The following is a 72,089-nucleotide window of genomic DNA, read 5'->3' on the forward strand; positions in this document are numbered from 1 at the left end:
CAGACACTGCAGTGACAGGTCTAAAACATGTTTACAGGGTTACTCATGTGGGTGGCACAATTATTGCTGCAGGCCCACTAGTAGCATTTGATTTACAAGCCCTGGGCACCTCTAGTGCATTTTACTAGGGACTTACTAGTAAATCAGATATGCCAATCAGGGATAGCCAGTCACCAATACAATTTAAATAGAGAGCATATGCACTTTAGCATTGGTTATCTGTGGTAAAGTGCCCACAGTCCTACAGCCAACAAAAACTGGTCAGAAGAAAATAGAAGGAAGGAGGCAAAAAGTCTGGGAATGACCCTGCAAAAAGGGCCAGGTCCAACAGTCACTATTCCTAAACTGGGCAAAGATCTGCACCAATGCAACTCTTATCACCCGCACTCCATGATAAACATTGACAATAATAGTCTGGGCAAATTCATTGCCTCCAGGCTGATCTCTCCTCTGCTGATGACCTGTTTGATCAATCTGGGTAGATCTACTGCGCACAATTTATTGACTTATTTCACAGTAGCACAATCAGCTGACACATCCTCTAAGGCTGCTGTGGTATTCTTAGATTGTATTGTATTGTAATCGTATTTATATAGCGCTTACTACCCCTGACGAGGCGTCAAAGCGCTTTTTGATGAGTAGCACGCTACTCCGGAACCCAACATGAATTAGTGATGGATTAGTATCGTTTAATAATGAGTACAGTTTTAGTATTATTATGAGTTAATTTGAGCCGCGGATATGAGAGTTTGTTAGTTAGATTGACTGGAGTAATGGAGGGGTGGAGGAGGAAAGAAATCCAGAAGTGTTAATTGGGAGGATATCCTTCATTTACTCAACCCAAAGGCTTGGGATGAATAAAGGGGGGCGGAGGGTGAAGAGTATGTGGAAGGGTTAGGGAGAGCATAGTAGCAGGGTGAGATGAATGCAGGAGAATTTAGTAGGGTTGTGTGGGAGGTCACAGAGGTAGAGTGAGGTTTGGTGAGTTAGATTTGGAGGTGGAGGGAAGAGCTTAGGCAGAGATATTTAGGAGGTGAAAGTGGTAGAAGGGATTTGGGATGAGTCAGAGTGAGAATGGAGGATAGTTTGATAGAGACATGACATAAGAGTGATGAGTAGATAAGTGTGATAAGATGAAAGCAGGAATTCATAGATATCTAGTATAACAACCCAAAAACTAGGAGCTAGGTTTGTGTTATGCGTCACAGCATGGACTGGAGAGGCCTCACTGCACCTCACACCACAGCAGGCCTTGGGTTTGTGTTATGCGTCACAGCATGGACTGGGGAGGCCTCACTGCACCCCACACCTCAGCAGGCCTTGGGTTTGTGTTATGTGTCACTGCATGGACTGGAGAGGTCCTATGTGCAACCGTGAGAGATGGGGAGCACCTGTACACGACGACCCACAAGAAGAGGTCCACGCTCAAGTATTGTGTGATACCCTGCATCATCCTGTAGGAGGACGAACCACTTCACAGAGTGTGCCGAAGTGGAACCAGATGCAGACATGGTGATAACAGAGTGATGCACGTGCCCTCGTCGGAGAGCTCAGATTGGGAGAAAGGTGGGGAAATCACTACCTGGAGAGAGACTAGACTCTACATAATGCACAGGGAGATGATGAAACGGCAAAAGGTAAAGCAACCAAGAGTCCACAGCCCATTTGCAGCATTGAGATCAACGGCCAACCCATCTCAGCTCTTATAGACTCTAGGGCATTGGTAAATAAAATGGACATGCCACCGTACCAATGCTTGGAAATGCAGCCCGAGCAGCCACTACAAACACAACAATCTTTGTTTGTGAGAGCAACAGTCCTATTCCAGCTAGCAGGAATGTTTGAAGAGCATGTCTGGCACCTAGAGCAGATCAACGTGAGGTTGTCGGTCACCATGAGGGGGAGATACCCTCATCAGCTGCTGCACTGCAGAACATCTGGGGCTGGGGCTAATAGCATTCGCCAGTCAAGTACACACCCACTAAGTGAAAAACCTTCTACTAGAATTTGGGCATGTGATCAGAGGCCTAGGGAGTCTCAAGGACTATCGCGTTAAGCTGCACTTTCATGAGAGAGTCAAGTCACTGGCATTGATGCACCATAGTGTCCCTTTTCATCTGAGGACACAAGTGAAAGAGGAGCTGCAAGACTCAAATTCTAGGAGTAATCAAGAAGGTGTCCAGTCCGACTCCCTGGGTATCTCCTATGGTAATCGCCCTAAACCCAAGCAACCAGGAGCAGTCAGGCTCTGCATAGATATGTGCCTCCACAATCAAGGCATCTGGAGGGAGAACCATCTCACACACATTATAAAAGACATTGTAGCAGATCTCACCAGAGCCAAACGATTCTCCAAAGTCAACCTTACCTCAGGTTACAACCAACTATTCTTACACCTTGGAAGCAGATACTTTACTTCCTTCTCAACACACCAGGAGCTACAATGCTACAAACAAATGACTATCACAACACACCTGGAGCTACTGAACTTTAGAATCATTTCCATTGCAGAGGTTTCCCCAAAATGCCATATGGGAACCAGTCTGGACTATCCTGGGTAATCAACATCAGAGCGGATGTGCTAATATACTCCAAATCCTAAAATGAGCACTATCAGCACATGTGAGCAGTTCTACAGTGTCAGACTGAGGGGTCAACTTAGCAGGATCAAATGCACATTCTTCGACCAACGCCTCATGTTGTATCACTACATATTCTCATCAGAGAGTATCAGCATAGATCCGAGGAACGCCCGAGTACCAACTTTTTACATGGAAGGGAGACATTTTCTAGGGATGGCGAAGTACTGTAGGTGGTTGATGCACGATTTGGCTATGTTCACCGACCCACTCAGCCCACTGACAAAGGCCCACTGTAAGGGAGGAGAATGCGGCCTATTTTTAATCGAGGCATCCACTTTGCCTAGCGAGTGAAGCCATAAGGCCGACTGAAGCCACAGATCCAACTGATCACCCAGACTGCCTGCCCTCAGGCCCTTTCGCTGAAAGAGTTTGTCTATGAGTCACAACAAGACAGCTGTGTGGAGCAAGCGAGCGAGAGAGGGACGCAATCCAATGTAACAACTGGGCGACCCTCCTGGCTCTGGAGAGTGCACTCGGAGCTCTGTGTGACAAGTGAAGCCCTTATGCTCAGAGGCAGGCAGATTGAGGTACTCTGACCCATGAAAGAACTCCTGGTGAGACTAGCCCACCGGAGCCATAAGGGCATGGCTAAGACCAAGGATAGACTGCAGGAATGGACTCCAAGGCAGGCGAGCACGTAGCCCAGTGCCTGCAGTGTCAACTAAAGTAATACTGCGAGGTTGGTTCCATTGGTCACTAAAGATGCCAGTACCACACCATGGACTCTGGTGTTCATTGATACACCATTCCAGGGGCAAGAATTCTGAGCGTACTGGAGAGCTATAGCTGTTACAGACCGCTGCATCCGGCTATAGTACTTACAAACCAATTCATCCGGCTATAGTACTTACAAACCAATGCATCGGTTGTATTAGTTACAGACTGCTACATCCGGCTGCAGGTGTTAGTGAACACTGCATCCGGCTGTAGCAGTTAGGGACTGCTGCATCCGGCTGTGGCAGTTAGAGAATGCTGCATCCGGCTGTGGCAGTTAGAGAACGCTGCATCCGGCTGTGGCAGTTAGGGAACGCTGCATCCGGCTGTGGCAGTTAGAGAACGCTGCATCCGGCTGCGGCAGTTAGAGAACGCCGCATCCGGCTGTGGCAGTTAGAGAACGCTGCATCCGGCTGCGGCAGTTACGGACCGCTGCATGCGGCTGTGGCAGCTAGGGACCGCTGCATCCGGCTGCAGCAGTTAGGGACCGCTGCATCCGGCCGCAGCAGTTAGGGACCGCCGCATCCGGCTGCAGCAGTTAGGGACCAAATGGCAGATGGCACCAAAGCATTTGACTCTCTGGAGTGGCCATATCTTTTTACATTGCTCTCCCAACTCGGAATAAGCCCTAAGTTTGTTTGTCTCATAGGTCTTTTCTACGAGAAGCACACTGCTCATCTGCATATTAATGGTACCATCTCCACACATTTTCCAGTGGCGATGGGCACTCGTCAGGGTTGCTCCATCTCACCTTTACTGTTTGCTGTGGCGATGGAGCCTCTGGTTGCCCACTTGCGACAACATCACATGCATAGGGGTGTAGCCTTCTCGCCACAGGTGATACTGGTCTCCATGTATGCGGTCTATGTCACACTCTATGTGAAAGACCCACAGGACAATCTTGATGCCCTTATTAGGAAGTTAATTTGATTCGGCGGTCTTGCGGGTATCATTATTAATTGGGCCAAATCCATCATATTCCTCCTGACTGAGACTACTACCCGTTTTGATTCTGCATTCTCCCTTTGCAGGGCATTGGAACCAGTGCGCTATTGGGTGATCTGGCTGAGCATGTATCTTGACAAGTTATGGAGAGTCAATTATGGCTGAGCAATCTCCTGGCTGGAAGACAAACTGGAGCACTGGTGTTCACTTCCACTTTCTCTCACAGGGAAGCAGGCGATAGCTAGAATGGTGGTAATTCACAAATTCCTTTATTTGTTCATAAACTTCCCCATGCCCCATCACACAGCTTTCATACCCGCTTGAGATCCCACTTGATCATTCTGGGTTGAGTGAGGAAACAGCCCATGGATTCTTCTAGGAATTACTCACCCTCCCTTTTGAGCAGGTTAGCCTAGCGGCCCCTTACATGATCCTTTACTACAATTGTGCAATTCTGGGTACACTGCATACAATACCAAGCACATAACGCTCTGGAACACGATCATATACACCCTTGCCCGTTATCCATGGTGCTGCCCACAAGCATGATTTAACAACGTTGCTTGCACAACATGAGCATGGAATGAGCTCCGACACAGAGCTTGTGTGGAACATCTCTTTGCCCCTTCTGTGTCTGCCCTTGGCCTTCCACAGCTGCCTTTTACCGATGAGGCAGGCATGTGCACACAACTATGCACATTACAACTGACAAACATGGTAGCACTATACCCTGAGGGTCAGTTCATTGAACCAGAGCAAATCTTACAAGAATCATCTAGCACCTTCCTGCACAAGCTCACCTACTTTCAGCTGTGTGCCGCAGTTTGCCCAAAGCATTTCTCCTTTCTAAAAGCCCCTGATTCACTTCAAGGACTGGAAGTGCTGCTCTCCTCTCCCTCCCCAGGCAGCTTGATTAAAAAAATTTATTTTTCAATGCAGGCTACGCCCCTGTGATGATATCCCGTTCTCGGGCTGCATGGGAGTCCGAGTTGGGTGAATCCATTCCAGCTGAGTGCTGCAGGAACTGTTGCGCACATATCTGTAACCTTTCCCAAAATTATAGGCTGCACCAGATTCATTTCAAGTTCCTACACCAACTGTATTATACCCCTGCGCATAGAATTGGTCTCCGCATGGACGTGCACTGTCAGCGCTGCTTTACACCAGACACAAACTTTCTTTACCTAGTGTGGAATTGTTCCACTGTGAAGTGCTTTTGGGACATAATCATCAACACTCACTTATTAGTGTAAAAGGCTATTTATTAGGACAGGATTGCAAATATAACATAACATTGATACACACTGTAACTTCAACTTATCAACCTTTCAATCCCCCCTTTAAACTCCTCCCCATTCTTCCTTTTTACTTCATTCCTCCAATCTTGCCGCCGTTCCAGCATCCACAACATTCCCCCACAAATCCCTCTTTTACTTCCATCCCCTGCCTGTCTCGGGCATCCCCCACTCTGTCATTCTTCACCTGTTTCTTCTTCTCTCCCTGGAAGGGTGGCCAGGCCCTCATCTGACTCTTCACCCTCCCCCATCTACTGCCACCAACTTCGTAAACCTGCCCTAACCCTGGAATCATCCCCCCTTTTGCTCTTGGCCTGTTTCCAGAACCAATTCACTTTTACCTTATTCCCTATGTGGCTGGGAGTGTTTGCTGTGGTGGACTCGTGGTAGGTTCTGTTGTTCCCCCGCACCCTAATCATTGCACTATTGGGCTATGTGAAAGATATCCCTGATGGAGGGAAAAGACTGGCAGGTATGCTATTGCTGTTGGCCAGGTGTGATGTGCTGGGGGAGGCATAGAGCACCCCATAAAACTTACTGGCTTCAGAACGCAGCATAATGTCAGAAACAATTACAAACACATTGGGATATACTGCCTGCTGGTTCCTGACACCAAGATATTTGGCCCCCTCTGATGACTTACCTGTCTGTGCAAATGACAGAAGCAATGAGAAACTCTCCGAGCACTAGAGTTGAGGGTCAATGCGGCCCACGCTATGCCTGACTTGACGCTTACACTTGATGTCTCGATTTATGCAGTGAACTGGTTGCTCAGTTGTAGACCTGAATGCTTCCCTTTTCTTCTTCCCCTCTGGCCCCCCAGTTTTACTTATTGCTTATCCCTCTACTTCTCCACCCGCTCTTTCATCTCTCATGATTCGTACATCTTTTTGCACTTACACCTGCTCAATATATGACGTTTATAAGATTTGTCATCTTTGCATATTTACTATGGTGCCTCAACAGACACCTTGACGCTGATCCCTCTGTTTTTGCCTGTAATGTTTTTTTGCAAATTGGATAAATACACACAAACAAATAATATTCAATATTTGTTTGTGAATTCAATAACATATTTAATAATTTGTGGAAAAAAGAATGAGCTGAACAACATAATTTTATATGCTGTTACCTGTTGAAGGGTAAAAATTGTATTTTGCTCTTTTTAGCTACTCCTCAAGCCGCGCCATTGAGGCAACCTCCGGTGTCACCTTTCTCCTCACATTTGTATGCGCTGCTGTGTCTAATGCTGCGCAGCAATTGTCTGTTCATGTTGCGAGGTAGCTCACCCAACACTTCTCCCTCATTTACAAACCCCATGCACAGCATCCAGTTTCCCCATTAAGTTGTAACTGCAACTTTCAAATGGTGGCTGCAATCTCAACAGAAAGGTAAAGGCCTCTAGTGACCTCTTGGGGACATGTAATTGTATTTATATAGTGCTTAGTACCTTGGATGAGGTGTTGAAGTTCTTTTCGGTGAGTAGCACGCTACTCCCGAACCCAAAGGATTAGTGGAGGATTAGTATCGGGAAATATAAATTATTAATTTGAGTGGTAGACATGTGAATCTGTTAGTTTGATTGAATAGCATAAAGGAGGGATAGAGGAGGGAAGAGTCTAGATAGTGTTATTTGGGATGAGTCAAAGTAGGGGAGGGTCTAGAAAGGGTTATTAGGGAGATCTTAGTAGTAAAATGAGGTTTGGGATGAGTCAAAGGAGGAACATAGGAGGGATGAGTCTAGAAAGTGTTATTTTGGTGATCATAGTATTAAAATTAGGTTTTGGTTGAGTCAAGGAGGGATAAAGGGTCCTATGGAAGATCATACTAAGGAGATTTTAACACTGACACACCCTGTCTTTAGTTATACTGCTTTTTGTAAATGTAGCAGTACCCAAACTGTCCACAGCAAAGTGGGTGGAAGGGATGCTGTGCATTACAGCAAGATACCAATAGGCTCTTTTTGGGTAGCTCTAGTGCTCATTCAGGTAGAGGTAAAAGAAAAAAATTCCCATAAATGTACTTTTTTTCTATAACCATTTTTTATTAAGTTTAACAACACACAACAACATCCACAGAGAGTTACAAATAAATGACATAATCATTCTGATCCACAGCATCACATAGTTATAATCCTGCATCACAGGTATACAGTTTACAATGGTAATCCATAATAATCACACCATTTACCCCATATTTTCTCATGCTTTCGGGGACAGCCCCGGGCCTCGTAGATTGGCTGCTCCTGGCACGCACACCAATCAAAACCTTTTTGCCATGTCACCAGGGTTGGTGGTCTAGGCTGTTTCCAGTTACGCCCAATATTGCGTTTAACAAGCAATAAGGCCACTCCTATAAAAGCCCGTTCAGAACAAGATTCACCAATACCCTCCAGGAGGCCTGATATGTTTGTCATGGGCTCACCCATGACATTCATTAGCGCAGGGAGATTCTATTAGTCTCTCCTGCACTATACTAAAATGTTTGTCTTGCCCGGTGACGTGAACCGGAGGGATTAAAAAGAGCAGGAGGGGTTATGCCTTGTGCGCAGTAACTAGTAAACAGAGTCTGTGTGGTCATTATTTCACATACACCATAAGTGTTGTGAATGTAGACCTCACTACAATAGCCTACCACGCAACACAACAAATTGGCGACGAGGGTGGTGCCTGCTCCCTTGCGCACCTACCTGTTGTCCTGCTATGAGAGACAGTGGAGCGTCTCTGTCCTTGGTGCTCTCCGCCGCGTGTGCTCAGCGGCTGCCACTCAGATCCTGCCTGCCGGCTGCGAGTGGCTCAGGTGCCACAGCAGTGCAGGCATGTCTGCTGTGCCTGGCCTTGCGTTGCTGATTGCGGTAAGGAGGCGGTGCAGGCGTGTCCGCTGTGCCTGGCCATACCGGTGGTGCTCGGCCTTCTGTTGCGGAGGCATTTGCTCCTGAGGCCTGAGGCATTGTGCTGGGGGCAGAGCTTCCCTGTGTTTAACCCCACGAGCCGGGCAGCATTTTCAGCTGTCACCGGGGCAACAAAGGACGTTGGAGGCCCGAAAAGCTCCATGAGCAGGGGGCGTGATGAGCAGGGTGATCTACTGAGCCCACAAGTTTTCTTTCTTCCACAACAAAGAACCGTCAATGAAGAAAACTAATAAAAAAAATAAAAAAGGAAAATCAAGCTGTGAAATATGCATTTTGGGCGGTAGTGCAACAAAGCCACACATCAGGACACGGTTGTCTTTACAGACTGTACTGTTTTGTGTGCACAAGTTGTGAGGTTGCAGTGAGAATTAACATAAGTGCATGTCTAGGACAGGCCACCTGCACGTGGATGTGCATGTAAAGGGCTTTTTTCAATCCACCTGTGTCTAAGTCATGAGTGGGACAGGAAAGAGTGCATTTTAAACTCTCATACAAAAAAAAAAAACACTTGCTTCACTATGGCCACGTCTTCAGTTCCTGTATTAGAACCATTTCTTGTGGAGGAACCCCCTTCTGCCCAAGCTGCCAGGTGGAAGGAATGGGTCGATAGGTTGGAAACCTATTTTGCGGCTAAAGCACTGGATGATGACAGACGCCGCCCCATGCTCCTGCACCTAGGGGGTGCAGCCATTCATAAACTTGGGAAGTCTGTGGTGGAGGAAGGCCCACCTTTCACTTACCAGTCGTTAAAAAGGGCTCTGACTGCACATTTCGAACCTTTAGCGAATCCGGACTATGAGCGCTTTTTGTTGAGGCAAGCGAGGCAACTCCCAAATAAGTCTGTCGACACAATCTATGCGAGGTTGAGACAGCTGGCACGCACGTGTACACTGCCGGACGTTGAAGATGAAATTTGTGCGCAGTTCATACAGGGCTGTGCGTCTGTAAAGTTGCGAGAAAACATACTACAGGTACCTGGTATGTCAATGTTGAATATACTCACGATGGGCAGATCCAAAGAGTTGTCAAAAGTACGTGCAGCCCACATGGATGCGGCATTGCAGACTCAAGTCAAGAGTGAACTGGTGAATGTCATCACCGCAGCAGTCAAAAAAGATTAGGCAGAAGGCTGTTTTGAGCTCTCGATCTTGTTTCTTGTGTGGTGGCCCATTTCCTCATCACGGGCCACGTCCTGCTCAAGGCAAGAAATGTGCAAGCTTCAACAAGATGAACCATTTTGCTAAAGTTTTTCGATCATCTGTCCGTCCAAAGTCGCAGAAGTCAAAGACTGTCAACGTTGTGCGGCCGCCTGCAGTTATAGGTGAAGATGACGATCTAGATGACGATGAAGAGGAAGAAAGGGACTGTTCACGTGATTCATGCTCTGCAGCCGGGAGGCTGTTCTCGAAAACGGATACCACAATGTTCAGTCTCCCTTGGAGATCACAAGATTCATGCGTTGATTGACACTGGTGCTTCCATTAATATAGTGGCACAGTCCCTGTTGAAAACTATTCCTATCCAGCCTCAGCTAAAGCCTACATAAACTCAAGTCTGTGGGTCATCACAACCTTTGCCATTGGTGGGGGTCTTCACCACCACTTTGTCTCATGAGGGGAGTTTGGTGCGCACAAGAGTGTTCGTGACAAAGACTGGGTCTGACATGTTACAAAGCTGCGGCACGGCGGAGCAACTCAACTTTGTATCGTTTTCCTTCAGTGTGCATCTTGGGACTTTGGATGCTCTCCATAATGAGTTTGGGCAGCTCTTTGAGGGGATCGGGTGCTTGAAAGACCACATGCTACGGTTACATATCGACAAATCCATACAGCCGGTGGCACAAAAACACCTCAGAGTGGCATTCCATCTGCGTCCGAAGGTGGAAGAAGAGCTCCGGAAGCTGGAGCAGGCCGACATAATTGAGAAAGTTGATGGTCCTACACCATGGGTTTTCGCCCATTGTAATCGCACGGAAACGCAAACAGCCAAGAGAGGTGAGGATCTGTGTGGACATGCGCCTGCCAAATGTCACCATTAAGCGAGAACGTCATTTAACACCGACGGTAGATGACATTGTTGCGGAGGTTGCAGGGTCACGATGGTTCTCAAAAATGGATCTACGGGCTGGATATCATCAGGTCATGCTAGATCTGGACTCTAGAGGCATAACCACTTTCTCCACTCATGTGGGTTTTAGAAAGTACAAATGGCTGAGTTTTGGGATCTCCAGCGCAGCAGAGGTGTTCCAGGACACTATTCGAGGGGTGCTTGCTGGTTTGCCCGGAGTGTTCAATGTAAGTGATGACATTCTTGTACATGCTCCCTCCATAGAGTTACATCTTCAACGTCTTTGAGCAACATTTCACAGGCTTCAGGATAATGGTTTGACGCTTCATAAAGACAAGTGTGCATTTTTGCAAAATGAGGTGGCATTCTTTGGTTACCGTTTCTCTGGGGAAGGGGTTATGCCGGTGTGATGGGTCTCTGCACTCCGACCCACACTCTTCCCCGACTTGTGCTGACTCTGCCTTTGTTGCACCGGAGCTAGCCCAGGATCACAGCGCTGGCATTGGATGCCTCACACCACCGCTGGAGCTGAGGGGATTTAAAAGACAGCTTACTTCCTTTCAAGAGGAGAGCGCCGGGAACAGGAGCTGGGAGGCACCGGAGTTCATGGAGGGAAAAGACTCTGAGACAACCAACGAAGACGCCGCTTCATGGAGGGACGGAACGCCGCCAGAATCGGGACCGCCAGAAACCCTGGAAGACGGCGCTGACCCCGGGGAGCCGAACGAAAGAGCCACCACGCTTCAGGAGAAGCGTGGCCTCTCCAGGTACAGGGTGCGGGACAAGGGGAACCGGGCGGGAGACGGGAGGCGGGAGGTACGGAAAGGGGCAGGAAAGGGGCAACAAAAGGAACGGCACGGGGAGCACTGGGAGGAAGGGAAAACAAAAGGGGGGGCAAGAAACGGGGAGCACTGGGAAGAAAAGAAGACAGACGGGAGAGCGAGAAGGAGAAAAACAGCAAGGAGAGATATGTATATATATATATGAACCCAGAGAAACAGAGACAAAGGGGAAAATAAGAAAACGATAAGAAAGGAAGGAAAAGACAACAAGGACAGGAACAGAACAGCACCAAAAGAGAACCAGAGAAGAATAAGGGAGTAAAAAGGAAAAGACAAGAGAAAGATACTTAGTGAAGGAAAGAAAGGGAAGAAAACCCACGAAATCCCAACCCCACACTTACCAGTGCTATATTCTTCTTTTTCCACACGCTTCTCGCGAGGTCCTGAGAGAGAGAGAGAGAGAGAGAAGAGGAAGAGGACGCGAGCTGTCATCAAGAAGGAGAAGACGCGACAATCTATCAGCCCTAAAAAACTTTCATATAAGACTGATTTCTATATAATACTCATTCAACCAAATAAATTACACCTTCTAAAATAAGGAAAACCCGCGCAGTCTGGTCTCTGTAACAACCATCCTCGTACAGCCGGACCCCGCCAAAGTAAAAGACCTTCAATCAGCAGAAGCCCCCACCAAAGTCGGCATTGTCAGAGCACATGACGCTGGTGTACTTTGATCCCCGTAAAGAGTCAGAGCTATCTGTTGATGCCAGTCCCACAGGTTTGGGAGCAGTATTGGCGCAAAAACAACTGGATGGAGAGTGGGCTCCGGTAGCTGATGCCAGCCGTGTGTTGACAGAGACTGAACAGCGCTATTCACAAATTGAAAAGGAGGCCATTGCAGTGGATTGGGGCTGCAGGCATTTCCACCTTTACTTATATGGACCGCCTTTCTTAGTACATACTGTCCATAAGCCCCTAATACCACTGTTTAATGGTTCTTCCTCCAAACCGCCACCTCGCATAGAAAAGTGGATTTTGCAGTTACAGGATTAAAGTTTTCAAGTGGTCTACAAACCTGGGTCTCTCAACACGGCTGACTAACTGTCAAGACACGCACGACCAGCTAAGCCTTGAGAAATTGCGGATGCCAATGAAGTGGAGGAGTATGTGAGGTTGGTGGTAGAGTGATCTCGCCTGTTTCCCAATTCCATTGAGGAAATAAAATCGGCCACGGATGGTGATGAGTGTTTACAGCTTGTGCTGGCAGCAGTGGGATCTGGAAAGTGGCACAGTGTTCTTCAAAATATGACTTTCAGAACGGCAGAGTCTAAACTGATGTTATCCTCGTTACACAAGGTCAGGAGTGAGCTGGCCATATCTCCGGAAGGATGTTTATTGAGAGGCCCGAGGTTGGTGATTCCTGCCTCTTTGCAGAACTCAGTAGTTGAGCTGGCACATTCCTCCTACCAAGGAATAGTAAAGACCAAGTCAAGACTGCAAAGCAAGGTGTGGTTCCCGGGGCTTGATGATCAGGTGGAACAAGCAGTGCGCCCCTGTGCAATGTGCCAAGCGGTTGGTTCAGCGGAGAGTCCCGCGCCGGTCATAACTGAAGTCATAAATCCTATCCTGTGGTTTCAGGCCAGTGCCGACTTTGGAAGCTTACCAGACAGTCATCTCCTGCTAATAGTGATTGATGATTTCTCTAAATATCCTGATGTGGAAATTGTTGAATCTCTGACTGCGTCTCAGATCATTCCTCTTGTTGAAAAGATCATGGCCACCCACGGCTTAATATGGGAGTTACGTACGGATAATGGACCGTCTTTTTCCAGCCAAGAGTTTGCTGAGTATCTGCAAAGTCAAGGAATCCTGCACAAAAACGATTACTCCTTGTTGGCCTCAGGCTAATGAGGAGGTGGAACGCTTCATGAGAACTCTCAACAAGGTTTTGAGGATTGCAGTGGCTGGTGGTCACAATGTGGACTGTGCGGTATATGCATTTCTGAGGGACTATCGTCTCACTTCTCATGCCACCACGGGAGAGACACCTAGCTCCTTATGCATGAATCGTCAGGTGGGAGATACCATTCCTCATGTGCAAGAGTCCTCTGAACTTCATGATAGAGTTTGGGAGGCTCTGTCCAACAGAGAAAAAAAAATGACAAGGTGTCTAGAAAGCGGAGAGCAAAGGAGCAGGACATTCGTGTAGGAGATTTTGTTCTTGTACGCAACCGGAAAAGTGGAAGCAAGTTTCTGCTGCCTTTTGAGAAGGATCCGTGGGTGGTGATTGCACAAAAAGGTACTAAGGTAACTGCCAGAAGGAAGCATGAAGTCATCACCAGAAACATTTCATTTTTCAAGGTATTCCGCCTGGATGGTGGTGTAATGGACAGAGAACTGAGTTCTCCATTGGCCAGTAACTGTGAAAACGGAGATGAAGGAAGTGTGGAGTGTGGCAACAGCCGATCTATGCTCCCTAGCCATGAGATGCTGCGTGATGACCCTGTGGTGATAGACCAGAGGAGTGTTGATGTGCAGAGTTTGGACATTCCCCACGATGCTGGTCAAGGAATACCTGAAATCATGCCAGTTGAAGTGTTGCCTCCTAGGCACGGTTTGAAGCATTATAACTTACGTCCTTGTCCACCAAAGTCAACTAGGCTGCAAGGATTTGTGGCCGACTGATCATATGAGGATTTAATCTTTGTCTAATACTACCTGTTTGGCACGCTATATTAATGTTGTGATTAGTATATATGTTTATGTTTATTTTGGGTAAAGGAGGAATGTTATGTTTGTCATGGGCTCGCCCATGACATTCATTAGCACAGGGAGATTCTATTAGGCTCCCCTGCACTATACTAAAATGTTGGTCTTGCCCGGTGACGTGAACCGGAGGGATTAAAAGGAGCAGGAGGGGTTATGCCTCATGCGCAGTATCTAGCAAACGTAGTCTGTGTGGGCATTATTTCACATGCGCCATAAATGTTGTGAATGTAGGCCTCACTTCAATAGCCTACCACGCAAACACAACAAGGCCTAGGAGTGCCTCCAGAGGACCCACCTCAATCCAATGCCCCAGGACCTCAGAAATATCATGACTCACCCCATTCTAAAAGGTTGTTAAGACTGGACATGTGGTAAAATTCGGTAGTAGGAGTGGAGCAGCGTAGACATGTTGGCTGGTATTTAAGGCCCATCCTCTGTAATCGCTGAGGCATAAGTATGTTGCAGGTAGAAAATGAACCTGGGCCTTCCGTAGGCGTGAGGAAATCGCTAGTTCCCTCTGAGCCAGGCATGCCTCCCACCAACCCTCATCCTGTAACTCACTCTCCCAGTTCGCCCACCTACGCCAGAGTGGAAAAAACAGATCTGGTGAACTAATCATCAGAGAGTGATAAATTGTCGAAATCGCATCCTTACCACTTCGTCCCATGAGAGGTTTTGCCTCAAGGGGGCTATCTTCCAGAATCTGTTATGATGCTGGGAGGTGGGCGTGCAGTGCTTCATAATTGTAATTTGCAGATGCAACATAGATCGCAGTCCATGATTTTATGAGACACTATTTTCTGAACTGTGACTCCAGAATAAATGTACTAATGGACCAGCCTCTTTCTGGAACTGATTTAACTAACAGCTTTGCCTTTTCTTTTCTATTTTCTCAAGTTTTTTCTAATAATCTTGGCTTCCTGTACGTTCTTGTGTACGGGATGAGTCTGCTGTCCTATTCAATGTTCATATGTGTTCACAAAGATCCTATGATAAAGGAAAGTTATTTACTTGTAATGGTGGTTCTCAATCATATGGTTCTTCATTAAATTCATAAACAACTCACACATCTCCCTGGTGAAGCCTAGACTGGGCAACAAGGTCCTTAGTTTAAGATAGCTGTTAAAATGATCATATCCTGCCTTCTAGTGACTGTGGCGAACTTAGGGCCATATCTACGAACACATTTTACCGTACACACAGAATGGGTAAAAACCTTTGATACATCTGGCCCCTAGTCTTCAATAAAACTTCTGCTCCATGCTTAAACAAGCATTGGCAAAGACAGTAGGTCTTGCCTATGCAAGATCTATTGGCTTTGTCAGTGTTTATTGTGCACTATATAAACAGCGCATGCAGAGCAGTTACTTTCTCAACAATCCAGAAAGCGCTTTTTGCCGCCCAAGGAGCAAGGAAAGCACTATATAAATGACCATACAATATTATGCAACAAAATACGAAATAATGCATAATGTTTTATCACAATTCCCTGTTGGCCCCAGGACAGATTTATGGCATGAACACATATTTTCAGAATAAGGATGTTACTGTTCCTACTTATGAAGTGCAGGGCTTTTGGTTATGTGGCATTCTTATTGATTTTGCTAGGCACCTCCCCAAGCAGCTGTAGCAAGTTAACAGTGCCCACTGAAAAACCTGAGCTACTTACTCTTTGAAGACAATCCTATCTTTTAATTTACAAAATGCTGCTAGTCAGGCTCCATAGTGGGTGAATGAATCTATTGCTAAGGAACAATATGAAATCTGTGCATCGCAGTTTCATTTTTAATAGGAAACTGAGTGGGTTAATACCACTGCTGTGCGTTCCTGTTGGTGTAGATGGTGATGTGGTAGACATTTATGGAATAACACGGGTATTGCAAAGCAGGATTGGGAGCATTTATGATCCTAGCACTGCCATATCAAAGCCTGGATTGACATGCCATAACACTGTTGTGTGCGGATTCCAGTATTGGAATATCAGGGGACTCATCGGGGAGACTTTGGCAGAAATGTGTGCGGAAAATAGGAGCAGCAGGCGTTCTGCACACAGGGTCAGTGCTGCACTAGTAGAGCTGTGAGTTACAGCACTTACAATGGTAGGAGTCATTTGTGACAGGATTAAGGTGCAAATGTGCTTGGGTATCCCCCTGTAATCTTCAGGGTGCGTCTAGGAAGGATCAATGCACCCAGCTGTGTGCACGTCACAGTGCTCGCATAACACAGTGTGCTTCAGTCCATTCTTGCATGCACTGCCACAGCTTTAGCAGCCGTGCTACCGAGCATGATGTAGGTGCATAGGCAGAGTGGTGTATGTGTGTGCAGACCCCAAACCACCTTGCATATGAGTATCTGGGGCATTGTATTACAGGAGTGGAGATGTGTGCTTAACTGAAACATTGTGGAAACTGGTAAACTGGGGCATTGTATTACAGGAGTGGAGATGTGTGCTTTACTGAAACATTGTGGAAACTGGTAAACTGGCACTTAAAGGCAACCTATAAGCCAAGCTCTGGTATATCTGATCAACACTGCTGGCTGGTAAACATATTATTCATCATTCTAGAGGGAGCTGCAAGCATGAGTTCTGCAGCACTGTGATATTGTTCGAATATTTTATGCGTTTTTTCCATATATGAAGGATAAAGAGAGAGAGACATCTGCTTTGAGAGGTTGAGGCTCTTGCAGCAACTATTTCTAGTCCATTGACAAAAGGAAGCCTATAGAATGAAATATTGTCTGAGGTAGGCAGAAGGCAAGACAGTTTTGCTCCATAGGCTAGCAGTAGCACGGACTCCAGCACAATTGCTTGCATTATAGCTGCCCATTCGGTTTCTGGTTTGTGTGATGAGGACAGCTTGTCTGCTACTGCCTTTGCTGTGTCTGTTTTGGGATCATGAACGAAGCCTACCCTTATTCAGCTAATACTGTTACTCATGTGTGCACCTCAGCGGTAACCGCCAACAGCCAGGAGGAAGACAATGTACCAACCACAGTATTACAACTGGCGTACCCGCCACCTTTACCGGGGCGGTACGAATGACAACAAAAGCACAGCGGAAACAGTACACAGAAGGCAAAGGACTCATGTCTGAAGACTCAAGGAAGAACCACAACGCCATGGAGCCTGAACTGCAGATCTTCCCCATGCTGGTCTACCTCCTCCTACACCAGGAATACCAATGCCAGGGACGACAACCACGGTTAGTACTTCTACCTAGCACTCAGGGGAGGGGTGAGGAAAAAGAGAGTGACACACACATGCAACACCCCACCCCCAACAATACACACAAACATATGCAACAACAATACACATCCACCCCGTACCCCTCAGGAATAATGCAAGGACAAAAGGAAGTGATTGAAGTCAGAGTAATAAGATAAAAAACTAGAAATACGTCTTCAAAATTCAAAACAGTATTTACAGATATACAAATTTAGGGACACTGCCCAGTCCATAATGTCCGTGGGCCACAGGGCCATATCACATAGGCCAAGGCCTCACTTGACTCCTGCATCAACATGGAGAGAACACTGCTGGGCATTAGGTCGAAAATATACAGGCACCTCAGGGGGAAGGGAATGGGGGGGCACCTCACCACTGGTCCTGGAGGAGGCTACATGCCCTGTGCGATGTCCTGGATAATGCAATGCCACAGTCTCTCAAGTGGGTGGTTTGCCCACTACTTGGTCCTGGGGAGTGCAAAGCCACAGTCTCTCAAGTGGGTGGTTTGCCCACTGCTTGGTCCTGGGGAGTGCACAGCCACAGTCTCTCATGTGGGTGGTTTGCCCACTGCTTGGTCCTGGGGAGTGCAAAGCCACAGTCTCTCACGTGGGTGGTTTGCCCACTGCTTGGTCCTGGGAGTGCAAGGCCACAGTCTCTCAAGTGGGTTGTTTGTCCACTAGTTCTGGAGGGGGCTTTGTGCCCAGTGTACCTCATCCTGGCAAGGAGGGGGTGAGTGGATGCCTTTTCTACTGGTTCTGGAGTGGGCTTTGTCCCCAGTGTGCTTCATCCTGGCCAGGAGTGGGTGAGTGGATGCCTGCTTTCACTGGTTCTGGAGGGGACCTTGTGCTCAGTGTGCTTCATCCTGGCAAGGAGGGGGTGAGTGGATGCCTTCTTCCACAGGTTCTGGAGGGGGCTTTGTGCCCAGTGTGCTCATCCTGGCAAGTAGTGGGTGAGTGGATGCCTTATTCCACTGGTTCTGGAGGTGGCTTTGTGCCCAGTGTGCTTCATCCTGGCAAGGAGGAGGTGAGTGGATGCCTTCTTCCACTGGTTCTGGAGGGGGCTTTGTGCCCTGTGATGCAGCACTTTGGGAGTGCAAGGTCACAGTCTCACACTTGTGTGTCATACCCACAAGATTTGCAGTGGGAGGATGCATAAACCTCCATGGAGGCAGGACTACAGTCCATCTGCCGTCGGTGACAGATGCACAGTGGTGGCGGTGCTGGTGGCGGTGCTGCCAGTGGTGGGGGGAGGCTCCAGCCCTTCCCCTGCAGCCTCAGATGGCTGCCCACTGGGGCTGCTGCGGGTGGCGGTGCATGTGACGGTACTGGTGGCGGTGCAGGTGGTGGTGCTACCAGTGGTGGGGGGAGGCTCCAGTCCTTCCCCTGCAGCCTCGAATGGCTGCCTATTGGGGCTGTTGTGCGTGGCGGTGCATGTGACGGTGCTGATGGCGGTGCAGGTGGCGGTGCTGTCAGTGGTAGTGGAGGCTCCAGCCCTTCCCCTGCAGCCTCAGATGGCTGAAGTGCCATGGTTGGTGGTGGGGGCTCAGATCCTGTCACAGCACCAGGCTTCCTGTCCCTCCTGCCTGCAGGGGCAGGCCCTTTGCCCTTGCCCTTGGCAGCTGGTGGTGCTTCCTTGCCCTTGGCGTCTGGTGGTGCCTCCTTGTCCTTGTCCTTGGCAGCTGGTGGTGCCTCCTTGCCCTTGACAGCTGATGGTGCCTCCTTGCCCTTGCCATGTGGTGGTGCCTCCTTGCCCTTGGCAGCTGGTACAGGCACACTACCAGTGCTGATGGGTGTCTCCGTGGAGCCTTTCACACCTGCAGTAGCTGCAGAAACTACTGGGGCGGGAAGAGGGTAAAGGTTTGCGAGTGGAGAAAGAGGGAGTGGTTGTAGGAGGTGTCTGCTGTGTTTGGGTGCAGATGCATGGGCTGGATGCTGTTGTGAGGTGGATGACTGTTGGGTGTCTGAGTGCTTGTGTTTGGGTACTTTGCGAGGAGGAGGCAGAGACACAGTGGGAGAGGACACAGGGGACGTGTACATGGATGTGGGGGTGGTGACTTCCAGTGAGGGGTGTGTACCGATAGGCGTGATGTGATGGAGGCAGTGGGTGTGGATGTAGTGCATGCGGTGTGAGTGTAGACGCTACTGGGAGGGAGGTGAACGATGAGGAGGAGTGGGACACAGTGGAGGCAGTAGATGTTGGTATTTCTTCATCTGGATGATGTTTGTGTGAGTGCCTGTGGGATGATGCGTAGTGCTTGTGTTTGCCTGAGCCACTCCTGGGTGTTGACTTGGGTGCATGCTGGTCTGAATGTGTGCTTGGGATAGGGTGGGGTTCAGGGGAATGGGACTGGGTAGAGGAAGTTGGAGAGGGGAGGCTAGAGACAGGAACAATGGCTGCCATCAGGGAGGAGGCCAGAGCCTGGAATGATCTATGTTGGGCCGCCATGCCAGAGTGAATGCCCTCCAGCAATGCATTTGTATGTTGCAAATGCCTTGCCAGGCCCTGGATGGCATTCACTATAGTTGACTGCACAATAGAGATGGATCGCAGGAGGTCAATAGTCTCCTCACTCAGGACAGCAGGGCTAACTGGGGCAGGGCCTGAGGTGCCTGAGGCGCCTGAGGCGAAGGAGATGCTCGCCCTCCTGGGTGAGCGGGCACGAGAAACATGCTGAGGGCCTGCTGGAAGGACGGTGCTGGTACGGGGAGTGGCGGCTGTACCTGTAGTTGGGGTGCCACAGAGGTGTCCGCCACCACCAGGGAGCTTCCATCAGAGGACATATCACTTTCAGAACTGTCCCTTCCAGTCTCCGCCGTGGTGCTCCCCTCGTCCTCCGCCCCACTGGTTCTTTCACCGTTGGTGGATTCCGTCTCCCAGGCCCTGTGGGATGCAGCTCCCTCCGTCACCGGTGCCTCTGCTCATCCGCCAGATGATGCTAATGCACAGAAGGACAGGGTGACAAAACAAAAAGGGGGGGAAAGAGACAGAGGGTACACTTGGTCAATGTCAGCAACAGCACCAACGTTGGCATACACATCACACAGGGGACAGCCCTACGCACTAGGCGATGCACTACCATTCACAATGCTAGTCACCAGGCAAATGACAGTAATACCTAACGCCAGTTGCAGCATACCTGAGACCTACAGAGCCCTGCCCAGTAGTGGATGCCCACTAGCTTGTTTGGGGGTGGAGTGCATCAGCCCCTGCCCAACATGGAACCTACCCTGCAATGTCCGGCCATGCCTGGGGCACCAACAGGCGCATGTCCCCCACCCAGAGTTCACCCCTCCACGTGCAAGTAGTATATTGGGAACTGTACTGACCCACTTGTGGCTGCTGTGATGGCCTCAAGTGCCCATCCAGCTCCGGATAGGCCACCGCCAGTATGCAGAACATCAGGGGGGTCAGGGTTTGATGGTCACCCCTTCCTCATTGGGAGGCCATCCCCAGCTAGGCTGCGCTGTCTTCCTTGCCCAGCGTTTGCGACAGTGGGTGCTCCGCTTGCCGTAGAGCCCCAGGGTCTGCACGTCCTTGGTGATGGCACGCCATATACCCTTTTACTGATGGGCACTGACCTGAATAAAAATAAAAATAGAAAATGGTATCAGTCATACCGTCCGGCCTGTTACAGTCATGGCCCACCATATCCCTCCCACCCCCTTACGCACATACATTGCCCACCATACATGCAGCAAGCTGCCCAGGACCCCTCAAGCACCCCCTTACACAAGGCCTTCACACACAGCACTCCATGCATTCATGCCCCATGCATCGTGCTCACAGTGTACTAACCTGTTGGTCTGGAGGCCCATACAGCATTCGGTACTGGGGTAGGACCCCATACACCAGTCTCACCAACTCCGCAGTGGTGAAGGCAGGGGCCCTTTCCCCAGTGACTCGAGTCATGGTTGGTTCCAGACACAGGTCACAGCAGCACTTGCAGTGTAGGTTCTCTCCTGTTGAAGGTCAGGTAGCAAGTGAGTGAACAGATAGAAAATGGCGGTCACGTCCGCGGCGATGCGTACCGTCACTGTCAGCATACATCACCATTGGCTACTGTAACCCATAGGGCCCAATGATAACCATGAGGAGTTCCACAGAGGTACTTGACCATCTCCCGCAACAACGCAAAACGTCAGCGGCATTACCTCATTTCCACCTGTCCATCAACACAGGACAGGCGTCCGCCATTTAAGGGGGGGCAGGCCATGGCACCTAACTGTGCCACAGCAGACATAAGCACATTTTGGGACTAAACATCAACATACTGTTTCTGTCACAACATGCAATGCATTGTACATTGAGGAAATGTCAGAAACTGACCAGTTGCTCACAGTTTTGCCCCCTAGATTACAACAGCTGAGGATGATTAGGAGTTGGAGACATCCCCAATGTACAGGCCCCTGGTGGACTTGCCAGCAATGGAGGACAGGCACATTATCCTCACCTACAGACTTGATAGGGCCACAATCCAAGAGCTGTGTGCCCAATTGGAGCCAGACCTGATCTCAGCTATCCATCAGCCCACTGGGATCCCCCATCTTGTGCAAGTCCTATCTGTGCTCCATTTCTTGGCAACTGGCTCCTTCCAAGTGACAGTGGCCTTGGCAGCAGGAATGTCACAGCCAATGTTCTCAAATGTGCTGACCAGAGTGTTGTCTGCCCTGATGAAACACATGCGCAGCTACATCGTATTCCCCCAGGTGGAGGATTTGGCCACAGTGAAAGCTAACTTCTATGCAATGGGACATATCCCCAATACTGTTGGAGGTATTGATGGTACACATATTACCTTTGTCCCCCCTCCCGGAGAAATGAACAGGTGTTCAGAAATCGAGAGCTTTAACTCGATGAATGTTCAGATAGTGTGCCTGGTGGACCAGTACATCTCCCATGTGAACGCAAAGTATCCTGGCTCTGTGGATGATGCCTGGATTCTGAGGAATAGCAGCATCCCATATGTGATGGCTCAACTCCAGAGGCACCGGGTGTGGCTAATAGGTGAGCCCATGGTCCCCACCCAGTGTATGTTGGTATATGGGTGTGGGGTTGGCCCTAAAGGTGAGGGTCTGGCTAACAGGTATCCCTCGGTATTTGCAGGTGACTCTGGTTACCCCAACCTCTCATGGCTACTGACCCCAGTGAAGAATCCAAGGACAAGGGCAGAGGAACGTTATAATGAGGCACATGGGCGAACAAGAAGAACTATAGAGCGAATCTTTGGCCTCCTGAAGGCCAGGTTTTGGTGCCGCCATCTAACAGGTGGTTCCCTGTGCTACTCACCCAAGAAGGTGTGCCAGATTATCGTGGCATGTTGCATGTTGCACAACCTTGCCTTGAGACGCCAGGTTCCTTTTCTGCAGGAGGATGAAGCTGGAGATGGGCGTGTGGCAGCGGTGGAGCCTGTGGACAGTGACGAAGAGGAGGCAGAGGATGAGGATGTGGACAACAGAACATCTATCATTCAACAGTACTTCCAGTGACACACAGGTAAGACACTGTGACTTCACCTTCCATTACAGTTTTGTGTTGTACATTTCCACTGGTAGGCTGCTGTTCCCACTACTATGGCCACTTACTGTACCCTTTGATATGTCTATTCACATATATATGTGCCCTACTCTGGCTCCTGGTGTATTGACTGCAGCACAATACAGATCATACCTATGTATACATTACTGTACAGTCTAATTGCAATGTCTACAGATTGTTAAAGGAATACATACTTGAATCATTTGACACACTACATACTTATTTTTTCAAAGGGTGTTTATTTAATTGCTGAAACGTAAATGGGGATGTGCAATGGGCTTGGGTGATGGTGGAGGAGAGTTCAGGATAGAGTCCATTCTATTTGTATCACAGGTGCATTGTCCAAGGGGGCATAGGAAGTGGAGCAATGGCAGTTCAAGGTGGACAGGGTGACAGAGTGGGACACAAGGGTGACTATCAGGAGAGTCTTATTTCCTGGCGGGGATCTTGGCAATGTTCTCTAGTTTCTGCCTAGATCGCAGGGACCGTTTGCGGGGTGGTTCTCCTTCTGCAGGCGGAGGGGTGCTGGTGGCCCGTTGGTCCTGTGGCGGGGCCTCCTGTCCACTAGCGTCAGCGGAGGTGCAGGGCTGTTCATCGGTGTGGCCTGTTGGTATGCCACTGCCTCCCTGATGGTGTTGGCCATGTCTGCCAGCACCCTTGCAATGGTGACCAGGGTGGTGTCGATGTCCCTCAGGTCCTCCCTGATCCCCAGGTACTGTCCCTCCTGCAGCCGCTGGGTCTCCTGCAACTTGGGCAGTATCTGGCCCATCGTCTCTTGGGAATGGTGGTATGCTCCCAGGATGTTGGTGAGTGCCTCGTGGAGAGTCGGTTCCCTAGGCCTGTCCTCCCCCTGTCGCACAGCAGTCCTCCCAGTTTCTCTGTTGTCCTGTGCCTCTGTCCCCTGAACCGTGTGCCCACTGCCACTGACCCCAGGTCCCTGATCATCCTGTGTTTGTGGGGTGTCCTGGGGTCCCTGTAGTGGTGGACAGACTGGTGATTGACGTGTCCTGGGGACAGAGGTATGGGCCCACTGGGTGGATGGGTGCTGTGGTGGTTTTTCCTGAGGTGGGAGGCTCTGTGGTGGTATGGGACTGTGGAAGGGCAACCGAATGTCCGGAGGTCCCTTATGGGCCAGGTTGGTCATCCAGATCCAGGCGAGCAGAGCTGCTGTCATCACTGTGGACCTCTTCTGGGGGGGGGGGGGCTGGTTGTTGCTGGCACCTCCTCTCCGGTGACGTTGGGTGTGGGACCTCTGGGGCTGTAAATGCAGTGTTATTGTTTCTGCGTGTGACAACTTGTGCATGGGAGTGTTGCCCTGTATGGTTGTGACTGCCCAGTCAGCTATGCCTTGTGTGAGTAGTTCTTTTGTGGGCTAGGTGACTCTCTCTAGTGTGCATGCTGTGGTGATGGGTGTCCATGCAGGGATGTGAGTGATGTCCATGCATTGGTGGTGCATGCAGTGCTGGGTATTGGGATGGGTGGGTTGTGATGGTGGGGTGTATGTGAGGTGGTTGGGTGCGGGGGTGAGGTTAGGGGTGGGGGGGATGTGATGGCATGCAGGTAGAGGGGGTGATAGTAATAGAGAATTGACTTACCAGAGTCCAGTCCTCCTGCTACTCCTGCCAGGCCCTCAAGATGCAGTATTGCCAAGACATCCTCCTCCCATGTTGTTAGTTGTGGGGGAGGAGTGGGGGTCCACCACCAGTCCTCTGTACAGCCATCTGGTGTCTTGCAACCATGGAACATGCCTTCCCCCGTAGGTCATTCCACCTCTTCCTGATGTCATCCCTTGTTCTGGGGTGCTGTCCCACAGCGATGACCCTGTACACGATTCTCCGCCATAGCTCCATCTTCCTTGCAATGGATGTCTGCTGCACCTGTGATCCGAAAAGCTGTGGCTCTACCCGGATGATTTCCTCCACCATGACCCTTAGCTCATCCTCTGAGAACCTGGGGTGTCTTTGTGGTGCCATGGGTGTAGTGTGAGTGGTGTGTGTGAGGGTGTGTGGGGTGATGTGTTGGGGTGTGTGCTGTGAGGCGCGTGGATGGTGTATGGGTGATGGTGTTCTGCGGCTCTGGTGCTCTTGGTGTGGCTCTCTCTCTCTGTTGGCAATGGTTAGTAGTTGTAAAGGATTGTGGGTAATGTGTGTGTGTGTTTCATAGTGTTGTGGGTGTGTGGGTGTGGTGTGTGTATGAGTGTCAGGTGTGTGTATCTTGAATTATCCAATGTGGTGTTGTTTTGCATGTGTGTTTGTATTGTGAGCGCGGCGGTATGTACCACCAATGGTTTACTACGGTTGAATGTCAGCTGCAGTGATTCGTGGGTCATAATGTTGTGGGCGTAGTTCTGTTGGTGTAACGGTGTGGGTTTTGCTACCTCCATTTTATCACTGACCTTTGGGATGGCGGACTTGTGTTTGTGTCTGTATAGTGACGGATTGCTATGTGTGGGTCATAATATGGGTAGCGGTATACCACCGCGGTCGCTGTATGTTGGCGGCAGTCGGCATGGCGGTAAGCGGGAATTACCTCCAATGTCATAATGAGGGCCTAAATTTGTTGTTTAATTGTGCACTGATTTTGGTTTTTATCTGTGATTTCACGCCCTGTAATATTATCAGTCAAAGGTTACAAACATCACTTTCTGAAATGCACCAGGCCTAATGTGTAATATCTCTATCTGTGATGTCCTAGTGGGTCAAACTGCATGTGTAGTCACTTCTGCTGCACCTAACATTTTGGGGAATCAACATCCATGCAATAGCGGCTGGTGAAATTTTAAATTGGAGGGGGCTAAAAACTTGCCTGAATTTCCACAGACCGAACAATTGAAGGGAGGAAGTCCAAGTCCTGCAAGAAGGAATCAGGGGCGTTCTCCGCTTGCAAAATTCTTTATAAAATAGAAAATAAAATTTTACATTTCATACAACATTTTGCCAAGTAAACTGGCATGTTGCTGGTGAAAGGGCACATGCTCCCAGGTATCCTGTAGCTTTCTGCCCCCTCCCCCCCCGCCTCAACATCTACTGTGCCCCTTTGATATTGTTTATTCTCTTGTGTTCTTTTCTTCCTGTCCTCAGTCTCCACCGTTCCCGTTTTCACTTTTTTCCCTTTATTCTTGCTTTCAATTCGTCCACGCCATTTAATGTCTTACTTCCTCTTCACTTTTTTCGTCATTTTCACTTTCTTCCTCAGCCTTTGAACTAATCTCATTTTCGCTTCCTTTCAGTCTTTTCCTTTCTAACTTTTGTGGTAATTTTCTCGACAGGAACTCTAATTTATTTTCTCCTTCTTTTCTCACTAGCCTTTCAGCCCCCTTTTTTTTCTCAACCACTTTTCTCCTTTACTCTCCTGGCAGTCAGCTGCACTCCTATGACATCTCTTGTATGGTCCCAGAAATATTTGCATGCATTTCTTGCACCGTGACACCTCATCTAGGAACACGTATTTTCCTTTTAAATAGAAACCATTCCTTGTTTGGATGGCCAGGAACGCCCCTGGATTCAATACGTTCACGCAACGATGCCCAAATCAAATGTAGTACCAATACTATAAGCAGGGCCACTAGAATTTTGCAGCAGAGAAGGGCCAAATTATGCAGCAGAGTTGAGTAAATTATGCGGAAAGAAAAGGCAGATGATGTGGCTTAATGTGGCACATTTTATGATGATATTACGTTTTCATTTTTTCATTTTTAAACTTAACACTGCCTGGGCATTGGTTGCACCTCATTAGTACCAGTATAACACCCAACTATAGAAATAAGCAGCAGAAACATGACAAGTCAACCTTTGCAAAGGGCCTCCCACTGCGCAGCAACACATGACACTGTCTTCTTCGTAACATTTGAACTGTTTGAGCTAGAAACAGAGGGGCATATTTATGATGCCCCTAAAGCCACCTTGTGCCACATTTGTGTAATTTTTTAACGCAAATGTGGCGTAAAGGTGGCATTTCCCACATGCCATATTTACAAAGTGGCACAATGCAAGCATTGTGCCACTTTGTACATTCTGTGCCACATTATACCTGCGCCAGGCATACCGTATGCCAATGGGTCATTCCCACATAGGGAGGCCCAGAAAAATGGCACAGTTAAATTTACTAGATTTCACTGCGCCATTTTTAGCATCATTATTAATGCCTGCCTAAGGCTGGCGTTAAGATGACGCTCCCATTGAAAACAATGGACCTCCCTGTGCTTTGCCGCATTAGCGCCATAACTTATGCAGTAGATGATGGATTATGTGGCAAAAGTGACAAATCTATAACTGTCTGAAAATTGCCGTGGCCGCATAATTCCAGTGGCCCTGACTATAAGAGATGTGTATAGCCAGGTGTACTTTTCTTTGATTCAGGGCCATATAAACCATGGGAGAATGAGTGTTAAGTACACAGCAGCAAATAATGCACAGAAACACCAGTCCTGAAACATAGTTACATGGTACAAATGTGCAAGAAGGTGTTATTTAGATCTCCATTACTGTATGAGTAAGCTTGGTCATATTGTTAGACTGTATGTTTTTGCTCAGTTTATTCAGGTGTCGGACAGTGCTGGTGTGCTACCAAAAAAGACAATGCTGATGTTTTGTTTACACCTCTGGTTTAAAATGAAGCTAGAGCAAAGTAGCACACCCTTGTGGTAAGCCTCATTAAGTTAACATTAGAAGTTGTAATTTCCAGTGACCTGAAGTTTACAAGTTCGGTTCCCATCAAAATTAGCAACAAGTGTCATTAAACTGGTTAGTAATAATTGTTATTTATCTGTTTTTATAGAGTTTAGAAGTAGCAGCTGTCCGGTGTAAGGAGCATTTCAAATGATGCATAGTTTAGTGCCTGTCTGGCAATAGAGGAACAGTGTAATGGATCAAAATAAAGATTAGATTAATTTAATATGAATGTGCCTTAAGTGTCAGACATTACTTAAAGTCTAGGTAGATCTTTGGTGGAAAAGCGCAACATTACTTGCCTCAAATGCAGGTTCCACAAGAGGTGTGGTAAATTAGCAATTATAATTTGTTTGTTTTTATTTAAAAATGCCTTGAGTGCTTTATACCCACCTTCCCTCCCTTCAGATCAAGGGTGGCGACGCAAAGGCCTACTGGAGCGGTTCAGGCCCAGGAGAAGCGGACAGCATAACAAAACTGTATGACTCTCAGCGGGAAAAAGAGTTGTTACGAATAATAATATCTTTCAAAATTTGCCCCAAACATTTCCAGGAACCCCTTTCTCTTTAGGCAAAAGAAGTGCATCTGCCAGGACTCTGCTGTACGTAATGGGGAAGATCAGGTCATGCTTGGGATCTGGGAGGCAACAACATTTCATCCCACTGTACATACCACTTATGGACCCCACAGGCAGTGTTGTTCTAAGTTGAGCAAAACAATATTTCAGGACGTAGCACATGCATTTTCTCGCCTGGCAACATTTGTATTTGCTAGGTTCCCACCTTCACTGGCAGACTATCATCCATCATTCAGCTTCTCACAGTTGTCAATTTTCTTTTCTCCCTTCATCATGTTAAATTCATCGACCTATTACATGGTTGCATTGCCTTTAACCAGCTGAGTTTTCTCCTCTGTCCTCGAAAGTTTCTGACGATTTTCTGATTGGTTAAGTTCCCTTCCAGGTCCTCAGACTTGTAAGAACCATTCTTTTGGTTTGCTCTCAAATGTTTTGATATTTACCTAAGAATATCTGTTGCTCTTGATGTTATAATATGAGCCTTTTGTCTCTAATAGGAGAAAGATGTAGGGCACTCTGTCTTATCTTGCTGTGCAAATCCAAGCTGACCTACCACTTTCTTCACAACAGATACAGCATTTCAAACATACAGACTCTTTCAACTACCACTGGGAGAAATGTTGGGGTCCTGTTATGTTATGATTTCATGTTGGAACCTTACCTTGCACGCAGCGTTCTGAGGGCACGTTCGACAACCGGATGTTGCTGGTCGCCGAGCGGGCCGTCGTGAGGGTCGGGTGCTGTCTTCACTTATAAGCGGATTTATAAAGTTGAAATAAATGATCTACGATCATTTCCTATGCGTGGAATTTCTTCCGACATCACAGGAATTCTGGAAACGAGGAGAACCTTACCTACGTGATGTGTAGACAGCACCAGTATGCCCTTTGCCCTGCGTTACGCTCCACTCTACAATAATCAGACACTCCGGTGAGTGTGTTTCCTGCTGTGGGAAATCTCAGCTAATCTCTGTATGTGGCGCCGTATTTCTGGATCTTTATTACATTTGGCCTGCCTCATTTCTAAAGCCCTGCTGGTTATCGAGAAGTGCTGATGTCATCAGTGTGCAAAACCAACCTTAAAAATAAACCTGAATAACTTTGGCAGCCATATTTTGTGAACGTTTCATCATTTTGTCAAAACAAGACCAACCTGTTTTAGAAAATAACCTGAACGTTTGTGGGAGACATTTTTGCAGTATGTTATTGTTACATGTGCTCAGATTTGACCTTCAAACTCTCAAAACGAATATTGTACAAGCAATTGCAGTGGGATTTTGTTTCCCTCACTTTATTGTATCATAGTATTGCAGTTACATTTTGTCTTACAACATGCAGCATGCCAATATTCCTCCACCATTTTTACCTGAAGCAGGTGTTAGGAAACACAAATGGATACATTGGTTTAAGAATTTTGATATTTATTTGACAGCTATTGATGGTGATAAATGTTCAGCCAAACGGAATTTTCAACTTCAGATTTGGATGTTTTCTCAGAAGCTCTTATTGAACTTGAAAGCCATTTTAAGGATGAAACAAGCATTATTGTGGAGAGACACAGATTTTCCACCAAGAAACAATTGCAATTTGAATCTATTGACTCTTATTTGGCTGAATTGAGGGTATTAGCGTCTAGCTGCACGTTTGATGGTGACTTGAATAATTATTTTAGAGATCAAATTGTAGTCTATTGCTTTGACAAACGCATTCAAGAGAAGTTGTTGTGTTGTGGGGATGCAAATCTACAAGAAACTCTGTTTGTAACATACTGGTTGACAGTTGCAAGGTGAATGTGAAGGTTGATTTAGATTCACCAGTTTCTATTATCACAGAAACATTGTGCAAGTCAAATTGGGATTTGGTTTCCTTGTCAACTCCAGATATTCGCACCGTTGCTTTTGGGGGACACAATATTGATTTGTGGGTTTCTTTGAGACCACCATTCAATTCTAGGATAGGTCAATAATGTCAAAAGTTTACATGGCAAAGAAAGGTTATAATATGTTAGGATGGAAGGACAAAGGTTCATTAGGAATGATATTAAGACCGGGTACTGCTCATCCTATATCCTTGGTTGAACTGACCAGTGCACCAAGTTGCTTAGATGAAATTATTGTGAAGCGTAAATGTTTTTTTGAAGATCGTCTAGGCATTGTGAAGGGATTCAAACATGAGATCATTCTAAAGAAAGATGCAATCTCTGATGTAGGTAAAGTGAGAGATATTCCGTTGAGCGTCAAGGACCAATTGAAAGGACATTTGGACAAATTGTGTTCAGAGTTATTCAGCATGTCAATTCGTCTGAATGGATTTCTCCAATTGTCATGGCCAAAAAGAGAAATGAGGAATTGCGACTTTGTGTGGACCTGAGGTTGCTCAACAAAAATATTTTGGTGGATTGTTTTCTGGTTCCTAAGATACAGGAACTGCTGGCACCACTGGGGAATGCAAAATTCTTCTATACCATAGAACTGTGTAGTGAGTCTAGAGATCTTACCACCTTTAATACACCATTTGGCGCATACAGATTCTTACGCGTGCCATTTGGTTTGGCATCTGCTGTGTCGGTGTTTCAGAAACTTATCTTTGAACCGTTTGGTAGGAACAAACATGTTTTAGCCTATCAAGATGACATTCTAATTTTCACTGAAAATGGGCAGGACCATTTAGTAGTTCTGGATGAAGTTTTAGGTATCCTTGAAAACAGTGGCCTGACAGTTAAAAAGGAGAAATGTAGGTTTATGACTTCTAAGGTGGAATATTTGGGTCGTGTACTGTCTAATGATGGCATCAGTCCCAAGTCACAATTGGTTGATGCAGTTAAGTTGAGTCCTGAACCCCAAGATAAGGAACAGCTAAGATCATTTTTGGGATTGTGTGAATATTATTCTAGGTTCAAGGAAAATTTTGCAGTGCAAACTGAACCTCTCAGGAGATTGTTAAGGAAGGGAACTGAATTTGTGTGGGGGTCAGAGAAGAATGAAGTTTTTGCTAACTTTAAAAAACTAGTTATGGAAACTTCAGGGTTACCCCCTTTTGTGGATGGGGAGAAATCAGCTGTCACAGTTGATGCCAGTGGGTCAGTTTAGAAGCAGTCTTGTCGCAATTCATCGATGGCAAGGAAAGTACAATTGCATTTGCTAGAAGGTGTCTCTCAGTTGCAGAACATAACTACAGCATGATTGAACGAGAAGCATTAGTGTGTGTGTGTGGGCAACCAAACATTTTGCTACATACTTGTGGGGACGAAAATTTGCTTTAGTTACTGATCACAAACCATTTGTGTCTTTGCTTACTGATAAGGATTCAGAGAAGGCCAGTCCCAGGTTAGACAGGTTGTTTGCAAGAATGTATGAGTACAATTTTGAAGAAAGGCATATACCAGGGAATAAGAATATTAGGCTGACTTTTTGTCTAGATGTCCCATCAAAAGTCAGGGGGTGAGCGTGTTGACGAGGAAGTTGCGTGTAGTAGGACTGGTGGATGGTATCACTGTACTGGATAAAACTATTTCCTTGTAGGAATGGCTGGATTGTGGGAAGGGAGATAATGTGCTGAGTAAATAGAAAGTTGCTATCATCAAGGGTTGGCCAAATGAGAGAAATATGGAAAGTGATGTGAAACGCTTTTATAAAGTTAAGGATGTATTGTCTGTAGAGGGCGATTTAGTGTTACGTGTGAATATGCTTATTCCACCAAGTAGTCTCAGGAACAGAGTGGTGATTCTGGCTCATCATGGTCATTCTGGAATGACCAGCACAAGAAAAAGGATTTGTGCATTTTATTGATGGCCAGGGATGGGTGATGAGATCAATTTGTGGGTAAGAGGTTGTCCTGAATGTAACCATGCGGTTAAATTGCTGAGAGTTTACAACACTCCTTTGTGTCCAGTTGAATTTCCTAAGGGGACATGGGAAAAATTAGGTATGGATTTTGTGGGGCCAATGTTAGATTTACCATGAGATATGCACTGGTTATAGTGGATTACCATTCCAAATGGGTAGAGTGTAAGTTTTTGAAGGAATCCAATATGGTAACTGTTATTGACTTTCTTACATCCTTATTCTACAGAGAAGGGTATCCCCAATCAATTGTTACGGATAGTGGAGTGCAATTTAAATCTGGAACAATGCAGACATTTCTAAACTTTCAAGGCATTAAGCACCTTACGGTCCCTTTATACAGCACTCAAGGGAATGGCATGGTGGAGAGGGTGAAAAGAATGATTAAAGAAAGTATTCAAGTAGCTGTTGCAGGAAGGAAGGATATCAACAGTGTTGTACGTGATAGGTTATGGGGTTATCACAATATGCCACATTAAACCACAGGAGTTCCTCCTTTTATTTTGTTGAGGGGTAGACATTCTTCATGTGACCTTTCTCCCAAGTGGGTGTTAGAAAAAATGGAGGCAGCGGGTAGATTGCGTAGTGCAGAGTCTATTAAAGATAGAGGGGGTTATTCTAACTTTGGAGGAGGTGTTAATCCGTCCCAAAAGTGACGGAAAAGTGACGGATTTACCACCAGCCGTATTACGAGTCCATTATATCCTATGGAACTCGTAATACGGCTGGTGGTATATCCGTCACTTTACCGTCACTTTTGGGACGGATTAACACTCCTCCAAAGTTAGAATAACCCCCAGAGTTTTAAAACAGCAATCCAAAAGCAAGGCAAATATTGATGTTCGCATAGGACTAAAAACATTCCTTTTTGTGTGGGGGATATTTTGAAAATAAGAAGACCCCCGGGAAAAAAGAGAGGCACTTCCAAACTTTTCTCTGCCACCAGAGTGCATGCCATCATGGTTGAGAATGGGAAATGGTGGAGAAAAAGAAGTGCAGCTTTAGTTAAAGACTCAGCTTCTGAGGGGAAAAGAGAGGTCCATTTGCCCATGGAATCCTGAGGTGAAATTGCAAGTTGGTGGTTGGAAAAGGAAGGTTTCGACCATAGTAGGGAGCCTTATCAGGATCGTAGTGTGAGAAGTGTTTCTGATGGCAATAGTGTATCAGGGAGTGGTGACTGTGTTGCCAGTGACCTTGGTGTGGGTAATGAATGCTCTGCAAACCAAACTCCTGATGTGGAATCTGCTGTGTCAGACAATTCCATAGTAGATGCATAATGTTACCTGAATGCTTGAAAGACTATGGCCCTCATTACAACCCTGGCGTTGGTGTTAAAGTGGCGGTAATACCGCAAACAGTCCAGCCGAAAAAAATGGAATCACGACCATGGCGGAAACCGCCAACATAGACAGCCACTTTAACACTCTGACCGCCACGGCGGTAGCAACGAACACCATGGCGGTAACCGCCAACAGACAGGCGGAAGACAAAGTACCGCCCACTGTAATTCAAGACGGCTATCCACCACCTTTTCCAGGGCAGAACCAACGCGAACAAAACCACGGCGGAAACAGTACACAGAAGGGAAAACACCAGGACGCCATGGAGCCCGAATTGCAGATACTGCTGATGCTGGAGCACCAAAGACGGCGGCGATGACCACGGTGAGTACTGCACCTACAACACAGGGGAGGGGGGAGGAAAAAGAGTGTAACACACACACGCAACATGCAACACCCCACCCCCACCCTCACCCACAACACCATACATACAAATACATGAAGCAACCATACATATACACTCCACCCACCCCCTTGAAGAACGCAAGGACAAAAGGAAATGATTTTAACGAATGTAATCATGTGAAATCTCATTATCAAAGTTCAAAATCCAGTATATACAATTATGTACACCAACTACACAAGTCCGGATAGTGCACCAATCATTGTCTGTGGACCACTGGGCCCCAAATGCATGGGCGAAGCCCACACTAGATACCTGACTGAAAACGGAGAGAACACTACAGGGGCATCAGATCGAAATGAAACAGGCACCTCAGGGGGAGGGGGGGCACCTCAGCCAGATGAACAACACCACTGCTGCACGAGGGGGCTCCATGCCCATTGCTGTATCCTGGGGAGTGCAAAGCCACAGTCTCTCAAGTCTCTCCAGTGGGTGGGTTGCCCACTGCATTATCCTGGGGAGTGCAAAGCCACAGTCTCTCAAGTCTCTCCAGTGGGTGGTTTTCCCACTGCATTATCATGGGGAGTGCAAAGCCACAGTCTCTCAAGTGGATAAGTCTCCACTGGTTCTGGAGGGGGCCTTTTGGCCAGAGTGCTTCATCCTGCCAAGGACTCAGGTAGTGGATGTGATACTCCACTGGTTCTGGAGGGGGCCTTGTGTCCAGAGTGCTTCACGTGCAGTGTGGTCGGTACAATTCACTCACCTGGGTATGCGTGGCACGACATTGGCGAGATACAGGTAGCATGATACGCCATGGAGGCAGCAACATACCCCACACTGCTGCGGCTTCGCCTTCCGCCTGCAGGTGCCAACAGTGATGACAGTAATGCTTCATGGAAGCTGCCCAGGGTCCTGGAACTCTCCTCCAGCCTCGGATGACTGACCACTGGGGATGGTCGGCATGTCAGCGGTGGTGCCACTGTCCGAGGACGTCGCGGGGCCGCTGGCGGTGCTTGGGGCGGTGTCTGTGGCGGCGGTGCTGGCGGCGCGGTCTGTGGCGGCACTGCTGGCGGCACTGCTGGCGGTGGGGCTGGCGGCGGTGCATGGGTCAGCACCTGCTGAGGGAGAAAGCAGGATGTCTCCTGCAGCCTCGGACGGCTGCCCACCGGGGCTGTAGACGTCCCGGAGGCAGTGCCGGTGAGGGTGCAGGTGGCGTTGCAGGTGATGGTGCAGGTGGCGGTGCAGGTGGCGGTGCAGCTAGCGGTGTTCGCTGCCGCACGGGTTGGCGTGGACGTGGACAGAAGGTGTGACACTGGTCCCTCAGTCCGTGCCACCATGTCCTCTCCTGACCTGCCCTTCTGTTTTTGGCCCTTCCCCACCTTTGAGGGTGGCGCTGTTGTCTTGCCACTATCCCCTTTCGTTTTCGCAGAGCCCTTGGTGGCTGGTAGTTTCGGCTTCTCCCTCTGGGATGTGGGCACCTTTTTCACCTTGGCAGGTGGCGGAATGTCCTTGCCCTCGCTACATGGCACACTGCCAGCCCTGATGGGTGGTGAACTCCATGGCCCTGCAGTTGCTGGCACCACTGTACCTGGGGATGTGGTGGCTGAGGTGCTGGGCTGGGACCTGGAAAGCCTGGCCCTAGGTGAAGGACAGGGGGGAGGTGTAGGGAAGAGGTCAATGTTAGCTAGGAAAAGTTTTTTAGACACACTGGGACGGGTAGATGGAGGGGGTTTGGGAGTGGAGGAAGAGGTAGCGGTTGTAGGAGGTGTACATCTGCTGAATTTGGGTGATGGTGCATGGGCTGGAGGCTGTTGTGAGGTGGATGGCTGTTGTGTGGGTGTGTGCCTGCCTTTGTGTACTTTGGGAGGAGGGCTCACTGACACACTGGGAGAGGACACTGGGGATGTGTGAATGGTAGTGGGGGTGGTGATTGCACGTCAGCGGTGTGTGGTGATAGGCGTGCTGGTGATGGAGGTAGTGGCTGAGGATGTAGTGCATGCAGGTGTGAGTGGAGACAAGACTGGGAGGGAGGAGGGAGACGTGGAGGAGGGGGACACAGTGGAGGAAGTGGATGTTGGTATGTGTGCATGGGTATGGTGCTTGTGTGAGTGCCTGTGGGATGTGTGGTGCTTATGTTTGCCTGAGCCACTCTTGTGTGTTGATGTGTGTGCATACTGGTCTGATGGTGTGCTTGGGATAGGCTGAGGTACAGGGGATTGGGTCGGGGTGGAGGAGGTTGGAGGGGGAGGATGGACACAGGGACAATGGCTGCCATCAGTGCTGAGGCCAGAGCCTGAAATGCTCTGTGTTAGGCCGCCTGGCCAGAATGAATGCCCTCCAGGTATGCATTTATTTGTTGCAAATGCCTCTCAACACCCTGGATGGCATTCACAATGGTAGACTGCCCAACAGTGAGGGATCTCAGGAGGTCAATAGCCTCCTCACTGAGGGCAGCAGGGCTGACTGGGGCAGGGGCTGAGGTGCCTGGGGCGAAGGAGATGCCCACCCTCCTGGGTGAGCGGGCACGGGACACACGCTGAGGGGCTGCTGGGAGGGCGGTGCTGGTAGGGGGGGTGGCGGCTGTACCTGTTGATGCGGTGGGCACAGAGGTGCCTGCTACCGCAAGGGAGCTCCCATCAGAGGAGGAGTTGCTGGTCTCTGCTCCTGTCCTTGTCGTGGAGCTCCCTTCGCCCTCCATCCCACTGGTGGCTTCAGACTCTGTTGCTTCACTCTCCAGGGCCAAGTGGGATGCACCTCCCTCCTGCTCCGGTGCCAATGCTCCTCCGCCTGATGATGCTATTGCACACAAGAACAGGGAGACCACAAAAAGGGGGGGGGAGACAGAAGAAAGACATGTTCAGTGCATGCAACACCACTACCGTTGGCAGACACAACAGACAGGGAGCAGCCCTCTGCACTTCGCCATGCACTTACAGTTCCTAGATTTTTCACACGACCATGGGGTACGAGGCCTAAGCCCAATTGCTGCACACCTGGAAGTCACAGGAGCCTGACTAGGTGTAGATGGCTCTTACCACTAGTGGGGTTGGGGTGCCACATAGCCTGCCTCACAAGGGACCTTGCCTACCAAGATCGCCCTGGCCTAGGGGCACCCACTGCCCACCTACCCCACCCAGACACCTCGTAATGCGCGCAGAATCAGCTGAATGAGAGTGTACTCACCCCCTCGTGGCTGCTGTGATGCCCTCAAGCGCCCATCCAACTCCAGATAGGCCACTGCCAGGATCCGGAACATCAGGGGTGTCATGATGCGACGGGCACCCCTTCCACATTGGGAGGCCATCCCCAGCTGGGCCTCCGCCGTCTTCTTGCTCCAGCGGCGCAGGTCCTCCCATCTTTTACAGCAGTGGGTGCTCCGTCTGTGGTAGACCCCCAGGGTGCAGACGTCCTTGGCGATGGCACGCCAAATATCCTTCTTCTGGTGGGCGCTGACCTAGAGGAATGGTACAGGGGGAAAGGACATTACTCACCCAGCCGGACCGTCATACTCATTGCCCACCAGTTCCCACCCACACCATGACGCACATACACTCAGCATCTGCACATGTAGGCCTCAGTCCCCCCGTGTTTCTTCAAGCTACACCACTCAAAGCAGGCATTGCCCATTCAGCATCTTCACAGTGTACTCACCTGTTTGTCTAGAGGACTGTACAGTTGCCTGTACTGGGGGAGGACCCCATCCACTAGTTTCTCCAACTGCTCCGAAGTGAAGGCAGGGGCCCTTTCCCCAGACACTCGAGCCATCGTAGCTTCCAGACTGAGGTCACAGCAGCACTTGCAGTGTAGGTCCTCCCCTGTTGATGGTCAGGTATCAAGTGAGTGAACAGACAGAAAATGGCAGTCACGGCCGCAGCGGTGCGTACCGTCACCGCCGGTGTACATCGTCATTTGCTCCCGGGACCCATAGGGCCCAATGTTAACCAATGCTGAATTGCGCTGCGGTCTTTGACCACCCACCGCGACGGTGTAGAACGCCAGCGCAGTTACCTCATATCCCCTTGTCCCACCTTACAGGTCAGGCAGCCGCCATTTCAGGGGGCCACATGGCATTAATAATAACTGCGTCACACCTATCTAGGCCTGGAATACACACAGTTACAGGTACATTGCGGATTAATACATTTTCAGCTAATAACAATTTGTGATACCTCAGTGTTGGCTGACTCTCTGCTCGCTGTTCTCCTCCATAAGGCACGTCTGCTGGGGCAGGTGATAAGATGGCGGCATCCTTTGGTGTACAGACCCCTGGTGGACCTGTCGACAATGGAATAGAGACACATCATAGTCACATACAGACTTGATCGTGCAACAATCCAGGAACTGTGTGCCCAGTTGGAGCCAGACCTGATGTCAGCCATCCGCCATCCCACAGGGATTCCCCCTCTAGTGCAGGTCCTGTCGGTACTCCATTTCCTGGCAAGTGGTTCCTTTTAAACAACAGTGGCCATTGCATCAGGGATGTCCCAGCCAATGTTCTCTAACATGTTGTCCAGAGTGTTGTCTGCCCTGCTGAAACACATGTGCAGCTACATCGTGTTCCCTCTGGTGGAGGATTTGCCCACAGGGAAAGGTAACTTCTATGCCCTGTGACATCTCCCCAACATCATTGGTGCCTTTGATGGTACACATGTGGCATTAGTACCCCCACGCAGGAGTGAACAGGTGTACCGAAACCGGAAGAGCTACCATTCGATGAATGTGCAGATGGTGTGTTTGGCAGTCCAGTACATCTCCCATGTGAATGCCAAGTTTCCTGGCTCAGTGCATGACGCTTACATTTTGAGGGATAGCAGCATCCCTTATGTGATGGGGCAACTCCAGAGGCACTGTGTGTGGCTAATAGGTGAGGCCAAGGACCCAATACTGTGAATAGGTGTCTGGATATGGGGTTGTCCCTAACGGTTAGTGTGTGTCTAACAGTTGTCCCTCGATATTTGCAGGTGACTCTGGTTACCCCAACCTCTCATGGCTACTTACCCCAGTGAGGAATCCCAGGACAAGGGCAGAGGAACGCTACAATGAGGCACATGGGCGAACTAGGTGGGTGATCGAACGCACCTTCGGCCTCATGAAGGCCAGATTCCGGTGCCTCCATCTGACAGGTGGATCCCTACTCACCAAAGAAAGTGTTTCAGATGATCGTGGCCTGCTGTATGCTGCACAACCTGGCTTTGCGACAGCAGATTCCTTTTCTGCAGGAGGATGGGCCAGATGGTGGTCTTGTGGCAGCTGTGGAGCCTGTGGACAGTGAAGAAGAGGAGGCAGAAGAAGAGGATATCCACAACCGAAACAACATAATCATGCAATACTTCCAGTGAGACAAAGGTAAGAAGATGTCACTGCCTCCCACATCTCATACATTTGTTGGAGCTAGCATAAGTCTGTCATTTTCACCCAGTGTATGGACCCTGACTTGCCACTTTGGCTTTCCATTTCACAGACCTGGGTCCCACTTTGTGCCCTCTGCTATGTTTCCTCCTGGCCTACAGCTATGTTACATTGGTATGTGCACAAGTAAATTGACATTGCTATATTCCATGGTTATTGTAATTACACATTTGTGAAAGCACAGACTGACTCCAGATTGTTTTGTGATTGAAGTGTGCTGGTGTCGTGATCCTGTGGCGGTGCCTCCTGTCCACTAGCGCCGGCGGAGGTGGAGGGCTGTTCATCGTCCAGGCTAGTGTCAGGGGCCCCTTGTTGTGCCACTGTGTCCCTCCTGGTGTTGACAAGGTCTTGCAGCACCCCTGCAATGGTGACCAGAGTGTTGTTAATGGACTTCAAGTCCTCCCTGATCCCAAGGTAGTGTTCCTCCTGCAGCCCCTGGGTCTCCTGAAACTTGTCCAGTACTGTTGCCATAGTCTCCTGTTGGAGAGTGCCTCGTGGAGAGTGGGTTCCCTGGGCCTGACCCTCCCCCTGTCGCACAGCAGTCCTCCCAGCTTCCCTGTTGTCCTGTGCCTTTATCCCCTGAACCGTGTGCCCACTGCCACTGCCCCCAGGTCCCTGATCTTCTTGGGTTGGTGGGGTTGCCTGGGTTCCCTGTAGTGGTGGACACACTGCTGATTGGCGTGTCCTGGGGACAGAGGGATGTGCCCGCTGGGTCTGTGCTGTGGTGGTGTTTCCTTAACCGGTTCTGTGCCCAGGACGTAATGGTTACGTCCTGAGGCACAGTGCTGCTGTGCCCAGGACGTAACCATTACGTCCTAGGCACACAGCCCAGAGGGACCGGAAGCCCTTCCCCTTCCACCCCAGACCCCCCCCCCCCACACCCCCCAGTGACGTCAGCGCGCGAGGGCACGCTGACAATCACAGAGCCTCCCCTATCGCGCTGGAAGCTGAGAAAGAGAAATGCTTTGCATTTCTCTTTCGATCACATGGGGGAGGCCCAGAGAGGCTTCAAAGGGAAGGAAATGTATTTCCTTCCCTTTGAAGTCTCTCCAAGCGTTTCAAAAGCCGGATTGCTTGCAATCCGGCTTTTGAAACACCCACTAGACACCAGGGATGTTTTTTTTATTTTTTTATTGTCATAAGGGAGCGACCCCTTGGGCAAGGGTCGCTCCCAGGGGGGGCATTTTTTTGGAAGGCCTTTTCTGCCCCCCCCCCGGGCAAGGGTCGCTCCCCTGGAGGGGAAAATTGTATTTAGGCCATTTCTGCCCCCTTTGGGGGCAGATCGGCGATTTTTGCTACGCCAATATGCCCCCAAGGGGGGCAGAAACCACTAGGCACCGGGGATTTTTTATTTGGTGCCAATGTCACGCAGGGGGAGCGACCCCGTAGGCAAGGGTCGCTCCCGGGGGTGGGGGGGAGGGGAGTTGGGGGGGTGGGGGGCCAAATTTATTTTAGGCCATTTCTGCCCCCCCTGGGGGCAGATCGGCCTATTGTTAGTAGGCCGATCTGCCCCCAGGGGGGCAGAAACCTCTAGGCGCCAGGGCAAATTTTTTGTTTGTGTTTTTTTTTGTTTGTTTTTTTAGAGATGGGGAGCGACCTATTAGGCAAGGGTCACTCCCCTGGGGAGAAAATTGTATTTAGACCATTTCTGCCCCCCTTGGGGTCAGATTGGCCGATTTTAGGTCAATCTGCCCCAAAGGGGGCAGAAACCACTAGGCACCGGGGATTTTTTTTGGGCGCCAATGTCACGCAGGGGGAGCGACCCCGTAGGCAAGGGTCGCTCCGGGGGGGGGTCAAATTTATTTTAGGCCATTTCTGCCCCCCCTGGGGGAGGCTGAGCTAGAGGTCAAAATCCACAGGTAGGCACTTTGCAAAAAACACCTCTGTTTTCTGTGAAAAAATGTGATGTGTCCACGTTGCGTTTTGGGGCATTTCCTGTCACGGGCGCTAGGCCTACCCACACAAGTGAGGTATCATTTTTATCAGGAGACTTGGGGGAACGCTGGGTGGAAGGAAATTTGTGGCTCCTCTCTGATTCCAGAACTTTCTGTCACCAAAATGTGAGGAAAACGTGTTTTTTTAGCCAAATTTTGAGGTTTGCAAAGGATTCTGGGTAACAGAACTTGGTCAGAGCCCCACAAGTCACCCCATCTTGGATTCCCCTAGGTCTCTAGTTTTCAAAAATGCACAGGTTTGGTAGGTTTCCCTGGGTGCCGGCTGAGCTAGAGGCCAAAATCTACAGGCAGGCACTTTGCAAAAAACACCTCTGTTTTCTTTCAAAAAATGTCGTGCGTCCACGTTGCGTTTTGGGGCATTTCCTGTCGCGGGCGCTAGGCCTACCCACACAAATGAGGTATCATTTTTATCGAGAGACTTGGGGGAGCGCTGGGTGGAAGGAAATTTGGGGCTCCTCTATGATTCCAGAACTTTCTGTCACCAAAATTTGAGAAAAATTTGTTTTTTTAGCCAAAGTTTGAGGTTTGCAAAGGATTCTGGGTAACAGAACCTGGTCAGAGCCCCACAAGTCACCCCATCTTGGATTCCCCTAGGTCTCTAGTTTTCAAAAATGGACAGGTTTGGTAGGTTTCCCTAGGTGCCGGCTGAGCTAGAGGCCAAAATCTACAGGTAGGCACTTTGAAAAAAACACCTCTGTTTTCTTTAAAAAAAATGTGATGTGTCCACGTTGCGTTTTGGGGCGTTTCCTGTCGCTGACGCTAGGCCTACCCACACAAGTGAGGTATAATTTTTATCGGGAGACTTGGGGGAACATAGATTAGCAAAACAAGTGTTATTGCCCCTTGTCTTTCTCTACATTTTTTCCTTCCAAATATAAGAGAGTGTGTAAAAAAGACATCTATTTGAGAAATGCCCTGTAATTCACATGCTAGTATGGTCACCCCGGAATACAGAGATGTGCAAATAACCACTGCTCCTCAACACCTTATCTTGTGCCCATTTTGGAAATACAAAGGTTTCTTGATAGCTATTTTTCACTCTTTATATATCAGCAAATGAATTGCTGTATACCCGGTATAGAATGAAAACGCACTGCAGGGTGCAGCTCATTTATTGGCTCTGGGTACCTAGGGTTCTTGATGAACCTACAAGCCCTATATATCCCCGCAACCAGAGGAGTCCAGCAGACGTAACAGTATATTGTTTTCGAAAATCTGACATTGCAGGAAAAAGTTACAGAGTAAAACGTAGTGAAAAATGTATGTTTTTTTCACCTTGTACGAGGATGGTTGTTACAGTGACCAGACTGCGCGGGTTTTCCTTATTTTAGAAGGTGTAATTTATTTGGTTGAATGAGTATGATATAGAAATCAGTCTTATATGAAAGTTTTAGGGCAGATAGATTGTCGCGTCTTCTCCTTCTTAATGACAGCTCGCGTCTTCTTCCTCTTCTCTCTCTCTCTCTCTCTCTCTCTCTCTCTCTCTCTCTCTCTCAGGACCTCGCGGGAAGCGTGTGGAAAAAGAAGAATAAAGCACTGGTAAGTGTGGGGTTGGGGTTTCGTGGGTTTTCTTCCCTTTCTTTCCTTCACTAAGTATCTTTCTCTTGTCTTTTCCTTTTTTCTCCCTTATTCTTCCCTGGTTCTCTTTTGGTGCTGTTCTCTTCCTGTCCTTGTTGTCTTTTCCTTCCTTTCTTATCGTTTTCTTGTTTTCCCCTTTGTCTCTGTTTCTCTGGGTTCATATATATATATATCTCTCCTTGCTGTTCTTTCTTCTTCTCGCTCTCCCGTCTGTCTTCTTTTCTTCCCCGTGCTCCCCGTTTCTTGCCCCCCCTTTTGTTTTCCTTTCCTCCCAGTGCTCCCCGTGCCATTCCTTTGTGTTGCCCCTTTCCTGTCCCTTTCCGTACCTCCCGCCTCCCGTCTCCCGCCCGGTCCCCCTTGTCCCGCACCCCGTACCTGGAGAGGCCACGCTTCTCCTGAAGAGTGGCGGCTCTTTCGTTCGGCTCCCCGGGTTTAGCAGCCGTCTTCCAGGGTTTCTGGCGGTCCCGATTCCGGCGGCGTTCCGTTCCTCCACGAAGCGGCGTCTTCGTTGGTCGTCTTGGCGTCTTTTCCCTCCACGAACTCCGGTGCCTCCCAGCTCCTGTTCCCGGCGCTCTCCTCTTGAAGGGAAGTAAGCTGTCTTTTAAATCCCCTCAGCTCCCGCGGTGGTGTGAGGCATCCAATGCCAGCACTGTGATCCTGGGCTAGCTCCGGTGCAACAAAGGCAGAGTCAGCACAAGTCCGGGAAGAGTGTGGGTCGGAGTGGAGAGACCCATCACACACCTCAATTTCAATATTTTTCTTTTTCAGTTGTTATTTTCTGTAGGAAACCCTTGTAGGATCAACACAAATGACCCCTTGTTGAATTTAGAATATTGTCTACTTTTCAGGAATGTTTAGGTTTCTGGGATCCAGCATTGGTTTCACGCCCATTTCTGTCACTGACTGGAAGGAGGCTGAAAGCACAAAAAATTGTAAAAAATGGGGTATGTCCTAGTAAAATGCCAAATTTGTGTTACAAAATTTGGTTTTCTGATTCAAGTATGCCTGTTCCTGAAAGCTGGGAAGCTGGTGATTTTAGCACCGCAAACCCTTTGTTGATGCCATTTTCAGGGAAAAAACCACAAGCCTTCTTCTGCAGCCACTTTTTCCCACTTATAAAAAAAAAAAAATGTTCACTGTATTTTGGCTAATTTCTTGGCCTCCTTCAGGGGAACCCACAAAGTCTGGGTACCTCTAGAATCCCTAGGATGTTGGAAAAAAAGGACGCAAATTTGGCTTGGCTAGCTTATGTGGACAAAAAGTTATGAGGGCCTAAGCACGAACTGCCCCAAATAGCCAAATAAAGGCCTGGCTCAGGAGAGGGAAAAGGCCTGGCAGCGAAGGGATTAAGGGGGGAGGCTCTGTGGTGGCTTGTGACTGTGACCCTCTACTCCAGTGCTTGCATTCCTGGCTTGGTCCTTGTGTGATAGTTGGTTTGGGGTCTGTGTGGGTATCTGTACTAGTCATGCTTTGGTGATGGGGGTCCATGCATTGGTGTTACATGCACAGCTTGTTTTTGGGATGTGTTGGTGGGGTATCTGTGGGCTGTTGTGGTGATGGGTGTGAGGGTAAGAGTGGGATATGTGATGGCATGCAGGTGGGGTGGGCGGGATAAGGTAGAAAATATTTGCCTTACCAGAGTCCAGTCCTCCTGCTACTCCTGCGAGGCCCTCAGGATGCAGAATTGCCAAGACTTGCTCCTCCCATGTTGTAAGTTGTGGGGGACGGGGTCCACCGCCAGTCCTCTGTACTACAATCTGGTGTCTGGAGACCACGGAACGCACCTTCCCCTGATGTCATCCCGTGTTCTTGGATGCTGTCCCACTGCGTTGACCCTGTCGACAATTCTGCGCCATAGCTCCATCTTCCTTGCAATGGATGTCTGCTGCACCTGTGATCCGAATAGCTGTGGCTCTACCAGGCCAATTTCTTCCACCATGACACTGAGCTCCTCCTCAGAGAACCTGGGGTGTTGTTGAGGTGCCATGATGTGGTGTGGGTGATGTGTGAGGTGGTGTCTGTTGTTATGTATGAAGGGATGTATTGGTGTGTGTTGTTTGAGGTGCGTGAATGTTGTGTAAGTGATGGTGTTGTGTGTCTGTGGATGCTGCTGTTGTTTAAGGTAGTGTATCTCTCTGGCCTGCTTTAAATTTCTGGTAGTAAGGGTTTGTGGGTAAGGTGGGTGTGTGTTTTATAGTGGTGTGGGTGTGGTGTGTGTATGTGTATCAGGTGTGTGTATTTCGAATTGTCCAATGTGGTTGTGTTTTGTAAATGTGTGTGTATTTTGACCACGATTGAAAGACCGCCGAGTTGATTTGTGGGTCGTGATAGTGTGGGCGTATTCCTGTTGGCGGGACGGTGTCAGTTTTGGTATTGCCAGTTTATCATTGACCTTTGGTGTGGCGGACTTGTGTGGGTGTCTGTATTGTGGCAGATTCCGAGCTGTGGGTCGTAATACCTGTAGCGGAATTCCGCGTCCGCAGCGTTATGTTGGCAGTCTTCTGCACGGTGGTAAGCGGGATTTACCACCAGGGTTGTAATGAGGGCCTATGTTTTGAACTAGTGATCAACCTCAGTGTTACACTGTTTTTTGAGTTGCAACAAAGGACATTGTATACTTCATCATTAAGAAGCATGCTTTTCCATTTTACGTCGTAGTGGGTTGTTCCAGTTATTCTGTTCTTATACTTTAAGTGTTGTTTCAGTCCTTTGTTTGTGTTAAGGGGGAATGGTGTTATGTTGTGATTTCATGTTGGAACCTTACCTTGCACGCCGCGTTCCGAGGGTGTGTTCGACAACCAGCAGTTGCTGTTCGCCAAGCGGGCCATTGCAAGGGTCGTGTGCTGTCTTCAATTATAAACGGATTTATAAAGTTGAAATAAACAATCTATGATCATTTCCTATGCGTGGAATTTCTTCCGACATCTAAGGTCTCTAAACCAACACGACCAATATTCGTTGTAAGATAGTCTTGCTTCAAAAGGCAACATAGAATAGAAGGTCATCTTTCTAGTCTTCACAACATATCTCCCATTGCTCATGTTTGTTGGTCCTCATGAGTAACATCAAAGCAATGATCTTTGTAAGTAAACTGAGTGGTGAAAGAAAGGAGGTTTAGGCATGCAGTTGCACCAGGAGTGCCTCCTAGCTGCAAGATAATGTTAATGTTTTAATGCAATTACATGGTTCAACCATCTTTATATGTACTGGAGAACATTATTTGCAAAAAAACTAGAAATGAAGAGTTGACAACAGAGAATGTGTTTCTCTCTCGCTCATCTAGCTAATACCTGTAGCTTTTCAGTAATAAATGTGTTTTTTTTTTCTTCCTAGGAGAATACCATATGCAGTCCATTTGTGTCTTTGGGGTGCATCACTTGTGGACTTTACTAGGCAATTGTTAAGGCGTTCCTCCTGCTTCATCTCCCCAAGATAATCTGCAAAATTAGAATGTCACTGAAGAATCACATGATTCTAATGTGATTGTACTGAGAACTCCTCCATCACAAAATCAGGGCCTTGTTCTACTCCTCAGCCCTCTATCTTCCAACTGTTTGCCCAAAGGCCTACTTGATGGTGATCTATAGGCTAGATGTATCAAAGGATTTTGCATTTGCAAACGGTGCGAATCAGTAAATTCCAGCATTTGCGAATGCAAAATCGCCTTTCACGATGAATGGGAGGCATTTGCGGTGCAACACTAAGGAATCGCTAAAATAGTGATTCCTTAAAATAGCGACTACATTTTGCAAATTGCAGACTGCGATACGCAAATACCGAATCGCAAATCAATGTATCAAGCATTCGCAAAATGAGTTTTTGCATGTGCAATTCACCACAAATTGAAATCAGGTAGTAAACAGGTGCAACATATATAAAGAGGCCCAGAGTGTATCCACTCTTTTCAACAATGGCTGCACTCTACATCATGGCGAGGAGGATAAAGATCGTGGCAGGTTTGAGAGGAGAGAGGAGGAGACAGGAGCTCATTTTTAATGTGCGCATTATCCTATTTGAACAGACAGAGGAGGAGATTTTTGACAAGTACAGATTGAACTCTGCCATAATACTTGACTTAATAGCTGATTTACAATCCCTACTGCAGCGACACACACACACAGAACCAATGCCATACCCACTCCTGTGCAGGTATTATGCTCCTTGCACCTCGTAGCCTCAGGAAGCTATCAAGGGGTCATAGCAGCAGCTGGAGGTGCATCTCAAAGTGTGCGCTCACGCTTCTTTAATGCATTCCTAAATGCCATGTTAACCAAATTCCAGCTGCACCTAGCATTTCCCGACATCCCACAGGGTTTGCAAAAATACAAATTTTATTTTACCAGGAAGCCCAATTTTCACATGTCATTGGCTGCATTGATGGGACACATGTAGCAATCTGTCCACCATCTGCCACAGAATATGTATATCAGAATAGGATGAGTACACATTCCATTAACAGGTCATATGCAATGCCTCCAACATGATAATGGATCTTGTGGCCAGATACACTGTTAGCACACATGATTCCTACATCTTCGGACAGAGTGGAATACACACTAGACTTCCTGCTGGGGAGTTTGGCGAAGGATACCTACTTGGTAATGTAACAGTGAACAATGTTGCATAACATCTATGTGATGTCACAGATAACAATCACTCATTTTACTCTCCTGTCATTCTAGGAGACAGTGCAAATGCAGTGCGGTCTTTCATCTTAACACCCTATCTCAATTCTGCCATGCCAAGTGAAAGGAGATACAATGCAGCACACAGGAGGACACGTAGTACGATTGAGAGGACCTTTGGCCAGCCAAAGAGTCATTTCTGATGCCTGCACAAGGGTAGGGGAGCACACCTGCAAAATCGTGGCCACATGTGCAATGTTGCAAAACATTGCAACGACAAGAGGCATACTAGTGGAACCCACAGAGCCAGACTCTGATGAGGATGACAACTCCTTGCCACCCCTTCACCCAGCAGACAGAACCAGTGCAGCAGAGGGCAGACAAAGACGTGCTGAGATTACGCACTATTTCTGATGTAAGTAATGACAACACACGTCTACTTTCATTTATTGCTGTAGGTATCACATTTATTGCCTTGACTCCAGGTAATATATCTGTTAATAGGACATAGGTATATAAAATGCACAATCAGGTCCAATTACAGTGTGACACTATTGACACCATAGTATCAATGCATTGCTACATGATATGCAGGCCCCCTGTACTTCTCCACATTACCTTTTACGTCCATGCACTCCACTTGAACGCTCAGTGGTCTCAGTGGCACCTCTTGTTGTGGATTCATAGACAGTACTGTGTCTGGAACTGCAACGCCTAGGATCCATCACAGGGGCTGTGACACTGCTGAGGCTAGAGAGCTCCTCACTATCCCCACCACCCAGTTCGCTGTTTGTAGCACTCCAGGCTGTCTGCATTGTCTCCAATACATTGGACACTGCAATGTGCCATTTCCACTTGCATGCACACAGTACAATGGGACACCAAAGCAGTTGTGGTAGTGAGCCGATTGACAGATCTGCTGAACCCATCCAACATGCTCATCAATTGGTGATGGTGCCTACGGTGGGTGACATGCTCCTGCTGCATTACAGTGCAGAGTTCCCTAATGGCATTTGTCATCTCTCTTACATGTTCTGTTATGGCTTGCTGCCCCACATGCAGCTTGCACATGTTGTTATTGAGCGACACCAACTGCCTTTGCATTGATCCCATGTTGTGATGGATAGACACCAACTGCTGTGCATTGATCTCATGTGTTTACATTGCAGGCACTGCACTTTCAACATGGATGCCTCAAGGCCACCAAACAGTGATGGGCCCTCACCTTCCTCTGTGCACTGAGTCTTCTTCTTGACGCCCCCTGAGGGGAGTAGACTGACGCTAGAACAGGGACTGGTGTCTGTCGATGCTTCTAACCTCTGGAGGTGGTGTAGGTACCTCTTCCTGCAATTCATCGGAGTCCAGGGTAAACTCAATGAGGGATAGCACTCTTGCCCTGTATCTAGTTGGTGCTTGTACACTTTCTGCTGCATTAGGGCCCGGAACATCTGCAACAACAATGCGCAGCATATCATTCATGGTGTTCAGCTTAGATTTGTAATCTCACAGTTACTTTCATGATAAACATTTCCCCTGGCATAATGTCTCTAATTGTCTGTTGTGTAATTCCTCTGTTTGGTTTTACACTATATTGCTATTTATGTAGTAGGTACACTTTTGGGGGTATGGACTACCACTCCCCTAAGGCATTGCTGTGTTGAATGGAACATGTGGCATGTACTACTTATCACTGTGTATAGTGCTATTGCAATTTTCTAAGGGGCATTTTTACATGCACATGTGGTGATTCAAATCATAACTGCTCTTACCTTTGCTGGCGCCGGGTGTGCCTGAGATGTCAATCTCAGTGACACCACTAACTGCTTCAGGTGGCAGTGTTGACTCCACCATGTCTTCCATGGGGGTGGATGGTGTCTGGGTGGGTGGTCCTCCTTCAGTGCTCCTTGCTTCCTTCAGCCTGCTTGTTACCCTCTGCCTGGCACTTGATCGCAAGTTGTACCATTGCTTGCGTATCTCCTTGATGGAATGCTGTGCAACACCCACCACGCATATTTTGGTCTGGATGTCAATCCACATTTCCCTCTTCTCACTTTCTGGGACCTGTAGTGAGTGTTTGCCAAATAACTGGTCATGGTTTTTGACCACCTCTTCTGTGAGTACCTCCAATTCCTCCTCGCTGAATTTCAGTTTTTGCTTTCTCTCTCCTTTGTCCTTCCCATTCCCATCATTGGCCATTGTTTTTTCTGGTCCTGGCTGACTCCCCTGAGTGCCTCCCTGGTGCTGTGCTTGGTCTCCCTGCCTGCTCCTGTGGCTCATGCTTCTGAAAACAGCATGCACTGACTCACTTCCTAGTTGTGATGTCATCTAGCTGTTCCAGAGTGTAAAAATCGCAATTTGTGATTTCCAAATACTGATTCTCTGTTTTACCGAATCACTATTTGGTACTCGCTATTTTCAATTGCGAATTTTAAGAAATCGCAAAAAATTCTGCAACCCATTTTGCGAATCCCAGTTAGCAATTCAGTAAAAATCGCTATTTAGTATTCGCAAATGCGAACCTTCATACATCTAGCCCTATATCTTTTTTGGGACATTTATCAGGCAGTCAGGGAACACTATTACCTAGCATTAGAAAATGAATTACTTCTGATTTTGTTACTGAGACCTGAAAAGACTGTTTCAACTTTGCTGGGGTCAGGGCTTGAGAGGAAAAAGGGAGGCCAGAAGGGTTTTCTTTGTGAAATACCCAGTAGTGCTTGAGATATGTCAGATAGATGTTCATGCCCTCATTTACTTCTGTTTCACGTCTTTTCCCTATATTCATGTGATTAGCCACAAGCATGTCCTGAAGACTCACTGCAGCGTGGTTGTTAAGTTCACACATTTTGTGTTTCTGAGTAAATGCAACAAGGATTGTAATCCAGGTTTTTTAGTAAAGAAAAGAGGATGAAATGTGATAATTAGGACTTAATTTCCATAGGAAACCTGTTTTTTGTTTTGCTAATAACTTTGGCAACGTTTGACGAATCTTCACAAAATTTTCAAAACTAGTTTGCCACTCACTGCAGCTGTTGTCTTCAATCTTTTGGGCTGATTCCTCAAAGGGGGCCAACAAAAATGGGGGTACCAAATCATGTTTTCCCCATGCCCCACAGACTATCAAACAAGTTGGCAGAAAGCTAGATCTGGGTCCAGAAACATCTTTTGTGTGGTTTGGTGTAAATCCATTTAGTAGTTATTAAAGAAAAAAGATTTATATACATCTAGAGATGCAAATCCTCCATGGATCCGACAGATCTTATGATGAGATCTGATTGGCTGCCACCGCTTCAACCAGGAAGTGATGGCAGCCATCTTTGGGCATAGACTCAGCTGAGTCCCACGAAACAAAAGACAAGTGGGCAGGGTAGGAATACCCTGAACCCTTAGACCTTGTGTTTGGGTCACCATAGGGACCCTGCTGGTGCCAAAAACATTTTAGATCCGCAGGAAAATAAAAATAAAAAGCTGTTTTCCCATGTTTCCTTTTATATACCACTCCCTCTCCCCCCCCCATGTGGGCGGGTTCTGGGTGGTGGATTGTTATATATATTTTGGGGAGGGTTTGCTCAAGGCCCTCCTCCCCAGGCTGATTTTAGCCTCAGGGATCCCATCCTCCAGGGCCTGGCCAAATATGAGGGTGGGTTCAGCCCCCATCCCAGACTGATTTTGGCCCAGGAGACCCTATCCCCCAGGACCCAGATGATATCCAGAAGGGGAGAAGGCCATGCTGCCCATTCCCCGGGCTGATTTCAGCCCTGGGGACCCCAACCCCAGGGGCCTGGCCTTCATAAAAATGGTAGGCGGCATGCAGCTCCCTTCTGGACCAATTTCGGACCTGTGGACCCCCAAGTCCTGGGTCCCGGCTGTGCAAACACATGGGATTGGGGTCTTGTGGCCCCCACTCCCAGAGCCATTAATGGCCTAAGGTATCCCATCCCCCCTAGGGCTAGCTCCAGCTATGTCCCACAGTGCCCACCCCCAGGACACAGCGGTTTCTCTGCCTGCACTGTTGTGCGCATGGAAACTTTTGTTTGTTCTTGCTTGGTGGGAGCAATTTGAAAGATCCCGCCTTCCTGCTAAGTGAGAGCAAACAAAAAGTACACTCTCAGCAGGAGGGAGGACTTTTCATCTGTTTCCCTGCCAGGGAAGCGGGTAGGGAAGCAGATGAAAAAATAGTTCCTGCCTGCAGGACGGGGTCCCTGGGGCTTAAATCGGCCCGGGGAGTGTGGCCATATGCCCCCTTAACTAATTAGCTGAGCCTCAGGGGATGGGGTCCACAGGGCTGAAATCAACTTGGGAGGGCCACACAGACCACTCCCCATTATTAATTCAATAGGCCAGGGGATGGGGTCCCCATGGCCAATACTAGTCTGGGGAGGGGGCTGCATGGCCTATTTACAATATGGCCAAGACCCTCGGGAGATGGGACCGTGTGGGAGAGAGTGTGGCTTAACAGCCAGAGCTGCAGACTTCAGAGCTGGGGGCACCAGGTTCAAGTCTCAGTGTCAGCCTAAGCAAAACATCCTGAGATTCTGGGCAAATCTCTTAGGGACTGATTTAGATCTTGATGGGAGTTCTGTCGTCCCGCTGTGCCAGCGGTTGCAGGTACTTTGTCAAGTAGACAATTCCACCTGCCGTTTTTTTTATCTCGTCATCATTCGAGCCTTATTTCGGCAACAAATACCATAAAAGCACTACATATACACACATAAGACGCTGATTTGTGGAACAACACATAAAAATACAGCAAAATCCTCGAAATAAGAGGTTCCACGTTACCAGAGCCCAGGGCATAAAGGTCGCACACTAGGTACTCTATCAAGATGTAAAAATGGCTTAATCATCTTGGAGGTACATGGACCTATACCATAAAATGACTAAACAAAATTGAGCTCTGAGTTATGCAAATAAAACAATAGGACTTTACTAGGTAGGTTTGGATTCCTACGAACTTTACATTCTCCTATCCTAGATAAAAAAAAGCCTAATATAATACAAATATATAAGTAAAAAAACTAAAAAAAGAGAATAGGATTTTTTTTTATTAAAAACACTGTCCGTGTCGTTTGTAAGAGGAGTGTGTTAATGTTTAAAAATCTTATTGCTGCTAAAAACTTTGCCACAACACACACCACAGGCCCGTGGGAGCTAGTTCTGCAGATCCTAAGGGCTAGATGACGGTCTCTGATGCCCATGGTATTGCAGAGAGGTCTTATCCAACGGGCCTTTGAATTTTATATGTGTGACAATGAAATAGGACATGACTAATTGATTCCCTGGTGTTACACCCCATCGGGCATGTATGGTGGCTGAACCTCCGTCCACTTCGAGTTGGAGTTCGCCCCATAAGCGTTTTACTCCTGCCAATGCGGCAGACTTCAATGCTGGCTAAAATTACTCCATCACTGTTGGGGTGGCAGGATTACGCCAAACACATTTAGATTTTTCAGTCATGCTGACCTTATTCTGCTAGTTGATCCCTGATGACAGAAGGCCATTGCCAGACCCACTCAAAATTGGCCTATGTCTGTAGCTAGTGGGAGGATGCCAGCAGCACTCACCTGATGTATATTGGCCAATTGTGAACACCTGCATACAACACTAAAAAACACACTCCATTTCAGACCATGATCCTTTGCCATTCCACTGCAGAAATCCATTTTGCTGCTGAATTTGCCACACACGTCAGGTTATTTTATTTTTTTGCTTCCCTCTGTTTATTTTTTCATTTGTCTAATTTCTATTTTTTTTCATTAACCTGTGGGCCACTATTTCATTAATGTTTAGTTAGTCATAATGGCAGGGAGGAGAAAGCACCATTTCACAGGGGGAAAATTGTCAGTCATGTTGGATGACAGCATTAGAGTAGAGCCACAATTGTTTACAGCCCAAGTACAAAATACAACCATATCTCAGAAAAGGTCAATGTGGGCCAGAATAGTTAACAGAGTGACTTCTGTAGCCAACAACCTCTGTACACAGGAGGAAATTAGAAAGATGTGAAATGACCTGTGAAGGAGAGTGGATTTCCTGGCCTCCAAGCATCACCTGGAGGCCCAGAGGACTGGTGGTTCTCCCGGCCCCCTTACAACTTTTTCCCTGGGAGGAAAAGGTCTTGCAGATCCTACATCCTGAAGACTTAACAAGAATCCCTGGAGACTGGTAGTTAGACTTATGTATGTCTCACTAAACATATAGGCCCTCATTACAACATTGGCGGTAAAAGCCGCTTACTGCCATGCAGAAGACCGCCAACACACCGCCGCGGCAGCGGAATTCCGCCACGGTCATTATGACCCACTGCTCGGAATCCGCCAAGATTCAGACACCCACAGAAGTCCACCACACCAAAGGTCAGTGATAAACTGGCGAAAACAAAACCCCCACAGAAATACGCCCACACTATCACGACACACGAATCCACGCGGCGGTCTTTCAACCGCGGTATTCCATTGGCGGTACACACCGCCGCGCTCAAAATACACACACATCTACAAAACACAGTCACATTGGACAATTCGAAATACACACACCTGATACACATACACACACCACTCCCACACACCCATTACAATATAAAACTCACACCCATATCACCCACAAACCCCTACGACAAAAGTACCGAGAGAAGGCCAGAGAGAGAAACTACAAACAACTACCAAGCATCCACAGGCACACAATACCAACACCCACATAACATCCACGCACTTCACACAACACACCACTAAATATCACCCCACTTATCACTACACACACTACCCCACACATCACCCACACCACCCCATGGCACGGCAAAGACACCCCAGGTTCTCTGAGGAGGAGCTCAGGGTCATGGTGGAGGAAATCGTCCGGGGAGAGCCACAGCTATTCGGGTCACAGTTGCAGCACACCTCCATTGATAGGAAGATGGAGCTATGGCGAAGAATAGTGGACAGGGTCAACGCAGTGGGACAGCACCCAAGAAATAGGGATGACATCAGGAAGAGATGGAACGACCTACGGGGGAAGGTGCGTTCCGTGGTCTCAAGACACCACCTTGCGGTTCAGCGGACTGGCGGCGGACCCCCACCTCCTCCCCCACAACTAACAACATGGGAGGAGCAGGTCTTGGACTCTGGTAAGTCAAATCTCAACTATTACATCCCCCACCATACTTGCATGCTATCACATACACCCACCCACACCCTCACCCCCATCACTCCAACTCCTCACAAATGTCCCAATATCACAAATCGCACATCCCAAACCCAAGCCCTGCATGCAACAACAAAGCATGGACACCCATGACCAAAGCATGGCCACTGCACATTCCCATACACCCCCCTAAACCACTGTCACACAAGGACCCACACAGTAATACAAGCACTGGGGTACACAGTCACCCACCCATTGCACACCATGCCACACACAGATGTAATAAAAATCCTTTTATACCCCTGCAGGACCCCTACCCAACATCAGCGGACAGGAGGGTCCACACATGTCCACACCACCAACAGAAGAGGCCCACAGTGATGACAGCAGCTCTGTCCAACTGGATCTAGATGACCAGTCCGGCCCATCGGGGACCTCTGGACAGTCGGTTCCCCTGACACAGTCACAGGCCACCACAGAGCTTCCCCCCTCTGGAAACACCAGCACAGCACTCACCCAGTGGTCCCATACCTCTGTCCCCAGGACACGTCAATCAGCAGTATGTCCACCACTACAGGGAACCCAGGCTAACCCACCACCCCAACAACAACAAGGACCTGGGGGCAGTGGCAGTGGGTACACGGTCCAGGGGACAGAGGCCCAGGAACACAGGGGAACTGGGAGAGCTGCTGTGCGACAGGGGGAGGACAGGCTAAGGGAACCCACTCTCCACGAGGCCCTCTCCAACATCATGGGAGCCTACCACCATTCCCAGGATACGATGGCAACGGTACTGGCCAAGTTTCAGGAGTCCCAGCGCCTGCAGGAGGAACAGTATTTGGGCTTCAGGGAGGAACTCAGATCCATCAATTCCACCCTGGGCACCATCCTAGGGGTGCAGAAGGAAGCCCTCAACACCAGGAGGGACACTGTGGCACAAGAAGGGGCCCCTGACACTAGCCTGTACGATGAACTGCCCACCACCTCCGCCCGCGCTAGTGGACAGGAGGCACCGCCACAGGACCACCACACCAGCACCCCACCCCCTGCAGAGGGTGAACCACCCCACACACGGTCCCTGAGATCCAGGACAAAGACAGAGAACGATGCCAAGACCCCCGCCAAGAAATGAGACCACCCTGAATGTCATCCTTCTGTCCCACTTTGTCACCCTGTCCATCCTCAAACTGCCCCAGCTCCACTTCCTATGCCCATTTGGGCAATGCACCTGTGAGACTAATAGACTGGACTCTGCCATGGACCTTCCTCCACCATCACCCCCTCACCATTTTACAACCCCCTCCAATATTGAGCACTTAAATAAACAATCTGGAGTCAGTCTGTGATTTCGAAATAGTGTATTAGCAATTACAGTGTCAAAATGCTCTTTCAAATGTAATGTCAACATACCTATGTCACACAGCTCTAGTCCATGAGGAAACAAACAGATGTCACACAGTGGGACCCACATCTGTGAAATCGTAAGCGAAAGTGACAACTCAGTGACCATACACTGGGTGAAAACGACAGACAGCAGAGAGGTAGTAGTGTTAAAGTACATGTAGTAGGCAGGTTTGTATCCTTACCTGTGTTTCACTGGAAATATTGCAGGATCATTGAGTTCCTGTTGTCGATGTCCTCTTCTTCTGCTTCCCTGTCTTCACTATCCACAGGCTCCACAGCTGCAACAACACCACCATCTGGACCATCCTCCTGCAGAAAAGGCACCTGTTGTCGCAAAGCTAAGTTGTGAAGCATACAGCAGGCCACAATGATCTGGCACACTTTCTTTGGTGAGTAGAATAGGGATCCACCTGTCATATGGAGGCACCTGAACCTGGCCTTCAGGAGGCCGAAGGTCCGCTCTATAATCTGACGAGTTCGCCCATGGGCCTCATTGTAGCGTTCCTCTGCCCTTGTCCTGGGATTCCTCACTGGGGTCAGTAGCCATGACAGGTTGGGGTAACATGAGTCACCTGCAAATGGCGAGGGACAACTGTTAGACACACACTAACCTGTAGGGTTATCCCCATACCCAGACAACCATTCCCACTGACTTGTTTCCAGGTGCTCACCTAATAGCCACACACGGTGCCTCTGGAGTTGCCCCATCACATAAGGGATGCTGCTATTCCGCAGGATGTAAGCGTCATGCACTGAGCCAGGGAATTTGGCATTAACATGGGAGATGTACTGGTCTCCCAAACACACCATCTGCACATTCATGGAATGATAACTCTTCCGGTTTCTGTAAACCTGTTCACTCCTGCGGGGAGGTACCAAAGCCACATGTGTCCCATCAATGGCACCTATGATGTTGGGGATATGTCCCAGGGCATAGAAGTGACCTTTCACCATAGGCAAATCCTCCACCTGAGGGAAAACGATGTAGCTCCGCATGTATTTCAGCAGGGCAGACAACACTCTGGACAACACGTTGGAAAACGTAGGCTGGGACATTCCTGATGCTATGGCCACTGTTGTTTGAAATGACCCACTTGCAAGGAAATGGAGTACTGACAGCACCTGCACTTGAGGGTGGATTCCTGTGGGATGGCGGATAGCTAACATCAGGTCTGGCTCCAGCTGGCCACACAGTTCCAAGATTGTGGCACGATCAAGCCTGTAGGTGACGATAACATGTCTTTCCTCCATTGTCGACAGGTCCACCAGCGGTCTGTACACCGGAGGATGCCGCCATCTCCTCACATGTCCCAGTGGACGGTGCCTATGAAGGACAACAGCGAGCACAGAGTCAACCAACTCAGAGGTACCTACCCACAGCTTACACAGAACACAAATCATAATCCGCAATTTGGCCTGTATGAGTGTTGAGGCAAGGCCTAGGTATGTGTGACGCAGTTAAAAATTAAGCCATGTGGGCCCCTGAAATGCGGGCTGCCTGACCTGTAAAGTGAGCCAATGGGATGTCAGGCAACTGCGCTGGCGTTGTACACCGTCGCAGTAGGCGGTCGAAGACCGCGGCGCAATTCTGCATTGATTAACATTGGACCCTATGGGTCCCAGGAGCCAATGACGATGTACGCCGGCGGTGGCATTACGCACGCCGCGGACGTGACCGCCATTTTCTATCTGTTCAATCACTCGATACCTGATCTTCGACAGGAGAGGACCTACACAGCAAGTGCTGCTGTGACCTCGGTCTGGAAGAGACAATGGCTCGTGCGTCTGGGGAAAGGGCCCCTGCCTTCACATCGGAGGAGTTGGAGAAACTCGTGGATGGGGTCCTCCCCCAATACACGCTACTCTACTGTCCTCCAGACAAACAGGTAAGTACACCATTACCATGCTGTATGGACAATGCCTGTGTGGAGTGGGGTGGATGAAAGATGGGGGGGGGAGATTGAGGCGTGCAGGAAAGGATGGTGAGTGCATGTGCCACATGGCAAGGGTAGGGATGGGGGCCAATGACTGTGACGATGCAGTTGGTAATAACTTTTCTTTTCCCCATGTACAATTCATGTAGGTCAGCGCCCACCAGATAAAGGATATTAGGCATGCCATCGCCAAGGACGTCCGGACCCTGGGGGTCTACCACAGACGGAGCACCCACTGCCGTAAGAGATGGGAGGGCATTCGCCGCTGGAGCAAGAAGACAGTGGAGGCCCTGCTGGGGATGGCCTGGCAGACCCTGTGGCACCCCACCCCACCTGTGTACAGTGCAATGTACACCTAGTCAGGCTCCTGTGTCATCCATGTGTGCAGATGTCAGCCATAGCCTTGTAGGCCATGTCCCAGGGATTGAACAGTGGAGCCCAAGTGCGCGGCGTAGTTCAGGGGGCTTCTGTGTCTGTCGTGTCCGCAAACGGTAGCGGTAATGCATGCACTCAACATGTCTTTCTTCTGTCGTCCCCCCCTTTTTGTGGTCTCCCTGTTCTTGTGTGCATTAGCATCATCAGGCGGAGGAGCAGTGGCACCGGAGCAGGAGGGAGCTGCATCCAACATGGCCCTGGAGGGCGACACTACGGACTCGGAGTTCACCAGTGGGACGGAGGGGGAGGGGAGCTCCACGGCGGGGACAGGAGCTGAGGCCAGTGATACGGACTCGTGCTCTGATGGGAGCTCCCTTGTGGTGGTGGCAACATCTGTGTCCCCCGCATCTACAGGTACAGCCGCCACCCCCCCTACCAGCACCGCCCTCCCAGCAGCCCCTCACCCTTTGCCCCGTGCCCGCTAACCCAGGAGGGTGGGCATCACCTTCGCCCCAGGCACCTCAGCCCCTGCCCCAGTCACCCCTGCTGCCCTCAGTGAGGAGGCCATTGACCTCCTCAGGTCCCTCACTGTTGGGAAGTCTACCATTTTGAATGCCATCCAGGGTGTAGCAAGGCAGTTGCAAAAAAAAAAAAGCATTCCTGGAGGGCATTCATTCTGGTCAGGCAGCCCTTCAGTGAGCTTTTCAGACTCTGGCCTCAGCACTGATGGCAGCCATTTTCCCTGTCTCTAGCCTCCCCCCTCCAACTTCCTCCACCCAGACCCAATCCCCTCTACTTCAGCCTATCCCAAGCACACCTTCAGACCAGCATGCACACATGTCAACACACAAGGGAAGCTCTGGCAAACATAAGCACCACACATCCCACAGGCACTCACGCAAGCATCAGACACATGCAGACACACGAACATCCACTGCCTCCACTATGTCCCCCTCCTCCTCGTCTCCCTCCCAGTCTCGTCTGCACTCACACATGCATGCACTACATCTACAGCCACTACTTCCATCACCAGCACACACACCACCACACCCCGCTCACGTGCAGTCACTACTCCAAATGCCATTCACACGTCCCCTGTGTCCTCTCCCAGTGTGTCTGTGACGCCACCTCCCAAGATACACAAACGCAGGCACACACCCACCCAACAGCCATCCACCTCATGACAGCCTACAGCGCATGCACCTTCACCCAAAGTCACCAAACGAACACCTCCTACAACCACAACCTCTTCCTCCACTCCCAAACCCCCTCCAGCTACCCGTCCCAGTGTTCCCAAGAAACTTTTCCTGTCCAACCTTGACCTCTTTCCCTCGCCTCCCCCACACCGTCAGTCTCCTAGGGCCCGACTCTCCAGGTCCCAACCTAGCACCTCAGCCACAACATCTCCGGGACCAGTAGTGCCTGTAGTCACAGGAATCTGGAGTGCACCAGCCACCAGGGCAGCCACTGTGGCACAGAGCCACAGCACGGACAGTCCCCCACCTGTCAAGCATCAAAAGTTGGTCAGTGCCCGGCGGGAGAGGGGTATGACTCCAGCCACCTAAGCCGCTCCCTGGGGTACAGGTGGGGAGTCAGCTGCGACACCTTCCAAGGTGGGGAAGGGCCACAAGAAAGTCAGCAAGTCTGGGAAGAGCAGCACGGTGGAGAAGACCGCCATCATCCCCGCTGCCCAGGAGGCCACCGGCATCATCCCCGCTGCCCAGGAGGCCACTGCCATCATCCCTGCTGCCCAGGAGGCCACCGCCAGCACCAGCCCAGCTGCCCAGGAGGCCACCGCCAGCACCAGCCCAGCTGCCCAGGACAGGACCGCCAGCACCAGCCCCGTTGCCCAGGACAGGACCGCCAGCACCAGCCCCGCTGGGCCAGACAAGACTGCCAGCACCAGTCCCGCTGGGCCAGACAGAACCGCCAGCACCAGTCCCGCTGGGCCAGACAGGACTGCCAGCACCAGCCCCGCTGGGCCATGAAGGACCGCCAGCACCAGCCCCTCTGGGCCAGACAGGACAGCCAGCACCAGTTCTGCTGGGCCAGACAGGACTGCCAGCACCAGCCCCGCTGGGCCATGAAGGACCGCCAGCACCAGCCCCGCTGGGCCAGACAGGACCGCCAGCACCAGACCAGCTGGGCCAGACACGACCGCCAGCACCAGCCCCGCTGGGCCAGACAGGACCGCCAGCACCAGCCCCGCTGGGCCAGACAGGACCGCCAGCAGCTGAGTCACTGCCAAGGACCCCGCCGCCACAAGCACCGCTGAACAGGACACCGCCGCCACAAGCACCGCTGCCAAGGACACCGCCGCCACAAGCACCGCAGAACAGGACACCGCCGCAACAAGCACTGCTGCCAAGGACACCGCTGCAACAAGTACCGCTGGCCATTGAGCGCCAAGGGCACTGACTCTACTGAGCCTGTCACGAGCAGGATGAAGCACTCTAGGCACAAGGCCCCCTCCAGAACCAGTGGAGAGATACATCCACTACCTCTGTCCTTGGAAGGATGAAGCACTCTGGGTACAAGGCCCCCTCCAGAACCAGTGGAGAAAGGCATCCACCTGAGAGACCGTGGCTTTGCACTCCCCAGGATGAAGCAGTGGGCAACCCACCCACTGTAGAGACTTGAGAGACTGTGGCTTTGCACTCCCCAGGATAATGCAGTGGGCAACCCACCCACTGTAGAGACTTGAGAGACTGTGGCTTTGCACTCCCCAGGATGGAACAGTGGGCAACCCACCCACTGTAGAGACTTGAGAGACTCTGGCTTTGCACTCCCCAGGATTGAACAGTGGACAACCCACTCACTGTAGAGACTTGAGAGACTGTGGCTTTGCACTCCCCAGGATGGAACAGTGGGCAACCCACCCACTGTAGAGACTTGAGAGACTGTGGCTTTGCACTCCCCAGGATGGAACAGTGGGCAACCCACCCACTGTAGAGACTTGAGAGACTGTGGCTTTGCACTCCCCAGGATTGAACAGTGGGCATGTGGCCCCCTCGTGGATTTGGTGTCGTGCACTCATTCGGCTGAGGTGCCTCCCCTCTCCCTTCCCCCTGAGGTGCCTGTTTTATTGCTATCTGATGCCCCTGCAGTGTTCTCTCCGTCATGTTCGGGGATTGAGTGTGGGCCTCGCCCATGCCATGTGGGCCCAGTGTTCCATGGACTTCAATGGAGCACTACCTGGACTACTATTCTTGGTGTATATATTTGTTTATAGTGTATATGTATTTTTGCGTCCTGGATTTTAATAGATTACAATGGTTACACTCATTTACTTTTGTCTTTGCATTCTTCCGGGGGGTTTGGGGGTGTAACTGTGATGTATCATGCTGTATTAGTGTGTGTGTTGTAGTGGGTGAGGGTGGGGGTGTTGCATGTGTGTGTCCCTGTTTTTTACCTCCCCCCTCCCCTGTGTCGTAGGTGCAGTACTCACCATTGTCTTCACCACTGGCGTTTGTGCTCCTGGTAGAGGAGCAAGAAGATGAGGGCTGGCAGGATCTGGAGCTCGGGTTCCATGGCGGCTGGATTCCTCGTGGGGTGTGTAGAGGTGAGTGTTTTCCCTTCAAAGTCCTGTTTCCGCCGTGTTTTTGTCCGTGGTGAATCCGCCCCGAAAAAGGTGGCGGATTGGTAGGTTGTGATACTGTGGGCGGTACATTGTCCTCCGCCTGTCTGTTGGCGGTGACCGCCAAGCTGTTTGTTTGTACCGCCGTGGCGGTCGGAGTGTTAAAGTGGCTGTCTTTGTTGGCGGTTTCCGTCACAGTCGTAATTGCAAATTTTTTACCGCCGGCCTGTTGGCGGTCTTACCGCCGCTTGTGGGGAGGGGGCCATGCACCCTCCTTCGATGGCTGATTTCGGCCCCAGGGCCCCCATCCCCTGGGGTCCACTACAATTCCCAGGGCACCCAGTGTGCAATGGGGCTGTGGGGGAGCCCTAAGGCCCCCGCGGTCCTAGCCGGCACCCTGTCTCCTGCGTGTGCCTGCACACCTGTCACAGAGAGGAAGCTACTAAAGATGCAGCTCCCTCTCTGTGAGAGCAATAGTTTCCTCTGTTTCCCTGCCTGCATCTCTGCGAGCTGGGAAACAGAGGATATCTCTGCTTGCAGCAAGTGACAGCTGTTTGACAGCTGTCACTTGCTGCAAGTGGAGGGTTTGTTGTGACTTGCCAGGAGGTGTCAAAGCTTCTGCCAAGTCAGAACAAACAGCTATGTCCTGGGGCGGGCACACCGGGACACAGCAGGAGACGCCCTTGGGTGTGGCTTTCCCCAGGGCCATCTATGGCTCCTCGAGGGGGACCATTCATTCCCACTCCAACTTAAGCAGCCCCAAGGAGGTTGTGGTCCCCGGGGCTAGCGGTCTGTGACAGACCCCCTTCATTATTTAGATTCAGCCTGAGGAGGTGGGTGTCCCCGGGGCTGCCCCCCCTTAACTAACATGAAAAGCCCCTGGGAGGTGGCATCACTGGGGCTGCCTGAAGACCACGCGCCCCCCGCATTAAAAATTTAATTAGCCCCGGGGAGGTGGGCCGTACCCCATCTGCATTCATGGCTGCAGGGGGGCTGCGCTGTCCTCCCCCTTTCAAAATTTCAATAGCCTTGGGGAGATGACGGTCCCCAGGGATATTATTGGCTCCTGTGGGGAGGCCATGCAGCCCATCCCTCCAACATTAGAATTTGTTCCTGGGAGGTGGCGGTCCCCAGGGCTGTGGGGGAGCCATGCAGCCCCCGCATTAAATTAAATGCTTGCCCCAGGAAGGTGGTGGTTTCCGGGGCTGCGGGGCGGGGCTGCACCCCCCGCATATACTTCAACATTAGCCCCGGGGAGGTGGCAGTCCCCAGACATGAGGGGGGCTGCGTCCCCTGCATATAAATCAACTTTCGACCCAGGGAGGTGGCATTCCATGGGGTTGCGGGGTGCACTGTGGTCCATCTGCATTAATTGATTGTTAGCCCTGGGGAGGTGGCAGTCCCTAGGTTTCCGGTGGACTACACAGCACTCGCATATAACTAAATAGGAGCCTCAGGGAGGGGGTGGTACTCTGGGAATAGATAAGCCCTGTAGGGGGACCGGTGTGAGTAGGAAATTTATATATATATATATATATATATATACATATATATATATATATATATATATATATATATATATATATATATATATATATATATATATGCTTTTCCATAGCTAGAGCACCTTTTGGTTTGCTAATAATGTTGGCCCTTCTTGACGAATCTTCACAAAACTTTCCAAAAAAAAGTTCATCCACCTCAGCTCCTTCCTGGAAAGTTTTAGGGGTGATCCATCAAGCGGGGGCATGAAAATAGGGGTTCCCAAAACATAAAATTCCCATGCATTTTCCATAGACAAGGTTACAGCAAAAACTGCTGAACGGCATTACACTAAATTGATCCACAGATTGTGCTTTTTGTGATTTTATGTAAATCCGCTCAGTATTTTTTGAGAAATGAAGGGTCATAAATAATTGTATATTTGGATGGTTGGGCTGGCAAGAGTCCTGCGAGCCTCCTGCGAGAGCGCACATTCAAAAATGGAGCTCTGTGATTCGTCTGGGGGCTTTTACCTCCTGCAAGCCTTCCTGCGAGTCTCACGAGCTCTCTGATTGTCTGGCTGTTCGAATATCAGAAATTAAATGGCAGCCATTACTGTTTACTGTGGAAAATTCGAGGAGTTGTGGAAATGAAGTAATAATGCAATATAAGGAGGGAGCAGCACCCCTAGATTTAGAGAGAGAGGACGTGTCTAAGGGATATCTACTGAGATATATACACAACCTACTATGAAGAGCCATCGTCTGAAACAGAAGTCTGACAGAAGAGGCTAGTCCATGTATACACCCTACTACGCACACCCATCATCTAAAACAGAGGTCTCACTGGAGAGGCAAGTCTTTCTCCACACAGCCTACTACACACCCCCGTCATCAGAGAGAGGTCTGGAAGGAGAGGTTATTCCATGTACACACCCTACTATGTACAGCCATCATCTGAGAAAGAGATCTGAGAGACAAGGCCAGTCCATATACACATCCTAATATGTACACCTGTCATCGGAGAAAGAGGACTTAGTGGAGAGTCAGTCTCTGTCCATATGCCCTACTACGCAAACCCTTCATTTGAAAGATCGGTCTAGAAGGAGAGGACTATCCATGTACACATTGTACTACACATTCCTGTTATCTGAGAAAGAGGTGTGAAAGAGTGGGCAGTCCATGCCGACATCCTCCTACATGCACCTTTTATGTAAGATAGAGGGAAGAGGCCAGTCTCTCCTTAGACCCTACTATGCACACCCATCATCCAAAAGAGTGGTCTCACTAAAGAGGCCAGTCCTTCCATACACTCTACTATTTACACCTGAGGTCTGTGTGGAGAGGCCAGTCTCTCCCTACACCCTGATACACACACCTGTCATGTAAGGTTTCAATGGTTAGGATACTCGATTTCACAAACAACTATTTCCCTACAATTTTGTTGCGATTCCGCGAGACTCCCAAGAGCAGCTCACAATCTTCAGAGAGTGAAGCTTGCTGCATGAGACGTATTCTCGCAAGAGGATAGCAAGACCTGAAGAAAAATTACTCAGCCTGCCCCAAGGTATTTTACTGTCCTGTGAGCCTCTCGCAGGACCTGCATTAAAAATTACTGGGCCTGCCACAAGGTGTTTTATGATCCCAGGACAGTCTTGCAAGATCGTATGGAGGAATTTAAAAAATGGCCAAGTCTTAACCAATAGTTACCATTTTTATTACATGGTTGAAGAAATGCTGTGATGTGATTGGGTGAAGAACCAGAGATAGCTCACATTGTTCTTGGTTATTTGGTGGAGGAGGAAGCCTGTTGGAATTGTGCTCAACAGAAGTGAGTGAATTTGTAACTGACATAGATAAGTATATTTAGCTGCATACAAGAAATTGCTCTAAGTTCAGATAATTAAAAAAATGCTTTCTGAACTTTGTTGAGAAGTGTCAGTGAGTGCACTACAATTGGTAAACTTATTCTATACAAGGTTTAGTGAGTCAAAGGCTGTTTGTAGAGCTGCATGATTTTCATATAGGTTTTGAGAGGTAGAGTTTAGAATGTAGACAGATATCACCAAGTTTTGGACATTGTGTTAAAAAATGAAATGTTCAATCTGTAAGTGGTTGTAAGTAAAGGATACAGTGTTTTTGAAATGATAAAATAAAGAATCTGCAATCTGTCAATACAAGGCCTAGTGTTTTTATAAACCTTACTGTACACGTATCTTATCCGTTTGTGATGTTTGAGTGGAGAGATTGCTATTTCTAGAGTAAAACACTATGTTCACTGTTACTAAGGTGTGTCTAGAGGAATGTGTTACTTTATAAACTGTTATGAAACCAAGGCCCATATTTATACTTTTTAAGCGCCGCCTTTGCATCATTTTATGATGCAAAAGTGGTGCAAACTTGCAAAATACAATTGTAAGTTTGCACAGTTTTTGCGTCAAAAAATTTCGCAAATGCAGCGCTAAAAAAGTATAAATATGATCCCAAATTTGATGGCATGGTATAATTTAATTGTGAACAAAATGCACTGGTTGAGGGTGTTGAATTCTTCAAGACAAAGGAATATGAAGTTAGTGGTACAGTACATATAACTGTAATTGTGGGTAAAAAATGTAAAAAAAAACTTTAGAGTGTATACTGATTTATCAAAGTTATCAATTATTGATCAGTTTGTATCTTTAGATTTTTTGATTTTCTAATGTTTTTCAGGTGGAAAATAGAAAATTGAAGTTTTGAAAAACAGAAGTATCATGTCACAGAATATATGGCGGGCAAAACAAAATGTGCTCACTTTGGAAGAAAAGGGAACAGTAACTGTCTGGAAAGTCAGGAAAAAATTATTGCACAACTAATGTTGTTGTCACTGCCTACAGTGACATTTGTATCCTTGGAGAAACAAGTTTTTTTATTGCAGTTAAATGTTCTCAAGGTACACCAACGGTATAATAATATTGTGTAGCCTCCAAATTCTGCCACATAGATTGCAGTATTTCATTACCTCTCAGGTTTCCCGTCCCCACCTTCCCCACTACAGTTTAAGGACTTGCATCAGTTGTAGTAGTCCCAAAGTGCCAATCACCTTGATTAGTGTTCGCCATTTGAGCACAGAGTCCACCCCAGTAATCATTCCAGCCATGAATTTTTTTTGCCCATTTTGTGGATAGCCTTTACCTTCGTAGACTGTCCTCTCTGTGACCATGCATCAATCCATGACTTGTTTCCAGTCATGCAGTCATGGTGCCCCTTCGCCCTCTAGCATCTTGCAATATTGCGCTTGGCAACTATCACTGCCACTGTCAAACAGATCTGGTCTAACTGGGTTAGGGTGGTATCATTCCAAATATTTAGGAGGCACCACTTGGCAGAGGCCACCTTGTCACAACTGCACACTGTATTTAAGGAGGTCACCACTGACTCCCAGTATTGCTGGATGACAGGACAACTACAGACCATGTGAAAAAAAAGAATCCACTTGACCGCAATTTCTATGACACATCTCAGTAGGAATCCTTCCCATTTTCACCAATGTGTAGCAGGCATAATTGCACCTATGTAAGATTCTGAGCTGCACCAGTCGGAACCTATAACATATTGCCACATCCTGAGGGGACACCAGTGCAGACAGCCATTTCTCATCTTTGAGATCCCCCAGATCATGTTCTAAATGCAGCCAAGGTGTAGTCGGGGTGTAATTGTTTAATAGTTTATAGTATGTAAGGGAGATGTTTTTCCAGGGCATGGCATCATACAACGATCTATCTTCCAAGGGGGATGCCTCAGGGAGGTCGTCTGCCCTTGGAACCGGCCTCAACAAGCCCTGTCATATTTGTAGGTATTGGATTGTTTCGGATGAAGCCGACTGATATTCTGTTGGTAGTACTACAAAGGGAATTACCTCACCTTCCCCCCACACACACAGAGGTCCCTTACTCTGGAGAGGCCAATGAGATCCCACCTATCCAAACTCCTCTGTTTCCCCAACTAACCCAATCAAGCAGAGTCCTAAAGGGGAATGACCTGCGTACCCCCACCCCAAATAAATAGGGACAAAATAATTCTGTCCACCAGGGGCAGATGGGGTAATTACCCCCGATCTGCCCCGGGAGACAGAAAGCCCACTAGATGCCAGGGAATTTAAAAAAATAGAGGGGTGGGGGCTGCCAACCACCATGGACATGGATATGCCACCCACACCAACTGATGGGGGTAACAGTCTTTCAGTCGCCCCTGCAAACTAAAGCATCTCATCCAATGCCAAGCAAGAGGACTTTTGACTCTTTTGGGTTTTGATTTTGCATATGGGCCAAGAGAACTTGGCTAACTCCCAATATGATCCTACTTGGAATGGTGAGTGGCTGCATATTTTGGACTTTGGTACACTGCCACCTAGAAAAACCTACCAGGCCTAGAAACATCTGAAAACTAAACATCTGGGTGAGTCCAGGGTGGTGTGGTTCACATGCACCCCACACAATTTTCCTACCCACAAACACTTGAAGCTCACATTTTCCCTACATGTTTGTGATGAAACCTTCTGGAATCCGCAGAAATCCAAAAGTCCTACCATCCAGCTGCATCTATACCAATAAAAATTCCGCCCCACTTATCAGCCTAAAAACATTAGGAAAAAACCTGCCCTTTTGAACCCACTTTAGTTTCCCCTCAATTTCTACAGGTTTGTGGCCCTTCCATGTCACAGGCACTAGGCCCACCTACACAAGTGAGGTATCATTTATTTCTGGAGACTGAGGAGAACACTGGGTGGTAGGAAATGTATGCCGGTGTGGTGGCCCCACACATAAATGTGAGGAAAACGTGATTTTCTTTAGCTGAATTTGAAGTTTGCAGGGGAGTTCTGAGTAAGAAAACGCTGAGGGATCCACACAAGTCACATATCCCTGGACTCCCTCGGGTGTCTAGTTTTCCAAAATGTCTGGGTTCATAGGTTTCCCTAGATGGCTGCCGAGCCCAGGACCAAAAACCCCTTGCAAAAACAGGCAGTTTTGTAATAGATAAATTTGATGTGTCCATGATGTGATTTGGCCCCTTCCCTGCTGCGGGCACTAGGCCTAGCCACACAAGTGAGTTACCAGTTTTATCAGGAGACTTGGGGGAATACTGGGTGGAAGGAAGTTCGTGGCTCTCCTTAGATTCCTGAACTTTGCATCGCTGAAATGTGAGGAAAATTTGTTTTTTTTAGACAACTGTTGAGGTTTGCAAAGGATTCTGGGTGACAGAACCTGGCGAGAGCCCCACAAGTCATCCCATTCTGGATTCCCTAGGTGTCTAGTTTTAAAAAATGTAACGGTTTGCTAGATTTCCATAGGTGCCAGCTGAGCTAGAGGCCAAAATCCACAGCTAGGCACTTTGCAAAAAACACAGTTTAAATTGGAAAAAAGTGATGTATCCATGTTGTGTTTTGGGGCATTTCCTGTTGTGGGCACCAGGCCTACCCATACAAGTGAGGCACCATTTTTATCAGGAGACTTGGGGGAATGCTGAGCGAAAGGACATTTGTGGCTCCCCTCAGATTCCTGAACTGTGAAGCAGCGAAATGTGAGGACCTTTTTTTTTTAGCCACATTTTGAAGTTTGCAGAGGATTCTGGGTTACAGATCCCAGTGAGAGCCCCACAATTCACCCCATCCTAGATTCCCTTAGGTGTCTTGTTTTAAAAAATATACAGGTTTTGTAGGTTTCCCTAAGTGCCAGCTGAGCTACAGCCCAAAAAACACAGCTAGGCACTTTGCAAAAACACTTCAGTTTTCAGTGTAAAAATGTGATGTGTCAATGTTGCGTTTTAGGGCATTTCCTCTCGCAGGTACTAGGCCTACCCACACAAGTGAGGTACCATTTTTATCGGGAGCCTTGGGGTAACACAGATTAGAAGAGCATGTGTTATTGCCAATGTCTTCCTCTACATGTTTACCTTCCAAATGTAAGACAGTGAAAAAGTCATTTTGAGAAATGCCCTGTAATTCACATGCTAGTATCGGGACCCCTGAATTCAGAGATATGCAAATAACCTCTCCTTCTAAATTCCATATATTGTGCCCATTTTGGAAATACATAGGTTTCCTTGATACCTGTTTTCCATTATTTATATTTTACCAAATGAATTTCTGTATACTGAGTATACAATGAAAACCCACTGCAAAGTGCAGCTCACTTATTGGCTCTGGGTATCTCAGGTTCTTGATGAACCTACAAGGCCTATATATCCTCGCAACCAGAACGGTCCAGCAGACGTAACGGTATATTGCTTTTAAAAATCTGCCATAGCTGAAAAAAGTTGCAGAAGAAAACGTAGACAGAAATGGTTGTTTTTCAATTCAATGTCAATGTTTTTTTATTTCAACTGTTACTTTCTATAGAAAAACCATGAAGGATCTACACAAACGACCCTTTGCTGATAAAAATTTTGTCTACTTTTCAGAAATGTTTAGCTGTCCAAGTTCATTGGTTTCCCACCCATTTCTGTCACTAACTGGAAGGAGGCTGAAAGCACAAACAATAGTAAAAAATTGGGTATCTCCCAGTAAAATGCCAAAACTGTTTAGAAAAATGTTTTCTGATTCAAGTCTGCCTGTTCCTGAAAACTGGGAAGATGGTGATTTTAGCACCACAAACCCTTTGTTGATTCCATTTGCAGGGAAAAACAGATGCTTTCTTCTGCAGCACTTTCTACCTATTTTTCCCCCAAAAAACACATTTTAGCTGTATTTTGGCTAATTTCGTAGTCTCCTCCAGGGGAACCCACAAACTCTGGGTACCTCTAGAATCATCAGGATTTTGCAAAAAAGGATGCAAATTTGGCATGGATACCTTATTTGGATGAAAAGTTAGGTGGGGCTAAGCGTGAACTTCTCTAAATAGCCAAAAAAAGGCTTGGCACAGGAGGGGAAAAGGCCTGTCAGCGAAGGGGTTAATAGCTTTCACAAATTTTAATATTATTACAGTCTTCCAATGTTGACTTAAAGTGTCAGTTCTATCTTCAAGAACTGTAACTGTGCTGCTTGATGTACATGTATGCATAATGTACTATGGAGAGATTAGTGCTTCTTTCCACTGTAGTATAAAGATTTGTATACAAGAGAGAGGTTTTGGCACAGAGGGGAATGCATCCTCATAGTATACTACGCACTGCTGTCAGCTGGTGAAGATGGCAGTTCCTCTTAGTATATATGCTTGTTACTCTGGAGAGAAGTTTCAGTGCAGAGGTCTGTCTCTGTTTACACCTTAGAGCAAGTCCTTGACAGAAGGTACAGACCAGCTCTTAGTGACTGCTGCCAGTGACCTGATTGTCACTCAATAGCTGTCAGCACCTGGCTCTTGGCCCAGGCTCTGCCTCTTGCACAGGTCCAGCACCAAGGTCTCCTGCCCCCAGGAGCCTTGACTGCTGGGTTGCCCCCTCTCCAGTGCTCACAGTTTTCCCACTCTCCAATCTCCCCTGCACTCCTCCCCACTCCCAGGACCTACTTAATGGAGGCTACAGTGCAGCTCCATCGAGTAGGTCCAGATCAGCTCTCACTGACTGCTGCCAGCAACCACAGGCCTTCCTGACCTTGCTCTCTGGCTCCTGCACAGGTCAGGCCGCCAACGTCTCCTGCCCCCAGGAACCTTGACTGCAGGCTTGCCCCATTTCCCGCTCTCCCGAACTCCTGCTTTTCCCACTCTCCTGCCTCCCCAGCACCCACCTCCCAGGACCTATTTAATGGAGGCTGCAGCAAGGCCGCACAGCGGACACCCCACCAGCACACTGCTGGCACACCAAAAGTAAGCCTATCTGCGCTTGTTTGCTCCTGGACTGCGCCCAGTGCCAGGAACCCTGGACCGCTGGGCTCCCGCAGATACTTGGCCGCTGATCTTCACACCCTAGATGCAGTCTCAACAACAACTGTTGTCTCGCATCTCCACACTCCACAGCAGAACAATGCACCTGTCTCCACTGCCACTTCACCTCCACTCCAAGACCTATCACCTCCGCAGAATCCCACACATCGCTGTCAGCACCTGCCAAGACCCCACCGGATAAACTCAGATGCATCCTACTCCATGCCAGATCCCTCTGGGAGCACGCCACCAAAATCTGGGACACCATCTCCACCCTCGCCCCCAACGTAACTTTCATCACTGAAAGCTGGATAACCCCAGAATCAACACTGGACATTGCACCAGCACCAACCATTGGATAAAACATGAAACACTGTGACCGCACCTACAAATACGGAGGCAGCATAGCTGTCATATGCAAGGAATCGATCACCAGACCACGCCTATCATGGAACACAAACTCCCACCTCCACACCAACAATAACACCACCATCAAAGGCATCCTCCCCTACAGACTGGCAGGACCTGGACCTGAATCAGCAACGCCATTGCGGAATTCATCACCCCTCTCGCCATTGAATCTGAACACTACATCTTCCTGGGAGACCTCAACTTCCACCTAGATGACCCCACTAACACCAACTCCACCGACCTCTTGGAAAGATTGGACAACATCAGCCTCAAGTAGCTAGCCACCGACCCCACAAACAAAGCAGGACACAAGCTGGACCCCATCTTCTCGTCTAGCAACAGAATCAGGTACACCCACACTTCTGACCTCACCTAATCAGATCACTCAATTGTACACTTCACCATCACCTGACATGCCCGTACTGTTCCCAACCCCCACAGCGCGCCCTTCTGCAGCTGGTTTAAGGCCTCTCACTAGCAATGGACTGATGTCCTCTGTGCCACACAGCCCAAATACCCAACTAACCTGGAGCACACAGTACAGAACTTTATTGACTGGCCGCAGACCAAGTCGCTTCCAGCAAACCAGCCAAAGTGTGCAGACCATCCATACAACTCAGCAAGACAAAAGGCAGATGCAAACAACTTGAAAGGAAAGGAAAGGAAAGGAAAGGAAATGGCGCACCAGCAAGAACAAAATCGACAGAGCCACTTTCA

General features: G+C 48.7%; 1 protein-coding gene across 1 annotated transcript; it reads right to left on the bottom strand.

Moving 5' to 3' along the window:
* Positions 1-25,679: 25,679 nt before the first annotated feature.
* On the bottom strand, positions 25,680-49,417 carry LOC138283634 (nuclear apoptosis-inducing factor 1-like). The gene is made up of 4 exons (XM_069221572.1): positions 48,991-49,417; positions 48,539-48,669; positions 45,361-45,443; positions 25,680-25,776 (listed from the first exon to the last, which is right to left on the bottom strand). The coding sequence occupies exons 1-4, from the start codon at positions 49,415-49,417 to the stop codon at positions 25,680-25,682; spliced, it is 738 nt and encodes a 245-aa protein (XP_069077673.1).
* Positions 49,418-72,089: the final 22,672 nt, after the last annotated feature.

This window comes from Pleurodeles waltl, chromosome 3_1, assembly GCF_031143425.1.
Source record: "Pleurodeles waltl isolate 20211129_DDA chromosome 3_1, aPleWal1.hap1.20221129, whole genome shotgun sequence".
Classification (NCBI taxonomy): Eukaryota; Metazoa; Chordata; class Amphibia; order Caudata; family Salamandridae; genus Pleurodeles; species Pleurodeles waltl.

Coding starts and splice junctions, on each gene's coding strand:
- LOC138283634 (XM_069221572.1), bottom strand. CDS start 49,417: ATGGCCAATGATGGGAATGGGAAGGACAAAGGAGAGAGAAAGCAAAAA. Junction 48,670..48,990: donor CACACCCGGCGCCAGCAAAG/GTAAGAGCAGTT, acceptor TTGTTGTTGCAG/ATGTTCCGGGCCCTAATGCA. Junction 45,444..48,538: donor TACCTACACCACCTCCAGAG/GTTAGAAGCATC, acceptor TTATAATTGAAG/ACAGCACACGACCCTTGCAA.